Here is a 72,089-nt window from a genome sequence, read left to right as displayed (position 1 = left end):
CTGATAGAACAGGTGGACACCAGAGACCGCAGAAAACACAAGTCACCCAGTACCATCTGTAACCACCAGAGGGAGCCCAAAAACAGAATCCACAACAGTACCCCCCCCTTGAGGAGGGGTCACCGAACCCTCACGAGAACCACCAGGGCGACCAGGATGAGCCCTATGAAATGCACGGACCAAATCAGCAGCATGAACATCAGAGGCAACCACCCAAGAATTATCCTCCTGACCATAACCCTTCCACTTGACCAAATATTGGAGTTTCCGTCTGGAAACACGAGAATCCAAGATCTTCTCCACAACATACTCCAATTCTCCCTCCACCAGCACCGGAGCAGGAGGTTCAAGCGAAGGAACAACAGGTACCTCATACCTCCGCAACAACGACCGATGGAACACATTATGAATAGCAAACGATGCCGGGAGATCCAAACGAAACGACACAGGGTTAAGAATTTCCAAGATCCTATAGGGACCGATGAACCGAGGCTTGAACTTAGGAGAAGAGACCTTCATAGGAACAAAACGAGAAGACAACCACACCAAGTCCCCAACATGAAATCGAGGACCCACGCGGCGACGGCGATTAGCAAACTGCTGAGCCCTCTCCTGGGACAACTTCAAATTTTCCACCACATGACTCCAAATCTGATGCAACCTATCCACCACCATGTCTACTGCAGGACAATCAGAAGGCTCCACCTGACCAGAGGAAAAACGAGGATGAAACCCCAAATTACAAAAGAAAGGAGAAACCAAGGTAGCAGAACTAGCCCGATTATTAAGGGCAAACTCGGCAAGCGGCAAAAAGGTAACCCAGTCATCTTGATCAGCAGAAACAAAACACCTTAAATAAGTTTCCAAGGTCTGATTAGTTCGTTCCGTCTGGCCATTCGTCTGAGGATGGAATGCAGACGAAAAGGACAAATCAATGCCCATCTTAGCACAGAACGTCCGCCAAAATCTAGACACAAACTGGGATCCCCTGTCAGAAACGATGTTCTCCGGAATCCCATGCAAACGAACCACGTTCTGAAAAAACAGAGGGACCAACTCAGAGGAGGAAGGTAACTTAGGCAAGGGTACCAGATGAACCATCTTAGAAAAGCGGTCACACACAACCCAGATGACGGACATTTTTTGAGAGACAGGGAGATCCATAATAAAGTCCATGGAAATGTGCGTCCAAGGCCTCTTCGGGATAGGCAAAGGTGACAACAATCCACTGGCCCGAGAACAGCAAGGCTTAGCCCGAGCGCAAACTTCACAAGACTGCACAAAAGAACGCACATCCCTCGACAAGGAAGGCCACCAAAAAGACCTGGCCACCAAGTCTCTAGTACCAAATATTCCAGGATGACCTGCCAACACAGAAGAATGGACCTCGGAGATGACTCTACTGGTCCAATTATCCGGAACAAACAGTCTTTCAGGCGGACAACGATCAGGTTTATCCGCCTGAAACTCCTGCAAAGCACGTCGCAAGTCTGGGGAGACAGCCGACAAAATCACCCCATCCCTAAGGATACCAGTGGGCTCAGAATTTCCAGGGGAGTCAGGCACAAAACTCCTAGAAAGAGCCTCCGCCTTCACATTCTTTGAACCTGGCAGGTATGAAACCACAAAATCGAAACGGGAGAAAAACAGTGACCAACGAGCCTGTCTAGGATTCAGACGCTTGGCAGACTCAAGGTAAATCAGATTTTTGTGATCAGTCAAGACCACCACACGATGTCTAGCACCCTCAAGCCAATGACGCCACTCCTCAAATGCCCACTTCATGGCCAAAAGCTCCCGATTACCAACATCATAATTCCGCTCAGTGGGCGAAAACTTTCTAGAAAAGAACGCACATGGCTTCATCACTGAGCAATCGGAGCTTCTCAGCGACAAAACCGCCCCCGCTCCAATCTCGGAAGCATCAACCTGAACCTGAAAAGGAAGCGAAACATCTGGCTGACGCAACACAGGAGCAGAAGAAAATCGGCGCTTAAGTTCCTGAAAGGCCTCCACAGCCGCAGGAGACCAATCAGCAACATCAGCACCCTTCTTAGTCAAATCCGTCCAAGGCTTAACAACACTAGAAAAATTAGTTATGAAACGACGATAAAAATTAGCAAAGCCCAAGAACTTCTGTAGACTCTTAAGAGATGTAGGCTGCGTCCAGTCACAAATAGCCTGAACCTTGACGGGATCCATCTCAATAGTAGAAGGGGAAAAAATATACCCCAAAAAAGAAATCTTCTGGACTCCAAAGAGACACTTTGAACCTTTTACAAACAAAGAATTGGCCCGCAGGACCTGAAACACCTTCCTGACCTGCTGAACATGGGACTCCCAGTCATCAGAACAAACCAAAACATCATCCAAATACACAATCATAAATTTATCCAGATATTCACGGAAAGTATCGTGCATAAAGGACTGGAAGACAGAAGGAGCATTAGAAAGTCCAAAAGGCATCACCAAATACTCAAAATGGCCCTCAGGCGTATTAAATGCGGTTTTCCACTCATCACCCTGCTTTATCCGCACAAGATTATACGCACCCCGAAGATCAATCTTAGTGAACCATTTAGCCCCCTTAATGCGAGCGAACAAATCAGTCAACAATGGCAAAGGATACTGATATTTGACTGTAATCTTATTCAAAAGACGGTAATCTATACAAGGCCTCAAGGAACCATCTTTTTTGGCCACGAAAAAAAAACCTGCTCCCAAAGGGGACGAAGATGGACGGATATGTCCCTTTTCCAAGGACTCCTTAACATAATCCCGCATAGCAGTATGCTCTGGCACTGACAGATTGAACAAACGTCCTTTAGGAAATTTACTGCCAGGAATCAAATCTATAGCACAATCGCAATCCCTGTGAGGAGGAAGCGAATTGAGCTTAGGCTCCTCAAAAACCTCCCGATAATCAGACAAAAATACAGGAACCTCAGAAGGAGTAGATGAAGCAATAGAAATCGGAGGTGCATCATCATGAACCCCCTGACATCCCCAGCTTAACACAGACATCGTTTTCCAGTCCAAGACTGGGTTATGAGTTTGTAACCATGGCAGACCAAGCACTAAGACATCATGTAAATTATACAGTACCAGGAAGCGAATCACCTCCTGATGAACGGGAGTCATACGCATGGTCACTTGTGTCCAGTACTGAGGTTTGTTCATAGCCAAAGGTGTAGAGTCAATTCCTTTCAAAGGAATAGGGACTTCCAGAGGCTCCAGACTAAACCCACAGCGGTTGGCAAATGACCAATCCATAAGACTCAGGGCAGCGCCTGAATCCACATAGGCATCGACGGAAATGGCTGATAATGAACAAATCAGAGTCACAGACAGAATGAACTTAGACTGTAAAGTACTAATGGCAAGAGACTTACCAACCTTTTTTGTGCGTTTAGAGCATGTTGATATAACATGAGCTGAATCACCACAATAAAAACACAACCCATTTTTCCGCCTATAGTTTTGCCGTTCACTTCTGGACTGAACTCTATCACATTGCATTGTCTCAGGTGCCTGTTCAGAAGACACCGCCAAATGGTGCACAGGTTTGCGCTCCCGTAAACGCCAATCAATCTCAATAGCCATAGTCATAGACTCATTCAGACCTGTAGGCGCCGGGAACCCCACCATAACATCTTTAATGGCCTCAGAAAGGCCATCTCTGAATTTTGCAGCCAGAGCGCACTCATTCCACTGAGTAAGCACCGACCATTTCCGAAATTTCTGACAATATATTTCTGCTTCATCTTGCCCCTGAGAGAGAGCCAATAAAGATTTTTCAGCCTGAATCTCTAGGTTAGGTTCCTCATAGAGCAAACCCAATGCCAGAAAAAACGCATCCACATTGAGCAACGCAGGATCCCCTGGTGCCAATGCAAATGCCCAATTCTGAGGGTCACCCCGCAGGAAAGATATAACAATTTTGACTTGCTGAGCAGGGTCTCCAGAGGAGCGAGATTTTAAAGAAAGAAACAACTTACAATTGTTCCTAAAATTCAGAAAACTAGATCTATCTCCAGAAAAAAACTCTGGGATAGGAATTCTAGGTTCAGACATAGGAGCATGTACAACAAAATCTTGTATATTTTGAACCTTAGCAGCAAGATTATTCAGGCTGGAAGCCAAACTCTGGACGTCCATGATAAACAGCTGAGGTCAGAGCCATTCAGGGATTAAGAGGAGGTAAGACGCAGCCAGGCTGCAATTAAGGCTAGGCAGCAAACTCTGAGGGGAAAAAAAAAAAAAAAAAAACTTCTTCAGACTACTTTTCCTCCTACTTCAGCCAATACGATTACCACTTTTGGGCCGGCTATACTGTCATGATCCCAATGGCAGGGGATCACAAAAGGACAAGCACAAAAAACAAAACAAGCTCTAGGGTGATGGAAACTGAGCTGACCGCGATCCTGAACCTAACACACAACTAGCTGTAGCCGGGGAACGTGCCTACGATGATTCCTAGACGTCTCGCGCCAGCCGAAGGACTAACTTCCCCTATGAGAAGAAACACAGACCTCTCTTGCCTCCAGAGAAACACCCCACAGAAATAGCAGCCCCCCACATGTAATGACGGTGAAATGAGAGGAAAGCACATACGTAGTTATGAAAACAGATTCAGCAAAATGAGGCCCGCTAAAGCTAGATAGCAGAGGATACAAAAGTGAACTGCGCGGTCAGCAAAAAACCCTACAAAAAACCATCCTGAAATTACTTGAACTCATGTGCCAACTCATGGAACATGAGGAGTAATATCAGCCCACTAGAGCAACCAGCAAAAAGGAATCACATATCTGCAAGCTGGACTAAGACAAAAATTAAGCCAAACGTGGAACAGGAAAATCAAAAACTTAGCTTGTCCTGAAGATTACAGAAGCGGGAAGCAGAGGTAACAAGACACACTGATTACATTGATAGCCGGCGAGGAAATGACAAGAAAGCCAGGTTAAATAGGAAACTCCCATATCCTGATAGAACAGGTGGACACCAGAGACCGCAGAAAACACAAGTCACCCAGTACCATCTGTAACCACCAGAGGGAGCCCAAAAACAGAATCCACAACAGGTCACCAGAGGAGCGGGGTTTCAAAGCCAGAAACAGTTTACAATTATTTTTGAAATTCAGAAACTTAGCTCTATCTCCAGAAAATAAGTCAGGAATAGGAATTCTAGGTTCCAACATAGATTTCTGAACCACAATGTCTTGAATATTTTGTACTCTTGCAGTGAGATGATCCACACAAGAAAACAGACCTTTAATGTCCATCACTACACCTGTGTCCTGAACCACCCAAATGTCTAGGGGAAAAGAAAGACAAAACACAGTGCAGAGAAAAAAAAATGGTCTCAGAACTTCTCTTTTCCCTCTATTGAGAAGCATTAGTACTTTGGGCCTCCAGTACTGTTATGAACTGGTGATTCAGAAACACAATGGACCTGGTGGTTAAGAGCACACAAAGTGACCTAATAGTTACTAATAACATAGGACGAGCTCTGAGACGTAGGAACTCTGCTGACCGCAATCCCTAATCCTATCACACCACACTAGAGGTAGCCGTGGAGCGCTCCTGACCAGACCTAGGTGCCTCGGGCACAGCCTGAGAAACTAACTAGCCCTGAAGATAGAAAAATAAGCCAACCTTGCCTCAGAGAAATTCCCCAAAGGAAAAGGCAGCCTCCCACATATAATGACTGTGAGTAAAGATGAAAAATAAAAACACAGAGATGAAATAGGTTTTAGCAAAGTGAGGCCCGACTTACTGAATAGACCGAGGATAGTAAAGATAGCTTTGCGGTCAGCACAAAAACCTACAAACAACCACGCAGAGGGTGCAAAAAGACCCTCCGTACCGACTAACGGCATGGAGGTGCTCCCTCTGCGTCCCAGAGCTTCCAGCAAGCAAGAAAAACCAAAATAGCAAGCTGGACAGAAAAAATAGCAAACAAAAGTAACACAAGCAGAACTTAGCTTATGCAGGGCAGACAGGCCACTAGACGATCCAGGAGAGAGCAAGACCAATACTGGAACATTGACTGGAGGCCAGGAACAAAGAACTAGGTGGAGTTAAATAGAGCAGCACCTAATGACTTAACCTCGTCACCTGAGGAAGGGAACTCAGAAGCCGCAGCCCCACTCACATCCACCAGAGGAAGCTCATAGACTGTTGTGAATTCTGTGGCTGAATTCACTCCTGTGGTCACAAGTGGTATTGCAGCCTCTGGGCTTCCTCCCTCAGGTGTTTTGGTGAGCTCGTTGGCTGCCTTGCTATTTAACTCCACCTGAGTCTGTCTTCCTTGCTCCTTGTCAATGTTCCAGTGTTGGATCTGAGCTACTGCATCTTTCCTGTGGTCTGCTGCTCTGCTAGATAAGTGTTACTTTGTTTTTGTTTCCGTTTTTTCTGTCCAGCTGTGCTATTCTCTTTTGCTGGAAGCTCTGAGACGCAAAGGGTGCACCGCCGTGCCGTTAGTTCGGCACGGTGGGTCTTTTTGCCCCCCTTTGCGTGGTTCTGCTTTAGGGTTTTTTGTAGACTGCATAGTTCTCTTTGCTATCCTCGCTCTGTCTAGAATATCGGGCCTCACTTTGCTGAATCTATTTCATTCCTACGTTTTGTCTTTTCATCTTGCTAACAGTCATTATATGTGGGGGGCTGCCTATTCCTTTTGGGTATTTCTCTGAGGCAAGTCAGGCTTGTATTTCTATCTTCAGGCTAGTCAGCTCCTCAGGCAGTGCCGAGTTGCATAGGTAGTGTTAGGCGCAATCCACTGCTGCTTTTAGTTGTGTGAGGATAGGTTCAGGTATTGCAGTCTGCAGAGATTCCACGTCTCAGAGCTTGTTCTATTGTTTTTGGGTTATTGCCATATCACTGTATGTGCGCTGATTACTGCACACTGTGTTGCCTGATAGCACAGCATAACAGTACAAGGAGCCAGACCAATGATTCTCAATAGAGGGAAAAAAGAAGTCCTGACATCATTTTTTTTTCCTCAGCTCTGTCTTCAGTTTTTTTTTTTTTTCCCCTAGACATTAGAGTGCTTCAGGACACAGCTGTGGACATGGATATTCAGGCTCTGTGCTCCTCAATGGATAATCTCGTTATAAATGTACAAAAGATTCAAGATACAATTGATCAGAAATCTATGCTAGAACCAAGAATTCCTATTCCTGATTTGTTTTTTGGTGACAGAACTAAGTTCCTGAGCTTCAAAAATAATTGTAAGCTATTTCTGGCCTTGAAACCTCATTCTTCTGGTAATCCTATTCAACAGGTTTTGATTATTATTTCTTTTTTGCGCGGCGACCCACAGGACTGGGCGTTTTCTCTTGCGCCAGGAGACCCTGCATTGAGTAATGTTGATGCGTTTTTCCAGGCGCTTGGATTGCTTTACGATGAGCCTAATTCAGTGGATCAGGCTGAGAAAAATTTGCTGGCTTTATGCCAGGGTCAGGATGATGTAGAAGTATATTGTCAGAAATTTAGGAAGTGGTCAGTACTCACTCTGTGGAATGAATCTGCACTGGCGGCTTGGTTCAGAAAGGGTCTCTCTGAAGCTCTTAAGGATGTCATGGTGGGATTTCCTATGCCTGCTGGTTTGAATGAGTCTATGTCCTTGGCCATTCAGATCGGTCGTCGCTTGCGCGAGCGTAAATCTGTGCACCATCTGGCGGTATTGTCTGAGAGTAAACCTGAGCCTATGCAGTGCGACAGGACTATGACTAAAGTTGAACGGCAAGAACACAGACGTCTGAACAGGCTGTGTTTCTACTGTGGTGATTCCACTCATGCTATTTCTAATTGTCCTAAGCGCACTAGGCGGTTCGATAGCTCTGCCGTCATTGGTACTGTACAGTCCAAATTCCTTCTGTCCATTACCTTGATATGCTCTTTGTCATCGTATTCTGTCATGGCGTTTGTGGATTCAGGCGCTGCCCTGAATCTGATGGATTTGGATTATGCTAAACGTTGTGGATTTTTCTTGGAGCCTTTGCGGTGTCCTATTCCGTTGAGAGGAATTGATGCTACACCTTTGGCCAAGAATAAGCCTCAGTACTGGGCCCAGCTGACCATGTGCATGGCTCCTGCACATCAGGAAGTTATTCGCTTTCTGGTACTGCATAATCTGCATGATGTGGTCGTGTTGGGGTTGCCATGGCTACAAACCCATAATCCAGTATTAGATTGGAACTCTATGTCGGTAACCAGCTGGGGTTGTCAGGGAGTACATGGTGATGTTCCATTTTTGTCTATTTCGTCATCCATTCCTTCTGACATCCCAGAGTTCTTGTCTGACTTTCAGGATGTATTTGAAGAGCCCAAGTCTGATGCCCTACCTCCGCATAGGAATTGTGATTGTGCTATCAATTTGATTCCTGGTAGTAAATTCCCTAAGGGTCGTTTATTTAATTTGTCCGTGCCTGAACACACCGCTATGCGCAGTTATGTGAAAGAATCCCTGGAGAAGGGACATATTCGCCCATCGTCATCACCATTGGGAGCAGGGTTCTTTTTTGTAGCCAAAAAGGATGGTTCGCTAAGACCGTGTATTGATTACCGCCTTCTTAATAAGATCACTGTTAAGTTTCAGTATCCCTTGCCATTGATATCTGACTTGTTTGCTCGGATTAAGGGGGCTGGTTGGTTTACTAAGATTGATCTTCGTGGTGCGTATAATCTGGTGAGAATCAGGCAGGGAGATGAATGGAAAACGGCATTTAATACGCCCGAGGGTCATTTTGAGTATCTGGTGATGCCATTCGGACTTGCCAATGCTCCATCTGTTTTTCAGTCTTTTATGCATGACATTTTCCGTGAGTATCTGGATAAATTCCTGATTGTTTACTTGGATGACATTTTGATCTTCTCTGATGATTGGGAGTCTCATGTGAAGCAAGTCAGAATGGTTTTCCAGGTACTGCGTGCTAATTCCTTGTTCGTGAAGGGATCAAAGTGTCTCTTCGGTGTGCAGAAAGTCTCTTTTTTGGGGTTCATCTTTTCCCCTTCTACTATCGAGATGGATCCAGTTAAGGTCCAAGCCATCCAGGATTGGATTCAGCCGATATCTCTGAAAAGTCTGCAAAAGTTCCTGGGCTTTGCTAATTTTTTTCGTCGCTTCATCTGTAATTTTTCTAGCATTGCCAAACCATTGACCGATTTGACCAAGAAGGGTGCTGATTTGGTTAATTGGTCTTCTGCTGCCGTGGAAGCTTTTCAGGAGTTGAAGCGTCGTTTTTGCTGTGCCCCTGTGTTGTGTCAACCAGATGTTTCTCTTCCGTTCCAGGTCGAGGTTGATGCTTCTGAGATTGGAGCAGGGGCGGTTTTGTCACAGAGAGGTTCTGGTTGCTCAGTGTTGAAACCATGTGCTTTCTTTTCCAGGAAATTTTCTGCTGCTGAGCGTAATTATGATGTGGGCAACCGAGAGTTGCTGGCCATGAAGTGGGCATTCGAGGAGTGGCGTCATTGGCTTGAGGGAGCTAAGCATCGCGTGGTGGTATTGACTGATCATAAGAATCTTACTTATCTCGAGTCTGCCAAGCGCTTGAATCCTAGACAGGCCCGTTGGTCGTTATTTTTTGCTCGTTTTGATTTTGTGATTTCGTACCTTCCGGGCTCTAAAAATGTGAAGGCGGATGCTCTGTCTAGGAGTTTTGTGCCCGACTCTCCGGGGTTATCTGAGCCGGCGAGTATCCTCAAGGAAGGAGTCATTGTGTCTGCCATCTCTCCTGATTTGCGGAGAGTGTTGCAGAAATTTCAGGCTAATAAACCTGATCGTTGTCCGGCCGAGAAACTGTTCGTCCCTGATAGGTGGACTAGTAAAGTTATCTCTGAACTTCATTGTTCGGTGCTGGCTGGTCATCCAGGAATCTTTGGTACCAGAGAGTTAGTGGCTAGATCCTTCTGGTGGCCATCTCTGTCACGGGATGTGCGTGCTTTTGTGCAGTCCTGTGGGATTTGTGCTAGGGCTAAGCCCTGCTGTTCACGTGCCAGTGGGTTGCTTTTGCCCTTGCCGGTCCCGAAGAGGCCTTGGACACATATTTTGATGGATTTCATTTCTGACCTTCCCGTTTCTCAAAAGATGTCGGTCATTTGGGTGGTCTGTGATCGCTTTTCTAAAATGGTCCATCTGGTGCCCTTGGTTAAATTGCCTTCCTCCTCTGATTTGGTGCCTTTGTTCTTCCAGCATGTGGTTCGTTTGCATGGCATTCCTGAGAATATTGTTTCTGACAGAGGTTCCCAGTTTGTCTCGAGGTTTTGGCGAGCCTTTTGTGGTAGGATGGGCATTGACCTATCTTTTTCCTCGGCCTTCCATCCTCAGACTAATGGCCAGACCGAACGAACCAATCAGACCTTGGAAACATATCTGAGATGTTTTGTTTCTGCTGACCAGGATGATTGGGTGTCATTTTTGCCGTTGGCTGAGTTCGCCCTTAATAATCGGGCCAGCTCGGCTACCTTGGTCTCTCCATTTTTCTGCAATTCTGGGTTCCATCCTCGTTTCTCTTCAGGACAGGTTGAGTCTTCGGACTGTCCTGGTGTGGATTCTGTGGTGGACAGGTTGCAGCAGATCTGGACTCAGGTAGTGGACAATTTGACCTTGTCCCAGGAGAAGGCTCAGCTTTTCGCTAATCGTAGACGCCGTGTGGGTCCCCGACTTCGTGTTGGGGATCTGGTTTGGTTATCTTCTCGTCATATTCCTATGAAGGTTTCCTCTCCTAAATTTAAACCTCGTTTTATTGGTCCGTATAGGATTTCTGAGATTCTCAATCCGGTGTCTTTTCGTCTGACCCTCCCAGACTCCTTTTCCATACATAATGTATTCCATAGGTCGTTGTTGAGAAGATACGTGGCACCTATGGTTCCATCTGTGGAGCCTCCTGCCCCTGTTTTGGTGGAGGGGGAATTGGAGTATATTGTGGAGAAAATTTTGGATTCTCGTGTCTCTAGACGGAAACTCCAGTATCTGGTCAAATGGAAGGGTTATGCTCAGGAGGATAATTCCTGGGTTTTTGCCTCTGATGTCCATGCCCCAGATCTTGTTCGTGCCTTTCATGTGGCTCATCCTGGTCGGCCTGGGGGTTCTGGTGAGGGTTCAGTGACCCCTCCTCAAGGGGGGGGTACTGTTGTGAATTCTGTGGCTGAATTCACTCCTGTGGTCACAAGTGGTATTGCAGCCTCTGGGCTTCCTCCCTCAGGTGTTTTGGTGAGCTCGTTGGCTGCCTTGCTATTTAACTCCACCTGAGTCTGTCTTCCATGCTCCTTGTCAATGTTCCAGTGTTGGATCTGAGCTACTGCATCTTTCCTGTGGCCTGCTGCTCTGCTAGATAAGTGTTACTTTGTTTTTGTTTCCGTTTTTTCTGTCCAGCTGTGCTATTCTCTTTTGCTGGAAGCTCTGAGACGCAAAGGGTGCACCGCCGTGCCGTTAGTTCGGCACGGTGGGTCTTTTTGCCCCCCTTTGCGTGGTTCTGCTTTAGGGTTTTTTGTAGACTGCATAGTTCTCTTTGCTATCCTCGCTCTTTCTAGAATATCGGGCCTCACTTTGCTGAATCTATTTCATTCCTACGTTTTGTCTTTTCATCTTGCTAACAGTCATTATATGTGGGGGGCTGCCTATTCCTTTGGGGTATTTCTCTGAGGCAAGTCAGGCTTGTATTTCTATCTTCAGGCTAGTCAGCTCCTCAGGCAGTGCCGAGTTGCATAGGTAGTGTTAGGCGCAATCCACTGCTGCTTTTAGTTGTGTGAGGATAGGTTCAGGTATTGCAGTCTGCAGAGATTCCACGTCTCAGAGCTTGTTCTATTGTTTTTGGGTTATTGCCATATCACTGTATGTGCGTTGATTACTGCACACTGTGTTGCCTGATAGCACAGCATAACATAGACAGAACCAGCCGAAGTACCACTCATGACCACAGGAGGAAGCTTGACCACAGAATTCACAACACCACACCACGTATTACCACCATATAGTGACCTGATAATTCCCCCACACCACATATCACCAACCATATAGTGACCGGATAATCCCCCCACACCACATATTATCACTATATAGTGACCTGATATTTCCCCCACACCACATATTACCACCATATAGTGACCGGATAGTCCCCCCCACACCACGTATTACCACCATATAGTGACCAGATAATCCCCCATACCACATAGTTATTGGATAATCCCCCCACACCACATAGTAACATAGCTATTAAGGTTGAAGGAAGACTATATGTCCATCTAGTTCAACCCATAGCCTAACCTAACATGCCCTAACATGTTGATCCAGAGGAAGGCAAAAAAAAACAATGTGGCAAAGAGTAAGCTCCACATTGGGGAAAAAAATTCCTTCCCGACTCCACATACGGCAATCAGACTAGTTCCCTGGATCAACGCCCTATCAAGGAATCTAGAATATATAACCTGTAACATTATACTTTTCCAGAAAGGTATCCAGTCCCCTCTTAAATTTAAGTAATGAATCACTCATTACAACATCATACGGCAGAGAGTTCCATAGTCTCACTGCTCTTACAGTAAAGAATCCGTGTCTGTTATTATGCTTAAAGGGACACTGTCACCTGAATTTGGAGGGAACAATCTTCAGCCATAGGGGCGGGGTTTTTGTGTTTTTGATTCACCCTTTCCTTACCCGCTGGCTGCATGCTGGCTGCAATATTGGATTGAAGTTCATTCTCTGTCCTCCGTAGTACATGCCTGCACAAGGCAATCTTGCCTTGCGCAGGCGTGTACTATGGAGGACAGAGAATGAACTTCAATCCAATATTGCAGCCAGCATGCAGCCGGCGGGTAAGGAAAGGGTGAATCAAACACCCGAAAACCCCGCCTCCATGGCTGAAAATTGTTCCCTCCAAATTCAGGTGACAGTGTCCCTTTAAACCTTCTTTACTCCAGACGTAGAGGATGCCCCCTTGTCCCTGTCTCAGGTCTATGATGTTAGGGCTAGCGGAACGCACCAAATAGAGAAAAGAAATAAGGTGCTTTCGCAGCCCGGGGTCCACCGTGCAGAGATGGTATCTGCTGCTAAGCAATGACGGACTGTATGGCAGTACAATGAGGATACACACGTTTTAGCTTCACCCTGTGTGAAAGATGCGAACCCTGTTGCGTCACAGGGCCGCAGTACCGCACGTAACAAAACTAATAATTAAATAGCATGAGAGTGCGAGGTGTGCCGTACTGGCGGACACCACTAACCACCCAGACTTGGGCTAAAGAAGCGCTCTAATGGCGCGTGGCGCCGTCTGGCGGTCACAGCAGTAGACGCTGTTTCGTGTGTTAACGCTGTGAGTTCAGCCGGGCGCTAGATTGCAGCCATACACCTTACGCGAACAGTCATACACAAGGGATGTGTTTTTTAACCCTCCGTCAGGGGCAATATGTTTCATAACGAGTTTAGGGGCATTGCGCATGTCCGGCACAGGCTAGAAAATTGGCTATATTTTCCTTTTTTTTTAATTTCAATGCTCTAAAAGTGATCAGTTACCTTAATAGGAATGTAATAAATGAGAATACACATAATCAGGTGTAAAAAAATGTTTAATAACCAGAAAAGTATGGTGTTTCCCAGACAAACCACTGAAAAAAGAGAAATGAAACTAAGTGAGCTGCGCCTGTCAGATCAGTTGCCCCTGACGGAGGGTTAAGGAACGACTTGCACTCATCAACACACACACACGATTACAATTGTATACTAGCGCATGGCCGTGCGGCCATGCAAACCTTTTATAGCTGCAGCGTGTACAGGACCTTCCCAGAAGGACCAATGGGAGGCTGCCACAGAAGTTGAGCACCTTCAGGACCTTCCTGGAGGACGAATGGGATCTGCGCATGTGACCCTCGATCTCCAACGGGAGATCTTGCTCTGGGCATGCTCAGAAGGGGAAAAGCAGGACTTAGTCCCAAAAGCGTCTGCTCGCCGCTGCCTAGCACTGACTTCAATGGCAGAAGAAGGAAAAACAGCAGTAACCCCTTGCACAGAGTGAGACTGAGCAAGACACTGGGACCGATGTCTCTGCTGAGCAGGCTCCACTGCGGCTGATGCAGAATGAGAGACCGCAGCGGAGATGGTTCGAGATTCCCCCTGTGCAGCAGTGGGAACTCAACTCCTAACATATGATTAAAAAAATAATCAGAAAGGTCTTTGTACTGTCCCCTCATATATTAACACATAAAAATAAGATCACCCCTTAGCCTTCATTTTTTCCAAACTAAATAGCCCCAAGTGTAACCTGTCTTGCTATTGCAGACCCCCCAGTCCTCTAATAACCTTGGTCGCTCTTCTCTGCACCCGCTCCAGTTCAGCTATGTCTTTCTTATACACCGGAGACCAGAACTGTGCACAGTATTCTTAGTGTGGTCGAACTAGTGACTTGTAGAGAGGTAAAATTATGTTATCCTCATGAGCATCTATGCCTCTTTTAATGCATCCCATTATTTTATTTGGCTTTATAGCAGCTGCCTGACACTGGCCACTAAATGTGAGTTTGTCATCCACCCATACTCCCAGGTCTTTTTCATTGACAGTTTTGCCCAGAGTTTTAGAATTAAGCACATAATTATACATCTTATTACTTCTACCCAAGTGCATGACCTTACATTTATCCCCATTAAAGGTCATTTGCCATTTATCAGCCTAAGCTTCTAGTTTATATAAATCATCCTGTAATATAAAATTGTCCTCCTCTGTATTGATTACCCTGCAGAGTTTAGTGTCATCTGCAAATATTGAAATTCTACTCTGAATGCCCCCTACAAGGTCATTAATAAATATGTTAAAAAGAAGAGGGCCCAATACTGACCCCTGTGGTACCCCACTGCTAATCGCGACCCAGTTCGAGTGTGCTCCATTAATAACCACCCTTTGTTTCTTATCCCTGAGCCAGCTCTTAACCCACTTACACATATTTTCCCCTATCCCCATTATTCTCATTCTATGTATCAACCTTTTGTGTGGCACCATATCAAAAGCTTTTGAAAAGTCCATATACACTACATCCACTGGGTTCCCTTGGTCCAGTCCGAAACTTACCTCTTAATAGAAGCTGATCAGATTAGTCTGACATGAACGGTCCTTAGTAAACCCGTGCTGATACTGGGTCATGAGGTTATTTCTCTTCAGATACTCCAGTATAGCATCCCTTAGAATGCCCTCCAGGATTTTACCCACAGTAGAGGTTAAGCTTACTGGCCTATAATTTCCGAGTTCAGTTTTCGTCCCCTTTTTGAATATTGGCACCACATTTGCTATACGCCAGTCCTGTGGTACAGACCCTGTTATTATGGAGTCTTTAAAGATTAAAAATAATGGTCTATCAATGACTGTACTTAATTCCTGCAGTACTCGGGGGTGTATCCCATCCGGGCCAGGAGATTTGTCAATTTTAGTGATTTTTAGACGCCGCCGTACTTCCTGCTGGGTTAAGCAGGTGACGCTTAATGGGGAATTTTTGTTATCACTGATCATATTGTCTGCCATGGGATTTTCTTTTGTAAATACTGATGAAAAAAAGTCATTTAGCATATTGGCTTTTTCCTCATCCTCATCCACCATTTCACCCAGACTATTTTTAAGGGGGCCAACACTATCATTTTTTAGTTTCTTACTATTTACGTAGTTAAAGAATATTTTGGGATTATTTTTACTCTCTCTGGCAATGAGTCTCTCTGTCTCAATCTTAGCTGCCTTGATTTGCTTTTTACAGAATTTATTTAATTTTCTGTATTTATTTAATGCCTCATCACTACCTACTTCCTTTAATTCTCTAAATGCTTTCTTTTTGTCACTTATTGCGCCCCTTACAGCTCTATTTAGCCATATTGGTCTCCTCCTATTTCTAGTATGTTTATTCCCATACGGTATATACTGTGCACAGGTCCTATCCAGGATGCTAATAAACGTCTCCCATTTTCTTTGTGTATTTTTGTGTCTCAGGATATCGTCCCAGTTAATTGCACTAAGATTATCTCTTATCCATTGGAAATTTGCCCTCCTGAAGTTTAGTGTCCTTGTAACCCCTCTACTACACATCTTATTAAAGGATACATGAAAACTTATTATTTTGTGATCACTATTCCCCAAGTGACCCCCCACCCTTATATTTGATATGCGGTCTGGCCTGTTAGTTTATATTAGGTCTAGCAGTGCCCCCCTTCATGTTGGGTCCTGAACCAGTTGTGAAAGATAATTGTCTCTCAGAGTTGTCAAAAACCGATTACCTTTGCTGGAACTGCAGGTTTCTGTTCCCCAATCTATTTCAGGGTAGTTGAAGTCCCCCATAATAATGACTTCTCCTTGAGTCGCAGCTTCATCTATTTGCTTTATGAGGATATTCTCCGTTGCTTCCATTATTATAACAAACCCCTATCAGTAATTTATTATTTTTTCCCCCTCCACTTATCTCCACCCACAGGGACTCTACATTTTCATTAGATTCACCAATATTATCACGCAGGATGGGTTTTAAGGATGATTTTACATACAGACACACCCCTCCCCCTCACTTATCCATTCGGTCATTTCTGAACAGACTATAGCCCTGTAAATTATCAGCCCAGTCATGGCTCTCATCCAGCCATGTTTCAGATATCCCCACCATGTCATAATTATGCTCCAACAACATTAATTCTAATTCCTCCATTTTGTTGGCGAGGCTTCTGGCATTAGTATACATACACTTTATGTATCTCTCTGTACCTCTATTCTTTCTTAAATTATTAACTGTTCTAACCCCACCCCCCATGCCACCGCCACCCCCAACTTCCTTATTTGTGCCCAGGTCTCTATGTGCACTTTCTTTCCCTCCTATAAAATGAATACCCTCCCCCCCCATTCCCTAGTTTAAACACTCCTCCAACCTTCTAAGCATTTTCTCCCCCAACACAGCTGCACCTCCCCCACTGAGGTGCAGCCCGTCCCTTGCGTAGAACCTGTAGCCAACTGAAAAGTCGGCCCAGTTCTGCAGGAACCCAAACCACTCCTTCCTACACCAATTCTTGAGCCACTTATTAACCTCCCTAATCTCCCTTTGCCTCTCTGGCGTGGCAGGTAGTACAGGCATACGGGTTATTGGATAATCCCCCCACACCACAGTTATTGGATAATCCCCCCACACCACATAGTACCCCCATATAGTGACCAGATAATCCCCCCATACCACATAGTTACCGGATAATCCCACCACACCACATATTAGCACCAGATAGTAACCAGATAATCACCCCACACCACATGTTACCACCAGACAGTGACTGGATAATTTCCCCACACTACATATTACCACCATATAGTGACCGGATAATCCCCACACACCACCAGATAGTGACTGGATAATTTCCCCACACCACACTATAGTGACCAGATAATCCCCCCACACCACTAAATAGTGACCAGATAATCCCCCCACACCACACAGTGACCAGATAATCCACATATTAACCGGATAATCCCCGCACACCACATATTACCACCTTATAGTGACCAGATAATCCCCACTACCACCAGATAGTGACTGGATAATTTCCCCACACCACATATTACCACCATATAGTGACCAGATAATCCCCCCACACCACCAGATAGTGACCGGATAATCCCCCCACACCACATAGTGACTAGATAATCCCCCCACACTACATATTACCACCAGCCAGTGACCAGATAGTCCCCCACACCACATATTACCACCAGATAGTAACCGGATAATTCCCCCACACCACATATTACCACCATATATTGACCGGATAATCCCCCCACCCACATAGTTACCGGATAATCCCCCCACACCACATTTTACCACCAGATAGTTACCATATAATCCCCCCACACCACTTAGAGACTAGATAATCCCTCCACACCACATATTACCACCATATAGTGACCGGATTATCCCCCCACACCACATAGTTACCGTATAATCCCCCCACATCACATAGTTATTGAATAATCCTCCCACACCACACAGTACCCCCATATAGTGACCAGATAATGCCCCCATACCACATAGTTACCGGATAATCCCCCCACACCACATATTACCACCACATAGTGACCAGATAATCCTTCCACACCACCAGATAGTGACCGGATAATCCCCCCATACCACTAGATATTGACCAGATGATCCCCCCACACCACATAGTGACTGGATAATCTTCCCACACCACATATTACCACCAGATAGTGACTAGATAATCTATCCACACCACATAGTGAACATATAATCCCCCTGCACCACATATTACAACCAGATCTTGACCGGATAATACCCCCACACCACATATTACCACCAGATGGTAACCCGATAATTCCCCCACACCACATATTACCACCAGATAGTGACCCGATAATCCCCCCATACCACATATTACCACCAGATAGTGACCGAATAATCCAGGGGCTCCTTTCCTGGCTCTAACACTAGGGGGCGCCCTAGCTCGCCCTGTTCCCGGGATACTTCAGATAGCGGACACATCGGGGCCTCCGCCCTTGCCTTATCTCCTAAGTTAGCCCTCCGTCTGTTCTCTTCCCCCACCCAGGGAAGAGGGGGCGCTTCTGTGCACCGCAGTACACCAACCCAACAAACAGGGCAACAAAGACAAGGGGAAACTGAAAACTCCACACACAAAAAATATTCACTCACATATAACAGAGGAATCCACCAGGGTGTGTATGAAGGGGAAGAAACCAAAATAGGGAAAGATAACGAAATATCAAGCGTACAAACCAAACAACAATCGATTATAACTCCTCCAGCTCTCCTCATACCAACTCCTCTCCCTCCATTAGCCATGCAGCAAAAAGCTAACTGACAAGGATTAGTAATAGAGCCCAGATTATATAGGGAAAAAGAGTGGCTAACTGAGCACAGCTGAGAACAAGGATTTCCAACATGGCCGATTAACTCCTGTTCTGCCGGAAGAAATAAACATGTTTAATAAGACGGAAAAGTGCTTCTTCTCAGCGCCGGAGTAGGAGCAACCAGATGCTGCGGTCTTCTGGCTTCGCTCTGTCGCGTAACCCCGTGACATCAGAATCCTCTACAGAACGGATACTGACACGGAGTCTCAGACAGGGCTGATTCGGAGACTGGTTGTAGCAATCCAGATATATGGTGTACTCAGATAGACATATGTTCAGACACACAGGTTTCGGTTACAGATGCAGGGACTAGCTGCACATGGACGGAAGGAATGGGTTCAAGCACTGGTTGCACTAAGACCAGGTACTTCAGGTCCAGGACTGGCTTCACAAGGACCAGGGACTTCAGGTTCAGGACTCTGGTCACACCAGGACCAGAGGACCTCACAACTTCACTAGGAGACTACCACACTACCTAATGATTTCCTATGTTGCATAGTACCTCCCCATAGGGAAGGGTGCCTTATATACTTTATGACTCCCAGCTATTGGCTGGGTATTTTACTATATCCGCTTTGCCCCTTTAAGAGCAGGGAAGCCACAGGAAACTGCGCTGCGCACATTATCAGGAAGCGGGAACCACGCTGCGTGGCCAAGGTTATGGGTATGCTGGCGTCTTTCTATGGAGGGGGAGGGGAATCATGCAGGGTTGCCGGCAATAGCCTTACAATATTGGAGCAGTATAGAAGGGTACAACTACTATGTTGAATATTAAAAATAATTTTTCAATTTCCAGATAGTCTCCTATAGCAGACTGGTGCCGATGCCCCATAAACCCATCATAAATATGTCCTTGCTTAGGGGTTAGTATGCAAGCTTTCTAAAAATAACCCCTACATGCAGGTGACCACATTCCATGTCCAGATATCTGTGTCTTTTTAGTGAGGACTTATGTCAGGAATGCAGACCTGTGACATCTAAAATATCAGAATCATGTCACCAATGTCTGCACATACAGTACAGACCAAAAGTTTGGACACACCTTCCCATTTAAAGATTTTTCTGTATTTTCATGTCTATGAAAATTGTAAATTCACACTGAAGGCATCAAAACTATGAATTAACACATGTAAAATTATATACCGTATTTTTCGGACTACAAGACGCACTTTTTCCCCCCCAAAAAAGGGGGGAAAATGGGGGGTGCGTCTAATAGTCGCAATGCAGGTTTACCGTGGCGGCAGAGGTCCGGTGGCAGAGGTGCTGCGGCAGAGGTGCGGCGGCAGAGATGTGGGGGCAGAGGAGGCGCAGTAAGCGGGGTCCCTTTCTCCGGTGAGGTGATGCAGCAGCCCGGTATGCAGCAGAGCCGGGTGAATCCTGTTGTTATCGGTGGTGGCAGCCATTTTCCTGAGGCCGCGCGTGCGCAGATGGAGCGTTCTGCTTCCCGGGGCTTCAGGAAAATGGCCGCCGCGATCTCCATCTGCGCACGCGCGGCCTCCCGCGGCCATTTTCCTGAAGCCCCGGGAAGCAGAGCGCTTCATAGGCACACGCGCGGCCTCAGGAAGATGGCCACGCCCACCGATAACAACAGGATTCACCCGGCTCTGCTGCATACCGGGCTGCTGCATCACCATACCGGGGAAAGGGACCCCGCTTACTGCGCCTCCTCTGCCACCGCACCTCTGCCACCGCACCTCTGCCACCGCACCTCTGCCACCACACCTCTGCCGCCACGGTAAGCCTGCATTGCCTGCACGGTAAGCCTGGGACCCCTCTCACGCCATACCTCTCACTGCACCTCCTGATCCCAGCACCTCCTGATCCCAGCACCTCCTGATCCCAGCACCTCCTGATCCCAGCACCTCCTCATCCCAGCACCTCCTGATCCCAGCACCTTCTCATCCCAGCACCTCCTGATCCCAGCACCTCCTGATCCCAGCACCTCCTGATCCCAGCACCTCCTGATCCCAGCACCACCTGATCCCAGCACCTCCTGATCCCAGCACCTCCTGATTCCAGCACCTCCTGATCCCAGCACCTCCTGATCCCAGCACCTCCTGATCCCAACACCTCCTGATCCCAGCACCTCCTCATCCCAGCACCTCCTCATCCCAGCACCTCCTGATCCCAGCACCTCCTGATCCCAGCACCTTCTCATCCCAGCACCTCCTCATCCCAGCACCTCCTCATCCCAGCACCTCCTGATCCCAGCACCTCCTGATCCCAGCACCTCCTGATCCCAGCACCTTCTCATCCCAGCACCTCCTCATCCCAGCACCTCCTGATCCCAGCACCTCCTGATCCCAGCACCTCCTGATCCCAGCACCTCCTGATCCCAGCACCTTCTCATCCCAGCACCTCCTCATCCCAGCATCACCCCACCTCTGCCGACACCTTGCCTCCTGTGACCCTGCTCTGCCACCGCCAGCCCTCAGGTAAGATACTGTAAATTCGGACAATAAGACGGACCCCCATCTTATAAAAAAATCTTTTTTTCTGCAATTTTCACCCCAAATTTGGGGTGCGTCTTATGGTCCGGTGCGTCTTATAGTCCGAAAAATACGCTTAACAAAAAAGTGTGAAACAACTAAAATATGTCTTATATTCTATGCTCTTCAAAGTAGCCACCTTTTGCTTTGATGACTGCTTTGCACACTCTTGGCATTCTCTCGATCAGCTTCAAGAGGAAGTCACCGGAAATGGTCTTCCAACAATCTTGAAGGAGTTCCCAGAGATGCTTAGCACTTGTTGGCCCTTTTGCCTTCACGCTGCGGTCCAGCTCACCCCAAACCATCTCGATTGGGTTCAGGTCTGGTGACTGCGGAGGCCAGGTCATCTGGCGTAGCACCCCATCACTCTCCTTCTTGGTGAAATAGCCCTTATACAGCCTAGAAGTGTGTTTGGGGTCATTGTCCTGTTGAAAAATAAATGATGGTCCAACTAAATGCAAACCCGATGGATTAGCATGCCGCTGCAAGATGCTGTGGTAGCCATGCTGGTTCATTATGCCTTCAATTTTGAATAAATCCTCAAGAGTGTCACCAGCAAAGCATCCCCACAGTAGGACTATCCGTTGTGTATCCACCAGACTTCTGCTCAACACAGCTGATGGTCCCAACCCAATTTATAAGGCAAGAAATCCCACTTATTAAACCTGACAGGGCACACCTGTGAAGTGAAAACCATTTCCGGTGACTACCTCTTGAAGCTCATCAAGAGAATGCCAAGAGTGTGCAAAGCACTCATCAAAGCAAAAGGTGGCTACTTTAAAGAACCTAGAATATAAGACATATTTTCAGTTGTTTCTCACTTTGTTGTTAAGTATATAATTCCACATGTGTTAATTAATAGTTTTGATGCCTTCAGTGTGAATTTACAATTTTCATAGTCATGAAAATACAGAAAAATCTTTAAATGAGAAGGTGTGTCCAATCTTTTGGTCTTTACTGTACAGTAGGTCGATGCTAGATGTCTGGAGCTTACAGAGGATTCCCATCACCAAAAATTACTCATCTGTGATTTTTGTCCAGAAAAATTCAAGTTGGCAACCTCAGCGACAATCATAAAATGTGTTTTTGAATCCACAGAACGCTAGTGTCTGCCATTCATTGGTCACCATAACTTATCCGCTAAATTGAGTGTGCGGGTGTTTTTTTGTTGTTGCCAGCCCCAGGTAGACACTCCATGATGAATTTATGTTTTTGGGGACCAATCAAAAATAAAATGTATCCCAAGATCAGTGTTGCCCGAGACATACATTTGAAGATCTAGGTAGGAAGGGGTTAAAAATATGAAAAGCTCACAGGCCCAAGTCTGAGGCTAAGGGCGGAGTCACACTAAACGTATGAAAAATCGGTCAGAGTCTCCCTGCCGAGAGTTGCACAAGTGTAATGAAAGTACAATCCGATATTTCACAGCTAGCTTCCAATTTACATCTGAATGCAGTGCGATTGCTATCAGATTGCAATTAGTGATGGGCGAGCACTAAAATGCTCGGGTGCTCGTTGCTCGGGTCGAGCAAATTGGAATACTAGTGTACTCGGCCAGAACAACGAGACCAATGTAAGTCTATGGGACACCCGAGTATTTTTACCGTGTTCCCCCCTTTAAAGGTCTTTTAAAGGTCTAAAAACGTCTGAAAATGATGGAAACACTGCTCAAGTGACACAGGGACCTCATGGGGATCACCCCTGGAAGCATTAGGCTACGTTCACACTAGCGTTGCGCCGCCCTGCGTCGGTGACGCAACGCGCGACGCATGGAAAAACGCGCGCAAACGCGCGCAAAAACGCGCGCGTTTTGCGACGCGTGCGTCGTTTTTGACGAAAATCGGACGCACAGAAAATGCAACTTGTTGCGTTTTCGTGCGTCCGACGCCAGCGTCGGAAACGACGCACGTGGCGAAAAACGCCACCCAAAAAACGCACGCGTCCCCTATGTTAAACATAGGGGCGCGTCGCCGCTGCGTCGCCGCTGCGTCGCCGACGCAACAGCGGCGCAACGCTAATGTGAACGTAGCCTAAGGCTAAGGCTTACTGACTCCTACTTCACAGCGTTAATCATTTTTTTCCGAGACTCGTGCCATTTTTCCCAATGCCACAAAAAACACATGAAAACGAAACCAAAACGGGTTTTGCTTGGAAATATGTCCAAGGTACATCCTTTGCAGGTTAATGACTTGCCTGTAAGGCCAAATATTTAACCCCAGACCGAAAATGTCCTCCCCCACTTAGGCTTAGTTCAGACGCTGCGTTTTTGAACTTTAACATTGCTTTCAACCACTACACAGGCAATCACTGGGAATTGTCCTTGTAACAGTTAACACCCCTAGCTGGCCATGTGGTGTGTGACACATAAGCAGACCCATCTTGTTTCATTTATGAAGGAGGGACTCTTAAAGTCACAGGGCCTATTTTTACTAGTGCATCAGGCGGCATTAATCTTCTTAAAGGGCCATTATGAAACAGTGAGTCTCCTAAGCTGTTGTAGCCTATGCTGTGAGTGGATGGGCTGCCAAGAATTACGACTCACCACAATACCCCTGTAATAAGCTGTCCAGGGGGGACTCCTGAAAAAGTATGCATTGAATTCAAGGCCTGCCCTGCTACCAATTCATATGCACCCCAATAAGCCTTTGAAACCCACATAGTAGATGGGCCCATGAAAATTCACTTGTATTTTTTAATGGTATGATGGTTCCCTCTTTGCAGAATTATTTACAGGAGAATTTGGCAATTTTATTTGCCATGTTTTTAACACCAAGGTTCAGATACGGCTTTAAATAAGGCTAGTACTTGCAGTAGCATTGTCTGTCATATCTGTAAATGTTTTACAAGAAATGCAGCTATGTGATTGTCGAAATGCATTCGGTATACAATATTTTAATCTGGATTCCAAATCCCCATTTGTATATTTGCCATTTGTACATTTGAGGCAGCCAAAGTTATGGCTCTCAAGGAGAGAAACTAATATACTCAACAAAGAAATATTTTAATGAACTACTGAGCCAAACTAACAGCATTGCTTTATCAAATTTATACGAAGTGTATTGTGTCCAATGTGAGCAACCAGGCAACACAAAAAGGAGCTTTTCAAGTGAGCTCTTTAACCCCTTCATGACCAGGGGATTTTTCGTTTTTCCGTGTTCGTTTTTCGCTCCCCTCCTTCCCAGAGCCATAACTTTTTTATTTTTCCGTCAATTTGGCCATGTGAGGGCTTATTTTTTGCGGGACGAGTTGTACTTTTGAACGACATCATTGGTTTTAGCATGTCGTGTACTAGAAAACGGGAAAAAAATTCCAAGTGCGGTGAAATTGCAAAAAAAGTGCAATCCCACATTGGTTTTTTGTTTGGCTTTTTTGCTAGGTTCACTAAATGCTAAAAATGACCTGCCATTATGATTCTCCAGGTCATTACGAGTTCATAGACACCAAACATGACTAGGTTATTTTTTATCTAAGTGGTGAAAAAAAATTCCAAACTTTGCTAAAAAAAAAAAAAAAAAAATTGCGCCATTTTCCGATACTCGTAGCGTCTCCATTTTTCGTGATCTGGGGTCGGTTGAGGGCTTATTTTTTGCGTGCCGAGATGACGTTTTTAATGATAGCATTTCGGTGCAGATACATTCTTTTGATCGCCCGTTATTGCATTTTAATGCAATGTCGCGGCGACCAAAAAAACGTAATTCTGGCGTTTCGAGTTTTTTTCCCGCTACGCTGTTTAGCGATCAGGTTAATACTTTTTTTTATTTGATAGATCGGGCAATTCTGAGCGCGGCGATACCAAATATGCGTAGATTTGATATTTTTTTTATTGATTTATTTTGATTGGGGCGAAAGGGGGGTGATTTAAACTTTTATGTTTTTTTTATTTTTTTCACATTTTTTTAAACTTTTTTTTTTAACTTTTGCCATGCTTCAATAGCCTCCATGAGAGGCTAGAAGCAGGCACAAGCCGATCGGCTCTGCTACATAGCAGCGATCTGCTGATCGCTGCTATGTAGCAGAATTGCACGTGTGCTGTGAGCGCCGACCACAGGGTGGCGCTCACAGCGACGGGCAATCAGTAACCATAGAGGTCTCAAGGACCTCTATGGCTACAATGGAGACGCATCGCCGACCCCCGGACATGTGACGGGGGTCGGCGATGACGTCATTTCCGGCCGCCCGGCCGGAAGCGGTAGTTAAATGCCGCTGTCTGCGTTTGACAGCGGCATTTAACTAGTTAATAGGTGCGGGCAGATCGCGATTCTGCCCGCGCCTATTACGGGCACATGTCAGCTGTTCAAAACAGCTGACATGTCCCGGCTTTGGTGCGGGCTCACCGCGGAGCCCTGCATCAAAGCAGGGGAGCCGGCATCGGACGGTATAGTACGTCCGATGCCGGTAAGGGGTTAAGGTACACAAATGTTATGAAGTCTTTGCCAACAAGGATGTGGTTTCACCAATGGGGGGGTACCTTTTTTAAAAATATACTATTGCCATCACAGCCACCCTTGCTCAAAATTCTGTAGCCTATAAAAGTACAGAACATGTTTACCCAGGGCATGTCGTCGGAGATAAGGAAGAGACATTGCAGGAAACAGAGTTAAGAAGTGTGGCCCAATGTAAGGGCGAGGGTCTCTGAGACTTGTAATGGAGGGCATAAGCTGACAAACAATTCCCCAATGTGGGATCCTTTTTTAACTAAATAAAATAGTGCCATCACAGCCCCCTTGCCCAAAATTCCCCGTACAGAGCAAGTTCACCCTGGTCATCTAGTGGCAGTTAAAAGATACATTGCAGGAGACAGAGTTAAGAAGTAGGGAGCTGACAAACAATTCCCCAATGGGGGGGTCCTTTTTTAATAAATAAACTAGTGCCATCACAACCCCCTTGCCCAAAATTCAGTGGCCTATAACAGTACAGAGCATGTTAACCATGGTGATCTAGTGGCATTAAAGGGCCACTGTCACCCCCCTCCAGCCGTTATAAACTAAAAGAGCCACCTTGTGCAGCAGTAATGCTGCATTCTAACAAGGTGGCTCTTTTAGTTTTTTGTTCATGTATTCCCAAAATAAAGCGCTTTGAAACTTATCGAAAATACCTCTCTTTGTCCATTGAGGCAGGTCCTCACTCCCCAGCTTGAACCGGTACTCTGCCGTCACTCCAATCTTCAGGGGCTTTCGGCGCCGCCCCCTCCGTGCTGTTTTCGCTTCAAAACCTGTGCTTGCGTGGTACAACAGTGTGGGGCAGGCGCAGTAAGCTCTGGCAGTCTGACGTCCCAGTCAGGCTTGCATACTGCACCTGTGCGGGCAGTGCGGCCACCCACCTTGGGAATCCCAGCCCCGCAGTGTGTTATTCATTATGCACAGTGCGGGGCTAGGATTCCTGGGCATGCGCACTGCATGTGTCAGCCTGTCACCCAGGTCCCCCCGCCTTACAGCGTCTGTATATTCAGCCTGCCCCACACTGTTGTACACAGCGCAGGCGCAGGTTTTGAAACAAAAACAGCGCGGAGGGGGCGGCGCCGAAAGCCCCTGAAGATTGGAGTGACGGCGGAGTACCGGTTCAAGCCTGGGAGTGAGGACCCACCTCCATGGACAAAGAGAGGTATTTTCGATAAGTTTCAAAGCGCTTTATTTTGGGAATACATGAACAAAAAACTAAAAGAGCCACCTTGTTAGAATGCAGCATTACTGCTGCACAAGGTGGCTCTTTTAGTTTATAACGGCTGGAGGGGGTGACAGTGGCCCTTTAAAGGAGACATTGCAGGAGACAGAGTGTAAGGATTCTGGACTTCCCTTGTTCTTGTTCACCCTGATCCAAGATGGAGTCTTGGATCTCACCCTGTCATGGAACTTCCTGTCTGTCTTGATTATTTAAGTCCGAGTCATGTGGTTTTCTGTGCTTTAGTATTTTGTGCTGCTGGCTCCTGAGCTTCTGCCTGTGGTCTGGGGAACTCCCTGCTTCAGCAGCCTCGCCCCTTTGAGCTGCATCTCACCTCTGGAACTGCTGCCACTGGCAGCACACCTTTGGAAGGATTTCCCTTGTTTGCTAAGCTTTTCCCAGTGTTGTGCCTCTTTGCACAACCACACCAGGTGAGCAAGTTTCCAGTGTTGCTTTTCTCACCAAGGGAGTGTTGTACTCATCTACTACACTTAGATAGCGTTCTCCCTCTTTTTCCCTTCATCCTCTTTCACCAGGACTTCATGCTCAATGCACCACCTGCTTATTATTGAACTTCCACAAGCAAGTGCTGTGTGCACGTGGGATCAAGTTTTGCTGGACTTCCTCGTTAAGTACTGTGTGCATTTCTACTTCACTTCTGCTGGATTCTCAAGTTTAAAGTACTGTGTGCATTTCCACTAATCACCTACTGGACTTCCTTGTCAAGTGTCTTGTTTGCCCCCTCATCACATCCTTGCTGGACTGGTTCATATTAGCGGTCGCTGTACTGTGATTACCATATTGTGCTGAGCACCTCGTTACAATTGCAGGAATATCTGAGTTAGTTTTGTTTGCATTTCTGTTTTGTTTAAATACATCTTTTACTGCAGCTTTGCTCTCAGACTGGTTTTATCCCACGCTATCAGATTCCTTAGTACCTATATATTGTTACACAGAGTTAAGAAGTAGGCTCAATGTAAGATAATGCCCAATTCACCAATGTGGGATCCTTTTTTTACTTAATAAAATAGTGCCATCACTGCCCCCTTGCCCAAAATTCACCGTACAGAGCACGTTCACCCTGGTCATCTAGTGGCAGTTAAAGGACACATTGCAGGAGACAGAGTCAAGAAGTAGGGAGCTGAATAACAATTCCCCAATAGGGGGTCCTTTTTTTAATTAATAAAACAGTGCCATCACAACCCCCTTGCCCAAAATTTGCCGGCCTATAACAGTACAGAGCACGTTCACCCTGGTCATCTAGTGGTTCTGGATGATGAGGATGAGGATAAGGAGGAGGATAAGAACAAAAAGACCAAATCTGGAGGCGTATACCCATGTGTGGTTGTGAAGAGATGCATGAGAATACACCTCCCCAAAAGAGAGAATGTATTTGAAGTTATGTTTCACTGTTTTCATTTGGTGGTGTACAGAAGTCTTTCCCAATCCAGCCCTTGTTCATTTTTATAAGAGTCAGCCTGTCAGCATTTTCAGTTGACAGGCGGATGCGCTTATCTGTTATAATTCAATCAGCGGCACTACTCCCTCACCATCTTCTCAAACATTGCACTTCTTGTGACAGCAACCCTTGCCTCTGTGCCATCACGATGGGAGGGTCTGAAAAAACTGTCCCAGAACTTTGCTATTGTTCCCCTGCCTGAGCTGGATTGTACTTCTGTCTCTCTCGCTTGGACTCCTTGGTTGTACAACAAACTCTGACATCTGCTGACAGTTTTCTCACATGGGAATTTTCTAAGTAATTCCGCTAAGAGGGCCCTCTGGTACAGCAACATTTTAGTACACCTCACTGCCTCTGGCAAAAGAGATTGAAAATTCTCCTTGTAGCGTGGGTCTAGAAGTGTCACCAACCAAAAATGAGTGTCACCTAAAAGTTTTGTAATGCGAGGGTCACATGAAACGCAGTGCAGCATAAAGTCAGCCAAGCGTGCCAGACTGCTAACAGGCAAGACATCCGTGTCCTCACCAACAGGATGGCTGACCATGCTGTCCTCCTCCTCCTCCTCCTCCCTGTCCTCATGCTGAACAGACGGTATGACAGCTGTGCTTGTAGTACTGTCTATAGTGCATGAAAGTGGCTCCTGTTCTTCCTCCTCCTCATTGCCTACCAATCCACATTGAGAAGACATGAGGCTGGGCTGAGTGTAATCCCCCTGTATGGTTCCTTGCTCCATGTCCTTGTGCTCTGCCTGCCATGCATCTTCTTTAATTGTGAGCAGAAAGGTTTTGAGAATGCTGAGGAGCGGGATAGTGATGCTAATTATGGCGTCATCGCTGCTCACCATCTTGGTGCAGTTCTCTAAGGTTTTGAGGATGGTACATATGTCTGACATTCATGTCCACTCCTGAGGTCTTATGTGTGGAGTCTAAACTGAATATCGACGGCCATGTTGATGTTGGTAGTAATGCCCTCTTCTGCCCACAAATCCTTTCCAACATATGCAGCGTAGAGTTCCAGCACGTGGGGCCATCACACACCAGTCGGTGAGCTGGAAGCTGCAAACGCTGCTGAAGCATGGCAATGGCGGCTGAAGCTGTAGCTGACTTTCTAAAATGGGCAGACAGACGGCATTCTTTCACTAGCAGATCCGGCAGGGCCGGGTAGCTTTTCAGAAAATGTTGAACCTTGAGGTTAAGCATATGGGCCAAGCAAGGTACGTGTGTGAGCTCACCTTGCCTCAGAGCCGCCACCAGGTTACGGCCATTGTCACACACGACCATGCCTGGCTGTAGGTTCAGCGGTGTCATCCAAATATCTGACTGCTCTTTCAGCGCTGTCTACAACTCTTCTGCATTGTGCGGTTTGTCACCTATGCAGATTAGCTTCAGCACAGCCTGTGGCCGCTTGGCTGAGGCAGTGCTGCAGTGCTTCCAGCTTCTGACTGATGTATTGATTTCAGAGATGGAGGATGAAGAGAAGGAGGAGGAGGTGCACGAGCTGTAGACTGTGGGGGCAACCCTGATTGACGTAGGGCCAACAATCATCGGCGTGGGGAGGATGTGTTCCATCCCAAGGTCTGACTGGGTCCCGACTTCCACTATGTTAAACCAGTGTGCCGTCAGTGAGATATACCTTCCCTCCCCACAAGCACTTGTCCACGTGTCCCTGGTTAGGTGGACTTTCCCTGTAACAGCATTGCTGAGGGTACGGGTAATGTTGTGGCACACATGCTGGTGTAATGCTGGTACAGCACACCAGGAAAAATAGTGGCGACTGGTGACCGAGTACCTTGGGACGGCCGCCGCCATCAGGTTGCAGAAAGCTTCCGTCTCAACGAGCCTAAAAGGCAACATTTTTGGCGCAAGCAGAGGAGAAATGTTAGAATTTAGGATTGTGGCCTGTGGGGCGTTAGCTGGGTATTTCCGCTTGCGTTCCAAAGACTGGGGTATAGACAACTGAAGGCTGTGCTGGGACAAGGATGTGGACAGGCTTGATGATGATGCTGCTTGACTGTGGGCAACAACAGGTGCAGGGCTAGAGGCATCTTCCAACATAGCTATAAGGGTCCTGGCTACATCAAGATAAAATGTCACTTTTAATAATAACCTTTAAAAATGAATCCGGACTATGCACATTGGTGACACAAAAAAACAAACATATAAAGTGCTCGTGCTTAACAGTGCTCAATGAAAAATGGTTTGGTCTCACCACATCTCATTGTCCCATATCGAATCCACCATGGACAGGAGCATCTATAGCTATTTGTATCTAGGAAAGGAAAAATATCTAATCTTCCCTGTCATGACCATGCATTGCTCCTGTCCTGCATACATTATTCTAGGTGGTGGTGGGTACCCCATAATAGAAATATCTGGGGACTGTCCTTGTCAGGACAAGAGCAATTCATGGGCACGACAGGGAAGATTAGATATTTTTCCTTCCCTAGATACAAATAGCTATAGATGCTCCTGACCATGATGGATTCGATATGGGACAATGAGATGTGGTGAGACCAAACCATTTTTTATTGAGCACTGTTAAGCACGAACACTTTATATGTTTGTTTTTTGTGTCACAAATGTGGATAGTCCGGATTCATTTTTAAAGGTTATTATTAAAAGTTACATTTTATCTTGATGTAGCCAGGACCCTTATAGCTATGTTTGTTGTTTACCATGAGGGTAATTTGTCAGTGCTGAAAGCAAGACACTGAGGCTGATTGTGCTAGAGGCATCTTCACATGCACGGTGGACTGGGGATTGGATTCTACACAAACAGTGAAATAAGCAGTGGTGTCACCTGCAGACAGTGTTCTAGGAGCCTGGGGTTCGGCCCACAAAGTCAGATGCTTTGCTGCCATGTGCCTGATCATGCTGGTGGTGGTCAGGCTAGTTGTTTTACTACCCCTGCTGATGTGGGCATGGCAGGTGCTGCAAATGGCCTGTTTGTGGTTATCGGCAGAGTCTTTAAAAAATAACCAGACTCGGGAAGATCTAACAGTTGGAATGGCAAGTTCACTCATGTTGGTGTTACGGGGGACGGATGCATGCCTTCTGTCTGTGGCCACCACACTGCTTCTTAGTGTCTGTTGGGGTGATAGGCCTCCTCCCCCATGTGTGCTGCTGCCCTCGCTCTGCATGTCCTCCTGCCAGTTTGGGTCAATCACATAGTCATCCACCACCTCGTCTTCCACATCTGCACCCTGCTCCTCCTCCTGACTTTCTGGCAATTGTGTCTCATCATCGTCCACCTCTTCTGACACTTTCCCACCATTGCCTTCGTGTGACCGGAGCTGGTCAAAGCTTTGGGCATCTCTATATGCGATCTCAGCTGTCACCACTTCAAGTTGACCGGCCTAGAGTTCAGAATCTTGAAATGGAAAACTGAACAGCTCTTCAGAGTGTCCAAGTGTGGGATCAGTTGTCTCAGGGCACTCGGCATGGTGGGAGGAAGGAGGATCAGGGTGAGGAATATCCGGGCCACACTCACGGCTACTCAGACTTGACCGTGTGAAAGACATGGTGGTGGTGGTGGCTAAGTGACTGGAAGCATTATCCGCTATCCAACCAACAACCATTTCACACTGCTCTGGCTTCAATAGTGGTGTTCTGCGGTCCTCTAGAAACTAGGAAAGGAAGGTCGAGCGAGAAGATGTGGGCTTTTGTTGTGCCCCACTTTCACCTTGGCCACGCCCTCGTCCTCTGCATGCACCATCAGCATCCCGTCCACTTCCCTGTCCCTTGTCCCTTGCTTTGCCCATTTTAAATGGACTACTGCACTATTTCAAAAGTTCAACACAAATGTATTTATTAGGAGCGAAATTATATCTGATCAGTATGCCTGCAAATCTACGATTTTTCAAACACAAACAGGCAGGCCTCAGCCTGACATAACAGACTGTATTCAATTTTGGGGGGCTTTTTTGTGAATTTAATTTATGCAAAATAGTGCTGTATATAAGTAGAGTAACAGATAGCAAAAACAGTGGCAAAACTGCCTACAGTGCCCAAACTTGGAGCATGCAGATATATAGAAGCCTGTCACGGAAAAACCACACTGCCAAATATGTGGCCTGTTTTTTTTAAAATGCAAAATAGTGCTGTATATAATTAGAGTAACAGACAGCAAAAAAGTGGTAAACCGGCCTACAATGCCCAAACTTGGAGCATGCAGATATATGAGGCCTGTCACGGAAATATCATACTGCCAAATATGTGGCCTGTTTTTTTTAAAATGCAAAATAGTGCTGTATATAATTAGAGTAACAGAACGCAAAAAAGTGGTAAACCGGCCTACAATGCCCAAATTGGAGCACGCAGATATGAGTCCTGTCACAGAAATACCACACTGGCAAATATGTGGACTGTTTTTTTTTTTTTTAATGCAAAATAGTGCTGTATATAACTAGAGTAACAGTCAGCAAAAAACCGGCCTAAAAAGCCAAAACTTTGAGCACGCAGATATAGGAGGCCTGTCACGGAAATATCACACTGCCAAATGTGTGGCCTGTATTTTTAATGCAAAGTAGTGCTGTATATCAGTTGAGTAACAGACAGGAAAAAAAGTGGTAAATCGGCCTACCATGCCAAAACTTGGAGCACGCAGATATATGAAGCTTGTCACGGAAATATCATACTTCCAAATATGTGGCCTGTTTTTTTACAAATGCAAAATAGTGCTGTATATAATTAGAGTAAGAGACAGCAAAAACAGTGGCAAACTGGCCTACAATGCCCAAACTTGGATAACACAGATATATTAGGCCTCTCATGGAAATACCATACTGCCAAATATGTGGCCTGTTTTTTTTTTTTAAATGCAAAATAGTGCTGTATATAAGTTGAGTAAGAGACACCAAAACAGTGGCAAACCGGCCTACAATGCCAAAACTTGGAGCACACAGATATATGAGGCCTGTCATGGAAATATCACACTGCCAAATATGTGGCCTGTTTTTTTAATGCAAAATAGTGCTGTATATAATTAGAGTAACAGACAGCAAAAACAGTGGCAAAACGGCCTAAAATGCCCAAACTTAGAGCACACAGATATATGAGGCCTTTTTTGGTGAATTTAGAACACACAAAAAAAAACAGTGGCACACGGCTAGCACACACAACCATGCTACGTATCAACTCTAGCGAACAGCCAAACATATGATCACCAAGTGATCCCTTCCACTACTAAGCATAGGACGGTGCAAATATGTAAAAAATGTCTGCGGATGAAACGCATTTGTTCGGATAACACCAAATTCCATAAACAAGCCAGGATCCTAACAAGTAATCTGCAGCAGAGAGGCTACAATTATAGGTCCATCAGGAAGGGGTACAGAAGAGCATTAGCCACTCCTAGAAGTCAGTTACTCTGTCAGAGAAAGAAAGAATTTCATGAACAACCAGTCAGATTGATTACAACCTTTAATTCGAGATGGACAGAAATTATGGACATCTTGAAGAAATACTGGCCAATCTTGTATGCTGACGAGGACCTATGTAGATTTCTGCCTGCTAATCCCTCTGTCACATGGAGGCGCTCAAAAAATCTAAAGGATTTACTGACATGTAGTCACTATGTGGCACCCCATAGGTCGCCCTTCTCTGACAGAATTGGTCCGACATGGGGCAGTTATCAATGTGGTGACTGCTCTGCATGTCAGTGCATTGAGAGGGCCTTTACATTTGAGAATAGTGATGCTACTCGTACTTATACGATTACACATCACATCTCATGTACAACAGACATGGTCGTCTACTATGCATACTGTCCCTGTAAGCTTATCTATGTAGGCATGACAACACGACAATTGAAGGTGAGGGTCCTGGAACACATGCGGGACATCAGAAATGCAGTTTCAGTTCATGACACCACGATACTCAAGACACTCCCGAAACATTTTAGAAGCCATCATGGCAGTAATCCAAAATGGCTTAGAGTTAGAGGGATAGATAGGGTGCAGCTAGGCATTCGGGGTGGAGATTACAAAAAAGAACTTTTGAAAAGAGAGGCTAGGTGGATAGTCTCCCTCAATACTACCACCCCTAGAGGTCTAAATGAGCCATTGAGCTTTAAGTCCTTTTTGTAGTTTAGCGCAAATTTTAATATATTGCATTATATGTCATTTTAGTTGTCTTGTCTTGTATGTTTTTGTTTTGGATCTCACCATCTCCCTATGTCCGACTGGTGCGGACGTAAAGTAACGACTTTCTGTATAAGTAATATTTATGTCTGATTTCAGTTCCGTTGCAATAGAAGTAACATCTGGGACTAAGACTATGGATATCAGCTGACTCAGTTCTCCTTGATGTGCAACATCTCCAAGAACAAGCACGTGATATTGAGGACGATCTCCCACAACATCCTCCTTCATTAATTGCAAGATCTATATCTGGTGGATGAAAATGCTTTATCATGCCGATATTTTGTATATTCCAGTATTATGCTTTGTATTTTATGTTACATTTTTATGCATGGTGGAGCAAAACAAGGTTACATATCATGTGTTGAAGTTCTTGTCGCATATATAGGACTGAGTACAGCTTACCCCCATAGTATGATTTAGCTGCGGTACAGAAGTAAGGTATTTGGGGTATGTACTTTACAATACTCCCCCTTTCAGGATACCTTGTTCGCAGTGTTGTGACATAAGTGGTTAATTTGAGGCTATGTTATTTCTGGCCATCCCCCCTTGCAACGTACAGACACTCCCTCTGTTTACCTAGGGTCAGAGGCTGGAGCGCGCACCGCACATGCGCTGCCTCTCGGTGAGATGGGCGGCTGCTCTCCATGGCGTGGCGTTGGCATGGATACGGACCCGGTCATGTGACCTGGTCATGTGTCTGTGTGACGTGCTCCATGAGCGCCGCCCTTTTCTCCGCGACGCATCATGGCGGTGGCGCGCCGTTCACAGCTGATTTCAGGACGTAACAATAGGAGAGTAGTATATATAGCTGGACAACTGTGCCATCCATTACCTCCTGACGAAACTGCGGGGGCAGTGAAACGCGCGTTGAGGTGCGCTATTGGGACCCCTAGTTGGGGAGACACTATGACCACAGGTAATACATGAGCTTTTTATGGTGTGCTCTATCCCTATATTTGCATATATATGTTACAGGCACCGTTTAGCTCTGGCATTGACTATTAGCCTGGCCATATCATCGGATAGGCATTTCCCTGGGACCTCAATATTATTACCATCTGGGTCACCTGTATTGTACATATCTCTGTGTCTCTATGTATTATCTTTACTGTGGTTTGATACTTGATATTCCATAGATAGTGGCAGTTCGTGTTACCTTTTAGCAACTTGAGATAGTCCCAGGTGCATGCCTGGTACTAATGTACCTTATCCCCAGTCATTGTAGTGTCTACCCTAGTTTAGTAGTGAGCCCTATCGGTTTTTCTCTTACACACAGCCTATCTTGTTCTACCCCTCTATTTAGGGTAATGACGTGTTACTGTATATGTATTTATAATTTCTAATATTTTGAGTATATATGTTTTAATATGTCTGTTCAATAAATGTATACCTTTTTACATATTTGCACCTTCCTTGTGCTCTATTGGTCCTATGCTACGTATGCCTGACAAACTATGATTTTTAAACAGGCCTCAGTTTGACAGAACAGACTGTATATTTTTTTTCGGGGGTGAATTTTTGGGAAAAAAAATGCAACTTGGTATATAGTAAGGAAGCAGCAGCAGCAGCAGATAGTTATGGAGCTTTGGGAGGGATGCAGTGGGAGCAATGTACAGTCATGGCCAAAATTTTTGAGAATGACACCAAAATTATATTTTCACATGATCTGCTGCCCTCTGGTTTTTATTAGTGTTTGTCTGATGTTTATATCACATACAGAAATATAATTGCAATCATATTATGAGTACCAATAGGTTATATTGCCAGTTAGAATGAGTTAATGCAGCAAGTCAATATTTGCAGTGTTGACCCTTCTTCTTCACGACCTCGGCAATTCTCCCTGGCATGCTCTCAATCAACTTCTGGACCAAATCCTGACTGATAGCAGTCCAATCTTGCATAATCAATGCTTGCATTTTGCCAGAATTTGTTGGTTTTTGTTTGTCCACCCGTCTCTTGATGATTGACCACAAGTTCTCAATGGGATTAAGATCTGGGGAGTTTCCAGGCCATGGACCCAAAATCTCTATGTTTTGTTCCATGAGCCATTTAGTTATCACCTTTGCTTTATGGCAAGGTGCTCCATCATGCTGGAAAAGGCATTGTTGGGCGCCAAACTGCTCTTGGACGGTTGGGAGAAGTTGCACTTGGAGGACATTCTGGTACCATTCTTTATTCATGGCTGTGTTTTTATGCAAGACTGTGAGTGAGCCGATTCCCTTGGCTGAGAAGCAGCCCCACACATGAATGGTTTCAGGATGCTTTACAGTTGGCATGAGACAAGACTGGTGGTAGCGCTCACCTCTTCTTCTCCGAATAAGCTGTTTTCCAGATGTCCCAAACAATCGAAAAGGGGATTCATCAGAGAAAATGACTTTGCCCCAGTCCTCAGCAGTCCACTCCCTGTACCTTTTGCAGAATATCAGTCGGTCCCTGATGTTTTTTCTGGAGAGAAGTGGCTTCTTTGCTGCCCTCCTTGAAACCAGGCCTTGCTCAAAGAGTCTCCGCCTCACAGTACGTGCAGAAGCACTCACACCAGCCTGCTGCCATTCCTGAGCAAGCTCGGCACTGCTAGTAGTCCGATCCCGCAGCTGAAACAGTTTTAAGATACGGTCCTGGCGCTTGCTGGTCTTTCTTGGGCGCCCTGGAGCCTTTTTGACAACAATGGAAGCTCTCTCCTTGAAGTTCTTGATGATGCGATAGATTGTTTACTGAGGTGCAATCTTTGTAGCTGCGGTACGCTTCCCTGTTAGGCCATTTTTGTGCAGTGCAATGATGGCTGCACGTGTTTCTTTAGAGATAACCATGGTTAACTGAAGAGAAACAATGATACCAAGCACCAGCCTCCTTATAAAGTGTCCAGTGATGTGATTCTTACTTAATCATGACTGATTGATCGCCAACCCTGTCCTCATCAACACCCACACCTGTGTTAATGGATCAATCACTAAAACGATGTTACCTGCTCCTTTTAAGTCAGGACTGCAATGATGTTGAAATGTGTTTTGGGGGTTAAAGTTCATTTTCTGGGAAAATATTGACTTTGCAAGTACAGTAATTGCTGTTAAGCTGATCACTCTGACATTCAGGAGTATATGCAAATTGCCATTAGAAAAAATGAAGCAGTAGACTTTGGAAAAATTAATATTTGTCTCATTCTCAAAATTTTTGTCCATGACTGTACGCACATACAGTGCCTGTACACCTTGCACTGATGTGGATATGCTGTGCCCTGCCTGCTATCGCTACACTATTGGGACCCACAAATTAGCCCTAATAAGGACTGTTAGTTTCTCAGGAGTTGTGGATGTAACAGTTGCAGACCTACACTAACTGTAAAAGCCACGATTCTGACCAGAATGCGGCGAGCAGGGCAGCACCAGGTCTCTTATACTCGGAATGATGCTGTGCGGCCAAGCCAATCACTGCACAACCTCAATAAAGATGGCTGCGGCGTTTCATGGCCTGGCAGGCAATCCCTGCAGCGTGATTGGGTCTCTAAAGTCCGCCAAAAATGCTGGGTGGAGACACCAGTTACCGCCGAATAATCCCGGAAATGCTCGCTGCTCGCCGAGTACACCGAGCATAGTGATACTCGGGCGAGTAACGAGTAGTGGCGAGCACCTTCGCTCATCACTAATTGCAGTGCGATTTTAACATGAGCTTTTACATAGAGCAATTCTCTGTCATTTACACGTTTTCAAAGGAAATATTTGTCAAAACACACACATATATAAATGATAGATATATAGATAGAATAAAAGCCGGCAATTCATGTGCCGCTGTAGCATGGCTAAAGGGTGTGTAGTCGACGGGAGGTATGTGCCACATAAGTGCCTTGTTGCTGTAATGTAGCCCGGAGTATTTCTTTCTTGCACATAACCTTATATATATATATATGTGTTTCAGGACCTGTGGTGATGTCAGACCACATAGCTAATCATGTGATGGGTTACTGGGTGTGGTTAGCTCTATATAAGACTGGCTAATGCTTTACACAGCAGATATGTGGTGGAGGTGGAACCCTCCTGAGTGTGTCAAGGCTCCAGGACTGAGCCGGAAGGACTGGGCACTTGTTTTTTCTTTTCCTGAGCGAAAGGCTATTTCCTTTCTGTTATTTTGCCATGTGGTTTATGATGCAATAAACCCTGTGAACTTTTCAAGGAACTTGCCTCCTGAGTCTCAGCCGTCGCACCTGAGTGAGTGAAATCCCTACAATTGGTGGAGAATGCGGGCAGCGTTCCCAGCGGAGACGTAAGTCTATTTTGAATGTCCTGGGTCAAGTCTGTTGCAAGCCAGCAAGCATTGCCGGAGAAAATGGAGGACCTGCTGAAACACTTGGTACAGATGCAGTCACAGCAGGAGCAAAGGCAGCAAGAGACCAACAGGCTGTTGATGCAGCAGATACAACAGAGCCAGCAGCAGATACAACAGAGCCAGCAGGAGCAACGGCAGAGCCAGCAGGAGCATCAGCAGCAGATGCAGCTTCTGGCAACCGCCATCCAGGGCAAGGCGAGCGCACCAACCCCAGGTCTGGCTGATGACACCCACGTCCGGAAGACGGTAAGACGCGCATTGCAGAAAATAACTCCCGGGGATGATGTTGAGGCCTTCCTGACGGTGTTTGAGAGGGTCGCTGAGAGGGAAAAACTTCCGCCAGAGCAGTGGGCAGAGGTACTAGCGCCATACCTGACGGGAGAACCCCAGAAGGCGTACTATGATTTGACCTTGCAGGATGCCAAAGAGTATCACAAATTGAAAGTTGAGATTCTCGCACGTTTGGGGGTGACACTGACTGTCAGGGCACAGCGAGTTCACTGCTGGGCCTATCACCGGGACAAACCACCTCGTTCCCAAATGTTTGATCTGTTACACCTGGTCCAGAAATGGCTGCAGCCAGAGTCATCTACACCTGCACAGATGGTAGAACGGGTGATGATGGATCGGTTTGTCCATTCCCTCCCGAGGTGTATACAGTCTTGGGTTGCCCAGGGTGATCCCCAGAATGCCGACGAGCTGATCGGACTGGTTGAGAGATACCAAGGTTTGGAAGGCTCCTTCGGGAGGCAGCCCATGCCGTACTGGGGGTCCCAGAAGGGAGCTGAGTCCCAAAAAGGGGTGGTGCGTCCAAGGTCACAAAGGGCGGGGGAGGTGGTGCCCAAGGTCCCTACGGGTGATATTGTTTGTTGGAAGTGCCACGGGCCAGGACATATAGCTGCCGGTTGTTCCCAGACCACTGAGCAGATGGACTGCAGCATGGGATGCCGTTGTTCATACTATGCGTATCCAGCCTGCAGTGTGAACTCTCCGCCCAACGAGGGACCTCAAGCGTGTCCCGTAAAGGTGAACGGTCGAGCAGTAACGGCACTGTTAGACTCGGGGAGCCTAGTGACCCTGGTGAGGGCCACTTTTCCTCTCCACCTGCTCCCGGGAAAGAAGGTCGGAGTGTGGTGCATACATGGTGATGCAAAGGACTACCCTATGGCCAGGGTGGACATTGAAACGGCATGTGGCACTGAGTCCCACATAGTCGGTGTCGTTCAGGACTTGTTGCACCCTATAATTATTGGCCGGGATTTCTGTTTGTTTTGGGATTTGTGGGGAAAAGGTTCTGAGCTCCCTAGCAGGGAACCAGTGAACCCTGGAAGGGGGTCGCCACACCCAGAGGCAGACAGGTTTCCTTTTTGTGTTCTGGTTGGGGATGAGGAGGAAGTATCCCCTACATCTGACATTCTGGAGTTAGAGGTTACCGGTAAAAATTTTGGGACTGCCCAACATAGGGACCCCACTCTGAGGGAAGCCTTTAATAATGTCACAGTTATTGATGGGGTGGTACAGGAGCAGGGGGCAGACACAAGATTTCCCCATTTTCTGATGAGTGGGGAGTTGTTGTACCGGGTCACGAAAATAAGGGAGGAGTTGGTAGAGCAGTTGGTAGTGCCGGGTCTGTATAGACGGAAAGTGTTGGACATGGCCCATTCACACATCTTGGGTGGACACCTAGGGGTGGAAAAAACGCAGGAACGGGTTGTGCAGAGGTTCTATTGGCCTGGGTGTCACCGGGAAATAGTGAACTATTGCAGGTCCTGCCCTACATGTCAGCTAACTGCTCCTACTCCTCATTTCCGGAACCCCCTTGTGCCACTGCCCATTATTGAGGTACCGTTCGAGAGAATTGCCATGGACTTGGTCGGTCCCTTAGTTAAATCAGCGCGGGGCCATCAGTATATATTAGTTATCCTGGACTATGCCACACGCTATCCTGAGGCAATTCCCTTGAGAAATTCTTCCTCGAAGAGTATAGCCCGCGAGTTGGTCCATGTCTTTTCCCGGACAGGTCTGCCGAAGGAGATCCTGACTGACCAGGGGACACCTTTCATGAGCAAGGTGATGAGGGAGTTATGCAAAGCCCTGAAAATCTCCCAGTTGAGGACCTCGGTGTACCATCCCCAGTCAGATGGCCTTGTTGAGAGATTTAACAAGACACTGAAGAGCATGCTGAGAAAAGCTATAGAGAAAGACGGTAGAGACTGGGATTGTCTCTTACCCTATTTGATGTTTTCCATTCGTGAAGTTCCACAGGCCTCCACAGGGTTCTCACCCTTTGAGCTTCTATATGGCCGACATCCACGAGGACTCCTGGATATAGCCAAGGAAACCTGGGAAGCCGAAGTCACGCCCCACAGAAGCGTCATTGAGCATGTGGCCCTGATGCAGCAGAGGATTGCAAAGGTGATGCCTATCGTGAAAGAACACCTTCTCCAAGCACAAGAAGCTCAGGCCAGGGTCTACAACCGGTCTGCAAGAGTGAGGCAGTTCAATCCGGGAGACCGAGTTCTTGTGTTAGTTCCAACGGTGGAAAGCAAGTTCTTGGCCAAATGGCAAGGGCCATATGAGGTTGTCGAGAAACTTGGTGAGGTAAATTATAAAATTCACCAACCAGGAAGACGGAAACCATTCCAAGTTTACCATGTCAACCTCATCAAGCCATGGCAAGATAGAGAGCCGACAGTAACTCCGTCATTGTTAAGCAACCCAGAAGGTGAGGCTGGAGCGGTTACTATAGCAGAGACGCTATCGAAGACCCAGAAACAGCAGTGCCGGGAGTTACTCCAGAAAAACAGGGACCTGTTTTCAGAATTGCCAGGATACACGAAGGTCATAGAGCACGAGGTCCTAACAGAGCCACATGTGCGGGTGAATGTGAAACCTTATCGTATTCCTGAGGCTCGTCGAGAAGTTATCTCCAAGGAAGTGGAGCGTATGTTGAGGCTTGGAGTCATTGAGGAATCCAAGAGCGGTTGGTCGTGCCCAATTGTCCTGGTCCCAAAACCTGATGGAGAGTGGAGGTTTTGCAACGACTATCGGAAGTTGAATGAGGTCTCCAAGTTTGACGCCTATCCCATGCCCCGCGTTGATGAGCTCATCGAAAGGCTTGGGCACGCCAGATATATATCCACCTTGGATTTGACAAAGGGGTATTGGCAGATCCCCATGGCACAGGAAGCCAAGGAGAAGACGGCCTTTTCGACACCTGATGGATGCTTCCAGTATGTCCGGATGCCGTTTGGCCTACAGGGAGCTCCGGCGACCTTCCAGAGGGCTATGGATAGAGTCCTTGCACCCCATAAGGCCTACGCTGCTGCGTACCTAGATGATATCGTCATCTTTAGCCCGGACTGGGAGAGTCATCTGGAGAAAGTCCAAGCAGTGTTTGATGCTATAAGAGAGGCCGGATTTACAATAAACCCAAAGAAGTGTGCCTTGGGTAAAGAAGAAGCTAAGTACCTTGGATACATAGTGGGTCATGGAGAAATAAAACCCCAAATCAGTAAAGTGGAGGCAATTCAAACATGGCCAAAACCAGTTTCCAAGAAGCAAGTTAAAGCCTTCCTGGGAATCGTAGGATATTACAGGAGGTTCATCCCAAACTTCGCCACGATGGCTGCGCCTCTGACTGACCTGCTAAAAGGGACAAAATCCTTAATGGTTAAGTGGTCCGAAGAAACAGAGTCAGCCTTCCAAGAAATGAAAGAGGCCCCAAACTTCAAGAAAGAGTTTATTCTTCAGACAGATGCCTCAGATGTTGGGGTGGGAGCAGTCCTTTCCCAAGAACTACATGGGGAGGAGCATCCTGTTCTCTATCTGAGTAGGAAGCTGTCCTCGTCTGAAAAGAACTAGTCAGTCGTTGAGAAGGAGTGCTTGGCCATAAAATGGGCAGTGGACACATTACGGTACTATCTGCTGGGACGTAAATTTAGACTGATATCCGACCATGCCCCACTTAGGTGGATGAGGGAAACGAAGGGTAGAAATGCTAGAGTCACCCGTTGGTTCTTAGCCCTGCAGGACTTCAGTTTCCATGTGGAACATAGGGCCGGAAAGCTGCACGGTAATGCGGATGCCCTATAAAGAATCCCTTGTTTAGTGGGAGAAAGTGCCAAGCCCCACGGCTTTAGGCAGAGGGGGGAGGTATGTAACATGGCTAAAGGGTGTGTAGTCGACGGGAGGTATGTGCCACATAAGTGCCTTGTTGCTGTAATGTAGCCCGGAGTATTTCTTTCTTGCACATAACCTTATATATATATGTGTTTCAGGACCTGTGGTGATGTCAGACCACATGGCTAATCATGTGATGGGTTACTGGGTGTGGTTAGCTCTATATAAGACTGGCTAATGCTTTACACAGCAGATATGTGTGGAGGTGGAACCCTCCTGAGTGTGTCAAGGCTCCAGGACTGAGCCGGAAGGACTGGACACTTGTTTTTTCTTTTCCTGAGCGAAAGGCTATTTCCTTTCTGTTATTTTGCCATGTGGTTTATGATGCAATAAACCCTGTGAACTTTTCAAGGAACGTGCCTCCTGAGTCTCAGCCGTCGCACCTGAGTGAGTGAAATCCCTACACCGCATACAGTAAAATCACAGAGTGACAGGTTAGAATAGAATAGATACAATAGATATATACACATAGAATACATAGATATATAGATGTCAGTGACACACACATACAGGTGCATCTCACAAAATTAGAATATCATCAAAAATTTAATTTATTTCAGATCTTAAATACAAAAAGTGAAACTCATGTATTATAGAGTTATTACAGAGTGATCTATTTCAAGTGTTTATTTCTGTTAATGTTGATGATTATGGCTTACAGCTAATGAAATCCAGAAGTCATTTTCTCAGTAAATTAGAATACTTTATAACACCAGCTTGAAAAAATTATTTTAAAATCCAAAATGTTGGCCTACTGAAATGTACATTCAGTAAATGCACTTAATACTTGGCTGTGGCTCCTTTTGCATCAATTAGTGCATCAATATGGCGTGGCGCGGAGGCGATCAGCCTGTGGCACTGCTGAGGTGTTATGGAAGCCCAGGTTGCTTTGATAGCAGCCTTCAGCTGGTCTGCATTGTTGGCTCTGGTGTCTCTCATCTTCCTCTTGACAATACTCCATAGATTCTCTATGGGGTTAATGTCAGGTGTGTTTGCTGGCCAATCAAGCACCGTGATACTGCTGTTTTTATACCAGGTATTGGTACTTTTGGCAGTGTGGACAGGTGCCAAGTCTTGCTCTAGAATGAAATTTCCATCTCCAAAAAGCTTGTCGGCAGAGGGAAGCATGAAGTGCTCTAAAATTTCCTGGTAAACGGGTTTACTGACTTTGGTCTCCATAAAACACAGTGGACCTACACCAGCAGATGACATGGCTCCCCAAACCATCATTGTTTGTGGATACTTCACACTAAGACCTTGGAAATCACAGAGTCTGGAGGAAGAGTGGAGAGACAGACAATCCAAGCTGCTTGAGGTCTAGTGTGAAGTTTCCACAATCAGTGATTGGGTATCCATGTCATCTCATGGTGTAGGTGCACTGTGTTTTATCAAGACCAAAATATGTATAGAGCTGGTGTTATAAAGTATTCTAATTTATTAAGAAAATGACTTCTGGGTTTTCATTACCTATAAGTAGGGTTGAGCAAAACGGATCGGACAAATTCAAAAATCGCCGACTTTCGGCAAAGTCGGGTTTCATGAAACCCAACCCAATCCTAGTGTGGGATCGGCCATGAGGTCGCCGATCTGCGCGCAAAAGTCGCGTTTCATATGACGCTTTCAGCGCCATTTTTCAGCCAATGAAGGAGGACGCAGAGTGTGGGCAGCGTGATGACATAGGTCTCGGTCCCCACCATCTTAGAGAATGGCATGACATTGTTTTGCTTTCTGCGGCGTCACGGGGGCTATAAAGGGGCGTGCATGCCAACCGCCATCTTACTTCTGCCGATCTTAGCATAGGGAGAGGTTGCCACAGCTTCATCAGAAGAAGGGATATAGTTAGGGAGGGAAGATTAACCCCCAAACTGCTTGTGCTGTAGCGATTTCCACTGTCCAACACCACCATTTGTTTGCAGGGACAGTGGAAGCTATATTTTTGTGCATCAGCTCTGTAGCTTATTAGGCTGTCTTATAAGGCTCCCTGATAGCTGCATTGCACGCTGCTGTGCAAACCAACTGCTTTTTTAAAAGCAAAAATCCTGTTGCTCCTTTCTGCACAGTTATCTTGTTCATTTGTCCACACTTTTGTGTGCAGCAGTCCTTTTTATTGCTGCCATACTTTTCTTGAGATCATTGTAAGGAGATTGAAATTGTACTACAGTCCTTGTATTTTTTCATATATCTTCCAGCCACTTTCTGCCACTTACATTGTGTTGTTTTATACACTGGGCCTGAGTTTTGGTTCAGCCTCCCCCCAAAAAAGTGAGATTCAAATTCTCACAAAGTGGATATACTTCTGTCCTGTTAGTTTGTCGTATATCAGCCAGCTATCTTCCAGCCACTTTCTGCCACTTACATTGTGTTGTTTTATGCACAGGGCCTGAGTTTTGGTTCAGTCAGGGAGATTTAAATTCTCAACAAGTTTATATACACCTTCTACCTTGTTTTACAGTACCATATAATGGTTGTTAATTTGGTTAGATTTTCCAAAAAATGAGGAAGTCTGGTGGAAGAGTCCGTGGGCGGTGGTTGCCAGCTGGTACTGATGGTGGTGGTGGTGCATCTGGTGGTAGTGGCAAAAGCACAATAGCACCTAAGGGTGCGAACTCTTCATTAAACCTTCATTAAAATGAACCAATCATGGATTTCAAATTATTTTGCCCCACCTTCCACTGCTGACACGTAGCTTGCCTGAAAAATGTCTTGCTTTTGGCCTCCTCTTACTGACTTCTCCAATTACTCCATTTGCAGCTGCTGAATGTCCACCATAGGCCATTTTTATACCTCCCTAAATGGGCTGACTTCCCCCACCGGGCCGTGGTCACAACCTGGCGCAAGCACCCGTGCGAGTGCCGTTTGCCTGGACAGGTGGTTGGGCCCACTCTTGGGTGACGGCACTGGCACAGGGTCCCTCATAGTACAATGAAGTGTCTCTGATGGTGGTGGTGCACAACCAGCTTCATACACACCGTCGTAATATGAGGGGCCCTGTGCCAGTACCGCCGCCCACAAGAGAGTGTTCCCCCCCAGCTCGAACAGTGCTCTACCTCTTGCAATACTTACCTCTCCCTGTTCCACCACTGTGTAGTCTGTGCTGTTAAATCCTTCAATGACACTGCCAATACAAATTTGTTGAAATGATAGATGATAGTTAAAATACACAGGGGCCCTGGCCTCCATTTAGACCAGTTAATACTTTGCACCTACTACCACTGTCTGCTACTCAGCAGAGGAGCCCACCCCTGTACCTAGCTATGCCACCTGTTTATTTATGAACAATTTTTTGGCAGACATTTAGCCCACTTTATTATTTGGGCCTACTAACTTAGTCTGATACTCATTACAATTTTCTGACACTGAGCAAAGCAATGTCGCCTGTTTATTTATGAACATTTTTTTTGCAGACATTTAGCCCACTTTATTATTTGGGCCGACTAACTGTGTCTGCCACTCATTACAGTTTTCCTCCACTGAACAAAGCAATGCCGCCTGTTTAGTCCTGTTACCAATTTTGAACTGCATTTAGCCTACTTTATTATTTGGGTCTACAGTTAGGTCCATATATATTTGGACAGAGACAATATTTTTCTAATTTTGGTTATAGACATTACCACAATGAATTTTAAACAAAACAATTCAGATGCAGTTGAAGTACAGACTTTCAGCTTTCATTTGAGGGTATCCACATTAAAACTGGATGAAGGGTTTAGGAGTTTCAGCTCCTTAATATGTGCCACCCTGTTTTTAAAGGGGCCAAAAGTATTTGGACAGATTCAATAATTTTAAATAAACTGTTAATTTTTAGTACTTGGTTGAAAACCCTTTGTTGGCAATGACTGCCTGAAGTCTTGAACTCGTGGACATCACCAGACGCTGTGTTTCCTCCTTTTTGATGCTCTGCCAGGCCTACACTGCGGTAGTTTTCAGTTGTTGTTTGTTTGTGGGCCTTTCTGTCTGATGTTTAGTCTTTAACAAGTGAAATGCATGCTCAATTGGGTTGAGATCAGGTGACTGACTAGGCCATTCAAGAATATTCCACTTCTTTGCTTTAATAAACTCCTGGGTTGCTTTGGCTTTATGTTTTGGGTCATTGTCCATCTGTAGTATGAAACGACGACCAATCAGTTTTGCTGCATTTGGCTGGATCTGAGCACACAGTATGGCTCTGAATACCTCAGAATTCATTCGGCTGCTTCTGTCCTGTGTCACATCATCAATAAACACTAGTGACCCAGTGCCACTGGAAGCCATGCATGCCCAAGCGATCACACTGCCTCCGCCGTGTTTTACAGATGATGTGGTATGCTTTGGATCATGAGCTGCACCACGCCTTCGCCATACTTTTCTCTTTCCATCATTCTGGTAGAGGTTGATCTTGGTTTCATCTGTCCAAAGAATGTTATTCCAGAACTGTGCTGGCTTGTTTAGATTTTTTTTTTAGCAAAGTCCAGTCTAGCCTTTTTATTCTTGATGCTTATGAGTGGCTTGCACCGAGCAGTGAACCCTCTGTATTTACTTTCATGCAGTCTTCTCTTTATGGTAGATTTGGATATTGATACGCCGACCTCCTGGAGAGTGTTGTTCACTTGGTTGGCTGTTGTGAAGGGGTTTCTCTTCACCATGGAGATTATTCTGCGATCATCCACCACTGTTGTCTTCCGTGGGCGCCCAGGTCTTTTTGCATTGATGAGTTCACCAGTGCTTTCTTTCTTTCTCAGGATGTACCAAATTGTAGATTTTGCCACTCCTAACATTGTTGAAATTCCTCGGATGGGTTTTTTCTGTTTTCGCAGCTTAAGGATGGCTTGTTTCACCTACATGGAGAGCTCCTTTGACCGCATGTTTACTTCACAGCAAAACCTTCCAAATGCAAGCACCACACCTCAAATCAACTCCAGGCCTTTTATCTGCTTAATTGAGAATGGCATAACAAAGGGATTCCCCACACCTGTCCATGAAATAGCCTTGGAGTCAATTGTCCAATTACTTTTGGTCCCTTTAAAAACAGGGTTGCACATGTTAAGGAGCTGAAACTCCTAAACCCTTCATCCAATTTTAATGTGCATACCCTCAAATGAAAGCTGAAAGTCTGAACTTCAACTGCATCTGAATTGTTTTGTTTAAAATTCATTGTGGTAATGTCTATAACCAAAATTAGAAAAATATTGTCTCTGTCCAAATATATATGGACCTAACTGTATATCTGTGTTTCCTCCTCATCCTGCCCATTGCCCAGCCACTGCTAGATGAGTCTGCTGGTACATTGACCCAGACCACTACATTCCCCTTGCACTCTACACAGCCAGAATCTGACCCTGCTGAAAGTCAGGTTCCCCTTCCCGCATACCATACCACCTTACACGGGGACAAAGAGGAAGGTGCAGATGAAAGTGCAGGTTCCTTCATCAGGTGGGGGGCATACTCGTTGGCGACATCACTGGCACAGGGCCTCTCATAGTACGCAAAAGTATCTCTGCCAGTCGGAGGCGCCACCTGCCGTCAAACACACCTCCGGGGCCCTGAGGGGCCCTGTGCCAGTGCCAACGAGTGGGCCCCCTGCTTGCTCAGGATCACAGCACTTGCAAAGTTGAAATTCTTACCTCTTCCGATGTATTCCACGTTTCCTGGGCCCATGAAATTCTTGAGCCAGACCTACCCCCCCACAACTTTAGCCAAATGACTCCCAGTGGGCACTGTAGGTGTTTTCCTGTCCTCCACTCACTGCCAACTTTGATTCCCCATTGACTTGCATTGGGTTTCGTGTTTCAGTCGGCCCCCGACTTTTCGCAATAATCGACCGATTTCACCCGACCCGACTTTTGACTCGATCCGAAAAAAGTAACAGTCACTCAACTCTAGCTGTAAGCCATAATAATCAACATTAACAGAAATAAACACTTGAAATAGATCACTCTGTAATGACTCTATATAATATATGAGTTTCACTTTTTGTATTTAAGAACTGAAATAAATTAACTTTTTGATGATATTCTAATTTTGTGAGTTGCACCAGTATGTGTGTGTCACTGACATCTATTTATCGATGTATTCAATGTGTATATAGCTATTCTATTCTAACCTGTCACTCTGATATTACTGTATGCGGCACATGAAGTGCCGGCTTTTCAAAGGACACCGGTGCGTAAAAATCGGATGGCACACGTCTGAGTGCTGTATGATTTTTTTAGCCACTGGTCATCATAACTCCAGGGTATCTTTGTGACACCAATACGTTTCTGTGAGTGTTCGAATCCTTTGTTTGGCAATCTGATTATGTTTTTGCTACGCTGGATGTAACTAATCTTTCTTTATTCTTCCATTCCCCATGTTCTTGCCAGAATTACCGTGGAACACCACATTAATTATTACAGCAACTATACTCTGAATTTAAGAGAATTCATTCTTTTGTCACTGGATTATTTACTAAAAAATATTTTTTTCATGATCGACAGACAATTTTATATACTGGTACTAGGAGCCCCGATGGGCTCAAAATTTTCACCTACTCTAGCTTTTTTTATTCAAGGCATGGTGGGAAGAAACACATATCTTTACAATTGATAACCCTTTTTCCACAATATTGTTTGGTATGGTCGTTACGTGGACGACCTTCTACTGGTATGGAAGGGAAACACATAATCAATATCCATTTTTGTATTATTTAAACAACAGCCTTTATAATTTAAACTTTACTTTCAACCAAGCAGCTAAACAGGTTAATTTTTTGGTTGTCTTGTTGCACAGCAATTCTACCTCACAAAGGGTTGATAATTCTATATTCAGAAGAGAAAATGCAGGCAATACCACTCTCTTAGCCTCCAGTTCACACCGACAGCACACCATCAAAGCGATTCCGCATGGTGAATTTATTTGAGCTAGATGCATATGCTCTGATGATCAATCCTTTCTATTAGAAAGCTCCATTATTAAAGAAAGACTAAGGGAGAGAGGTTATATAATTTCAAACATAAATCCAGCCTTTCACAAGGTTCATAATAAAACACGGAACACAGTCCTTCATGACAAATGAATAAAATCTTTGACAGCAAATGTCAAAACAATTAAACCTGCAATCACCTTTTTGACTCCTTTTAGCACCCAGTTTAATGAAATTAAAAAAAACTGTACTGAAATACAGTACAGACCAAAAGTTTGGACACACCTTCTCATTTAAAGATTTTTCTGTATTTTCATGACTATGAAAATTATACATTCACACTGAAGGCATCAAAACTATGAACTAACACATGTGGAATTATGTACTTAACAAAAAAGTGTGAAATAACTGAAATTATGTCTGATATTTTAGGTTCTTAAAAGTAGCCACCTTTTGCTTTGTGACTGCTTTGCACACTTTTGGCATTCTCTTGATGAGCTTCCAGAGGTAGTCACCGGGAATGGTTTTCACTTCACAGGTCTGCCCTGTCAGGTTTAATAAGTGGGATTCCTTGCCTTATAAATGGTGTTGGGACCATCAGTTGTGTTGAGCAGAAGTCTGGTGGATACACAGCTGATAGTCCTACTGAATAGACTGTTAGAATTTGTATTATGGCAAGAAAAAAGGAGCTAAGTAAAGAAAAACGAGCGGCCATCATTACTTTAAGAAATGAAGGTCAGTCAGTCCAAAAAATTGGCATTGCACCAATAAAGTTATTCTAAAACATTTGATAAAAAAACTCATATCAATCCGAAACTTGTAGTTCAATACATCCAATGACGTACCATTCTACACACCCTGTCATGCTGATTTCCATTAATTCCCAACCACTGTCATGTTCGCTGTTCATTCTATATATATATATATATATATATATATATATATATATATATATATATATATATATATATATACACACATAGGGTACAGAAAAGATTCAGATCCGTAAACATTTTTCACTCTTTGTTTCATTACAGCCATTTGGAAAATTCAAAAAGGTTCATTTTTTCTCTCATTAATGTACATTCTGTACCCCATCTTGACTGAAAAAACGGAAATGTAGAAATTTTTGCATAATAAAAAATAAAGACTGGCATGCCTATCACATCACTGATCTGATACTCTGCAGTGCAGAGTGTCAAATCAGCGATCTGATATAATACATTGATGTTCCATTCTGGGACAATGTAAAAAACTAAAAAGAAAAATGTTATAAAGTGTAAAAATAACTCGTATATATTTTTAAAAATCCCTAAATAAATATTTTTCCAGTTTTGCATTCAAAAAGTCAAATGGCAGTCCTTCCCTTCCAAGCCTTGCCGAACACCCAAACAGTAGTATTCTCCCATATATGGGCTATCAGCATAATCAGGAGAAATTGCACAACAAATTGTATGGTGCAATTTCTCTTGTTACCCTTATAAAAATGCAAAGCTAAAAAAGATTTATCTAGGAAAAATTTGATTTTTTTTCATTTTCACGGCTTAACGTTATGAACTTCTGTAAAGCTCCTGTGGGTTCAAAGTTGCTCAATCACAACTACATAAGTTCCCTAAAAGGTCTAATTTCCAAAATGGTGTCACTTGTGGGGGGTTTCCACTGTTTAGGCACATCAGGGGCTCTCCAAACATGACATGGCATCCGCCAAATTCCGTATGCCAGCAAATTTTACTTTCAAATAGTGAAATCACGCTCCTTCCCTTCCAAGCCCTGCCGTGTGCCCAAACAGTAGATTTTTCCCACATACTCAGGATAAGTTGCACAACAAAATGTATGGCCAATTCTCTCCTGTTACCCTTGCAAAAGTAAAAAAAAAATAGGTTTAAAGGAAAATTTTTGTGAAAGAAAAGTAAAGTTTATCCTTTTCTTCCACATTCTAAAAATTCCTGTGAAGCACCTGAAGGGTTAATACAATTCTTGAATGTGGTTTTGAGTACCTAGAGAAGCTCAGTTTTTAGAATGGTATCATATTTGGGTATTTTCTGTCATATAGGCCCTTTAAAGTCACTTCAAATGTGAGGGGGTCCCTAAAAAAAATGGTTTTACTAAATTTGTTGTGAAAATGAAAAATCGCTGGTTAACTTTTTTTTAACCCTTATAACTTCCTAACAAAAAAAATTATGTTTCCAAAATTGTGTTGATGTAAAGTAGACATGTGAGAAATGTTGTTTATTAACTATTTTGTGCAATATGACTCACTGATTTAAGGGCATAAAAATTAAAAGTTTGAAAATTGGCAAATTTTCACAATTTTTGCCAAATTTCTCTTTTTTTCACAAATAAACGCAAGTCATATCAAAGAAATTTTACCACTTTCATAAAATACAATATGTCCCGAGAAAACAGTCTTAAAGTCAACAGGATCTGTTGAAGCATTCCAAAGTTATGACCTCATAAAATGACAATGGTCAGAATTGTAAAAATTGGCCTGGTCAGCAAGGTGAAAACAGGATTCAGGGTGAAGGGGTTAATAACAGCTCACAGCTGTCTGCATAGCCTGGTATATATTAGATTGGTGGGACAAAAAAAATGACAAGGGTTTCCCCCTATTTTTAATAGCCAACAAAGGCTAAACAGACAGTTGCAGTCTGATCTTAATGGGCTGGGAAGGGGCATGGATATTGGCCCCCTCCCAGACTAATAACAACAGCCCTCAGCTGCCCCAAAAATGGCACATCCATTAGATGAGCCAATTTTGGCAATTGCCTCGGCTCTTCCCAATTACACTGGTGCATGGTTTCAGAGTTGATGTCAGCTGTATAATGTCAGCTCATATCAACCCAAAGGATTGTTATGGAGAAGCATCTTTCTGACACCCAAATTACTGACACTATAGTCAAAAGTAGTAAACACACACATAGAAAAGTCTTTTAATTGTAAAAATCACTCCCCGACAATTACCCTCCTTTACCCATTTATTACTATAAAAATAAAAGTAATCCTCAAAGGTAGGTCATAAATCCATAATCTAGAGGTCCCACAATTATCCCTACAGCTGGCTTATCTATGTTTGTGTGTTTATTACTTTTGACTACAGAGTTATTAATGAGGGTGTCTCATAGACACCTCTCCATTACAATTCTCTGGGCTCGATGTTTACAGCTGTCATCAACTCCAAAATCTTTACCCTGATTGCCAATGCACCTTGGCTATTGGGAAGAGCCGAGGCTAAGCACCAGAATTGGGTTATCTAGTGGATGCGCCATTTGTGGGGCGGCTGAGGGCTGGTGTTATTATTCTGGGAGAGGAACAATATCCATGGCCCCTTCACAACCCTTTAAGATCATTCTGATGCTGTCTATTTAGCCTTTACTGGTTATAAAAACCACTATTAGGAAGCGTACGAGCCATCTCCACTGCCATATTTGTCGCACCAGAACTGATAGACCTTGGGATGAGCTGACTTGTTGACTCCAAATTTTGCCTGGATGTCCACCTTTTGACTTCTGAATGGATGGACCAACTTAATTTCGTAGTCTTCCAAGTGTCATGGCACTCACATGATGCAATTTTCTTGGCCAAGAGACCGCTATCGATGAGCTGGATGATGCTGTTTCTCTTTTCTTTGTTTTCTATTCTATTTTGTTGGGTGATGCTGTGATTTTACTGTATTCGGCTGCTGAAATGTCAGGTTTTCAAGGTCATGGGTGTGTAAAAATCGGACGGCACTTGCATGGTGCATCTCGTCTGATGTACGAAAACAATCACAGCATGCTGCAATTTTTTTCTGAGTCCAATTTCGGCTGAGAAAAAAATGCAGATGAACAGTCACTCATAGATTAACATTGGTCTGAGTGCAATCTGATTTTATACCGGATTGCACTCATCCGTTTTTCTCGAATATGAGTAAGAGCCCTTAGTCATATACTTAGTGAAAGTAAGTCCACCTGTGTGCAATATAAGTGTCACATGGTCTGTCAGTGTATACACACCTTTTCTGAAAGGCCACAGAGACTGCAACACTATTAGCAAAAGGCACAACTAACCAAACAACACCATGAAGATCAAAGAGATCTCCAAACTAGTCAGGGACAAAGTTGTTGAGAAGTACAAATCAGGGCTGGGTCATAAAAAAATCCCAATCTCTGATGATCCCCCGGAGCACCATCATATCCATTGTCATCTAATGGAAAGAACATGGTACCACAACAAAGCTGCCAATACAGGGCCGCCCACCAGAAGTCTCAGCCCAGGCAAGCGGTGCATTAATCAGAGTGGCAGCACAGAGACAAATAATAACCATGAATGAGATATAGAGTTCCCAAGCAGAGACTGGAGTATCTGTCCATATGGCCACAATAAGCCGTACACTCGATAGAGGTGACCTTTATGGAAGAGTGGGCAGAAAAAAGCCTTTACTTACACACAAAAATTGGGAGCCTTGTTTAGAGTTTTTCAAAAGATATGTGGGAGACTCCCCTAATGTATGGAGGAAGGTGCTGTTTTCAGATGAGACCAAAATTGAACTTTTGGCCACCAAGGTAAACGCTATTTTTGGCACCAAACCAAAACAACTCATCCCCTCAAGAACACCATCCTCAAAGTGAAACGTGGTGACAGTATCATGTTGTGAGGATGTTTTCCAGCAGCAAAGATAGGGAAAATGGTTGGGGTCGAGAGCAAGATGGATGATGCAAAAAACAGGGATATGCTTGAGCAAAACCTGTGTCAGTCTGCAGTTATTTGAGACAGGGACGAAGGATCACCTTCTAACAAGCCAATGACCAAAATCATACTGCTAAAACAAAACTCGAGTGGTTTAAGGAGCGCATGTAAATGTTTTGAAGTGGCTTCGTCAAACCCCAGACCTTAATCCAATTGAGTATCTGTGGTCAGCCTTGCTGTTCATCAGAGGAAACCATCTAACTTGAAGGAGCTGGAGCAATTTTACCTTGAGGAATGGGCAAAATACCAGTCGCAAGATATGAAAAGCTCAGAGAGACTTATCTAAAGCGACTTGCAGCTGTAATTACTGCAAATCGAGGCTCTACAAAGTACTGACTTTAGGGGGGTGACTAGTTATGCACACTGAAGTTTTCAGTTATTTTGCCCTATTTGTTGTTTGCTTCACAAAAAAAAGAAAACCAAGTGTTGACAGAAATTTCCACTATAGAATGTATTGGATATGGTAAATCTGCATTGTTCAGTGAACATATGCGGATTTACCTACGTGATTAGAACGCAGCGCTTTGGAAGCAGCATCCAAAAAGCGCTGCTACTTCCTGATCGTGGGAACGTAACCTGAGTAATGATGCCTTGGGGCTTTTGTATGCATATGCCCATATTAAAAGTATATTCAATCATCCCATGGCAGGAAGTGGCACAAAGGGAAGTGTTACCACCCTCTCCTAAGCTTTTGAGAGCCTACAGTTTAGCCAACCAAGCCTCAATGGAGTTTAATATCTTTTGCCAAATGGCTATGCCGATAAATGTATAAATACTGCTGGTGCTGGTCCAGGAGTGCCCAGAGCTATAGGACCCCATACTCGGGATATGCCGACAAAATGAAGAAGGAAAGGCCAGGACATACATTTGTTGACAATTATATCCACAATATGAGGATAGTACATGTGATGTACAAATGTAGATTAATAAGTATTTTTCGATTTTTGTTTTTGGTTATTTTTCCTTACCTTTTTACCTATTGCCCCATGCAGCATAATGCTTCAGTTATATATTCAAAACTTAATTTTCCCTTTTTTTTTCTTTATTAAATTATATTTTAAACTAAAATTTATCCCCATTGCAGTGATTTCACAAGCAGATGGCACAGCTGCCAAGATCAGCAGAGAAGGGAGCCGCAGTAGCAAGGAAAAAGGGAGATGAGGCCCCAAAGAAGAGACCCTATCTGTACATGGATCGCTTGAATTTCCATGCCCCCTTCATGGATTTAAGACCGTAAGTTCAAGGCTCTGCCAATTTACAAGGTAAAAAGTGATTTTGTTGGATTTCTTTTTTTATAATAAATTTTTCTTTAATTTTCCACAGCCATCAGCGGAACCTCAACAAAGCACTAGCAAGAGGAGCAGGATGGGAGTAGTAGCCCCACCTTGTTTCTTGACACATCCCCCAAGCATCACCCATACCCAGACTCCAGCGAAGGAGGGAGGCCCTCACCAAATTCACATGGCGCAAAGTAGATAGTCGAGTAATCTACTATCTATCTTGCACCACCAGCATCAGCACCACCACCAGCAGCCCCAACAGCAGCAGCAGCATCACCAACACCACCAATCACACCATCTTATGGACTGTATGGTTACCATGCTGCCCAGTCTGAGCAGCAACATTTTTCTGGCTCAGTGAAAGGATAGCTTCATGGAACCCTCCACCCATACCAACAATGTGGGACATAGAAGCCAAGGATGACCCAGGGAATCACACCAGGATCCTACCTTTGGACTTAATGGTCATGGAATCTATGCACCCTGCCAACTCCAATACCATCCCTCTTTCAACCCACACCCATCTATGTTGCCATACCTAGGCTCCCCTCATCATTCTACCCAACCTAACTTTTCTGCCAGTCCTCCCCCTCCCCTCCCTCATGTTGTCATTTGTAAAAGTAGTGTACATAACATTTGGAAAAACAATTTTTTTGGTGTTAGCAAGCATCTTGCCTGAGTTAAGGCTTATGTTAAGTTAAAGTTGTATGGTAATTCTAAATAAAGATAATTTCCATTGTTTTGTAGATATGGCACAAAAATAAAACATACACACATGTTCACACATTTTGGCTTTTAAGGAACATACAAAATAAACATATAGTGCAAACATCACACCACAAAATGACCTTGCCATGGTGTGGACCCTTCAGGCTTCAGAAAATAATCTGTGAGGACTCTGAGGCAAGGAGGATCCCAGCGTCTGCCCAAAACCTTTGCTACTGGACCAGGATTGTTGGCTAATCCTCCATCAGCATCCACAGACCCAGTCGAATCGTGGATGCAGGTAAAATTGTGTAGTATTACACAGGTCTTAATGACACCATTGACATTTTGTTTGCTTAATTGGAGGAAACTAAGCAATACCCTCCATTTAGCTGTCAAAATGCAACTGCCAATTTGACTAGACGCCATGCCCTAGTAAACCTGTAATTGAAAATATGATGTCCCCAGTAAGGCCATGGGATAAGGCCTCATCAAATGGCGTGTGAGTGAAAAGGCCTCATTAACCATGATGACAAATAGGACCGGTTCACCAGTTGAGCCAAGAAGGTTCCTTGGTGGTGGAACACCCATTTCACTGTTCATAACCCACCGACCAAACATTTGTGATTAATTACACAATAGGCATGATGTGAGTTACAAAAGAAGTTTACCTAATTAACTATATTCTGTACTATAAACAGTAATAAAATAATAAAGCAACATGACTTGGTTTATAACTTTACCTCAGGGTAAGCAGCTGTCGTTCTTCTGCAGAAGTACATTGGTGAAAACGGGTGTTTCATAAAGTAATGCCTGGCCAAAGCTCCTCCAATAGCCAGTCAAAGGTGTTCAGAGTCATTCTTCAGTAACCAGATACATATGGGCAAAATGCTCTCTTATAGTATGTTTGCAGACGAGTGGATGAACCCTGTATCTGCGATGCCTACTCGGAACATCAACGGGTGGATACCTAGTCCCAAATTCCCTTGATAAGATCCAGTTAAGCAGAACCTGTTCAGAAGTATTGAACACTACGTTTAGACTGGCTATAGCTGCAGGTAGGATGTACCAAAAATTATAGGAAAAATAGATGGTATTGGTATCCCCAGAAAAATATGGATGTGCTCAGCATCTGACCTTTTTCTTAGGGGTTTATATAATAGGTTAGCAATCTAAAATGCTCTACAATGATAGGCTCTTTCTAAATTAGCAAAAGATGTTAAAAGCACATTGCATACAGATTGCATACTAATGCTATGAGCAGTAGAAAAGAAATCTGCGGCACTCACCCCAATTGTAGCAGTGAAGACGTGAAACTTTAATGGAGAAAATACATCAATATTACATCCATCTGGACATAAGGAAAGCAGGAGGGTGCGGTAATGGAGCTTGGACGACGGCCGTTTCGCACGTAATGTGCTTCGACGGGTCCAGGACCCGTCGAAGCACATTACGTGTGAAACGGCCGTCGTCCAAGCTCCATTACCGCACCCTCCTGCTTACCTTATGTCCAGATGGATGTAATATTGATGTATTTTCTCCATTAAAGTTTCACGTCTTCACTGCTACAATTGGGGTGAGTGCCGCAGATTTCTTTTCTACTGCTCATATGAACTCTTCATGCTTTATTATCGTGCAGAGCACCACTACCCCCAGCATGCGTGACACCTGGCAATTTGGGATTCCGCTTTAAGTCCTGCTTACATTATGTCGCTCTAGTGCCATCCATTTCTACTTATCTTTTTGGTTGAATACTAATGCTATGCCAGAAGAAAAAAACGCAGGATCGCATTGCGCACGCAAGACATACGGTATACCATAAGTAATTCACTCATTTGACTTTTCAAGAGCAACATCGGAACACATTTTTTTGCAGATGAGAGTGAGTCCTAATAGTTGTCATGTTGACAAGTTCTCCTTCCTGAGCTGTGGATCCCTGCAGCTCCTTCAGGGTGACCATAGGCCTCTTGGCTGCTTCTCTAATTAGGGCTTTTCTTGCTTTGGATGTCAGTTTAGGTGGAAAGCCATGCCTTGGTAGGTTTGCAGTTTTGCCATATTCCTTCCATTTTTGATGAAGTATTGAACAGTGCCCCTCTGTATGATGTTCAGAGCTTGGACTATGTACAATAACCAAACCCTGCTTTACTCCTCTCCACAACTTTATTCCTGACCTGTCTGGTGTGTTTCTTAGTTTTCATGATGCTGTTTCATTCCTAATCTTCTCAAACATACTTCTGAGGCCTTAACAGAACAGCTGTAGTTATACTGAGAATAAATTACATACAAGTGGACTCAATATACTAATTTTTCACTTTTGGTCACTTAGGACTTTATTTAGGGGTATAAGACCACAGGGGGCTAAATACAAATGCACGTTACAATTTTCAGATTTACAGTTTTAAAAAAATATTAGAAAACCATGTAGGATTTCCTTTACTCTGCACAAATACAACCTAATTTGTGTTGGTAAATCACATAAAATTCCAATAAAATGCATTTAAGATTGTGGGTGTAATGTGAAAAAATGTGGAAAAGTTAATGGCTTATGAATACTTTTTCAAGGCACTGCATGTTAATATGAAATGCCATTCGATCATTTTGTGATCACTCATGGAACAAAACTAGAAATGTGGTGTATTTTATTGATTTTATTGATTCTAGCACCCTTTTTGATGACTGGTGCCTTCTCTGATCTATTGTTCCTGGTGAGTTTCTGTTTCCAGATGAATAGGCTTGTATTTCAGTTTACTGTTGGCTAAACAGTAGTTTAAGAATCCAGCAGTACCTGAATTACCTACAAATGCTCATTCAGAGTATTTTGGTTACAAACAACCTTTTCAGGTCAGTTAAATACTTAGTTGACTGTAGTTGCATTTTTTTAAGAGGGTCCCCTACTATTTTTACTCATCTGATCACAGGTTTATTCTCATCATTATAAATGGTTAAATATACAAAGTGTTTGTAAAAATTAGCATCTTTGCAATTTACTTGTCATTAAAATTCCTCCCTGTTCTTCAGAATGGAGAGATTTTTAATATTACTGTCTACTGTTCGTTCCTTAGCATTGCTCCAAAGCTAGTTGGATTGCCAGCTTTAATTCACCTGCGGGCACCAATGCTACAGTGTAAGAGGTTTGGACTGGACTGTCGCGTTTCTGCCCCTGAAGACAATTGCATTTTAATGTGTATTATGTTGTGTGTCTTTTTTACATATTGTGTCTTGTGATGTTTGTCCATGTATTGTGATATGGTAATGTATAATATAGGACATAGTGTACAGTATAGGATAAGTGTAGGGTAAGGCATAGTTTAGGACTTAAGACATAAGATAGGTAGGATAGGATATTGACTGTAGTTAGATAGTGATGGTATGGTAAGAGTTAATGTTCGGGACTAGCCCAAAGTGGGAGGGGCTTAGTATAAAGGCAAGTGACTGCTTCCTGGATATAGTTAGATAGGGACAAGTTCAAGTTGAAGTAGGAAGTGTTTCTGAGCAGTGCTGCCATTTGGGTGACCTACAATAAGGAAACTAAGGGAAAAGGGAGTAGTCTGACCTTAAAGGGACTGAAAGGACAGAGTGACCTTCCAAAGAAAAGGGGTCATTGTATAGGACAATGTGTCACATGAAGCCCTGAGCTTGGTGAACACCGAAGATAACAGGACTGAGTTTGGGGACTGTTGGGGGTCCTGAACCATAGATTTGGGGCACCAGTAGTGGAAGAAATAAAGAGCAGGTAGAGATACTTGCTGATCAGGCTGTGGTGACAAGCTAGGCTGTGAAGAAGTAGGGCGAAACAGTGCGCTCCACTGGCCCTGGAGTAGACTACAGTGGAAGGAAACTCTGTGAAAATTCTGCGCACTGTGAAGGAAGCATCCATAAAACTTTGCACCCTCTACCTCTTGTACATAACCCTTACCAATTTAACATTCAGTAAAGACTGTGTGTTAGAACAGGAGTCTGCTTTATTGAACCCTAAAACCTATGGTCCTGGCTGGCCAACATCATTGGCTACAGGCGGTCTGTACTGACGCAATTCACTCACAGCACCAACACTCAGCCAGGACCCACCCTTTCATGTAGCGCAACAGGGCGTTACAGGAGAAGAAAAGTGCCTCGCCTGCGGTTACCATCTCACACCACGCTACAGCAGCATTGCAGATCGCTCAGTTCAGGTGAGCAGTGTGACGATGCTGCTCGTCTGAACTTTCATCAAGCAGGAGTGCATCACCCTCAGTTATACTCCTACAGAAGATGTTGAGTGCCCATACTTACGAGATCGCATGTAGCCAACAGCCATCTCTTCCACATGAATGCTTCACTTTGTGAGTGTTTATGTGCTTTCAATGAGTAGAAGAGAGAATGTCATTGACGGACGTCTCTGGCACCTGCATTTCTTCCCTGAAATAGAAGGATCTGGCATACAAAGGTAGCTAAATACCAACAAAAAAAGTAGTTCTATAAAGTCTCATAAAATCTATATTTTTATTGCTGTATGTGATAAAAACACTAAATACACAACAAGACAGAGTGCTCCAAGAAAAGAGACCACATTTAAATATAAATATAGAACACATGATTTTATGGTATAAAAATCCCAATGTCTATAATGTTTATCCCTGGAGTGCCAAAAAGGACCAGGTCTACCAAGTTAAGAAGACTGTGCTTACATCCAGTGATGTGACCAACGGGGGATATGTGTGGTATTGTCAAAAAGTGTAGTTACTCACCGATAACGGTGTTTCTCAGAGCCCATGACAGCACTACCAGAGAGGGGATCCGCCCTTCAGGGACAGGAAACCTACAGGATAAGAGGGCGGTACCTCTCCCCTGCATCAGTTTTGTTTACAGAGCATCGGAGGTCCTCCAGGTTAGTCACAACAACACAAAAAATATGCAATTTAATCATAATGCTTAACAAGTGAACACCGTGTCTATATGGAAAACCACTTCACACAAAATAATGTGCTCACCGCACACGTGATGAGGGGGGGGGGGGAATAAGCAGGTGCTGTCATGGGCTCTGAGAAACACCGTTATCGGTGAGTAACTACACTTTTCTCAGTCGCCCATGACAGCACTACCAGAGAGAATTACAGAGGTCATTGCTTAGGGAGGGACCATAGCCTGCAGAACCCTTCTGCCGAAGGTTAGGTCAGACGAAGAGGCTAGGTCTAAGCAGTAGTGTCTGAAGAAGGTTGAAGGTGATGACCAGGTGGCCGCCTTACAAATTTGATCTAATGGTACCTCTGACCTTTCGGCCCAGGAGGTCGCCATAGCCCTTGTAGAGTGTGCCTTCAGTCCCTGCGGAACGACGTTCCCGGTGGATGAGTACGCCAAGGCTATTGCGTCTGTGACCCATCGAGCTATAGTGCCCTTAGAAGCTTTGAGTCCTTTTCTGGGCCCCTGGAAGCAGGTAAAAAGAGACCCTTTCTTCCTATACTGCTGTGTGATTTTAATGTATTGGACTAGGCACCTTTTTACGTCTAGTGTATGGAATTTCTCTTCCTTCTTATTTTTAGGATCTTGACAGAAGGAAGGAAGGATTATTTCCTGAGATCTATGGAATGTGGACGCAACTTTTGGTAGATAGGCCGGGTCTGTTTTTAGTATAACCACCTTATCATCCAGGATTTGTGTAAATGGAGGGTTTGCAGACAGGGCTTGAAGGTCACTTATCCTACGGGCCGAAGTCAGGGCTATTAGGAGGGCTGTTTTAAGTGAAAGAATCCTAAGGGGTACCGATTCTATAGGCTCAAACGGGGATTCTGTTAGGGCTGACAAGACTAAGTTCAAATCCCAGGTTGGCAATCTACTTATAGTTACAGGTTTAGACCTTGCGGCTGCTCTGATAAACCGTATAACCCAAGGATTGGCCGCTATGTTTTCACAGTATAACGCTCCTAGAGCTGCTATCTGTACCTTTAAGGTACTTACTGAAAGGCCTAGGTCTAACCCCTTTGTAGAAATTCTAATATTTCAGCCACTGGAACCCCGTCTTGCAACCTTACCCTGGAGGAGGACAACATTTTTTTCCAGGTTTTGCCGTATATTTTTGTGGTCACATGTTTTCTACTTTTCATTAGTGTGGATACTAGTTTGTCAGAAAACCCTCTTTCCCTCAATAGTGACCTCTCAAATTCCACGCTGTCAGATGAAGATTATCTGACTGAGGGTGGAACACCGGTCCCTGAGACAGGAGGTCCGGAAGATCCGGAAGCACCCAGGGATCGGTGATCGATAGCATCCTCAGCCATGAGAACCAGGCTCTCTTGGGCCAGAAGGGGGCTATTAAGATGAGTCTGGATTTGTCCTGCCTGATCTTCCGCAGAACTGCTGGAATGAGAATAGTAGGGGGAAATGCATACGCCCGAGTCTGTGTCCAGGAAATTGTGAACGCATCCAGAGCCTGAGGGTTCCCCCTGGGATCTAGGGAGCAGAAAGTTTCCACTTTCCTGTAGTGCACATTGGCAAAGAGGTCTATTACAGCGATTCCCCATAGATCTGTAATTTTGTTGAATATGCCCTGATTTAGAGAACACTCCCCCTGCTTTAGTTGGGTATGACTCAGAAAGTCCGCTTTCTGGTTTTCTACCCCCTTTATATGTAGGGCCGATAGGGACAGGAAGTTGTTTTGTACCAAGCTGAAAATTTCGGAGGTGGTTTCCGTTAATGATTGAGACCTGGTTCCCCCCTGGTGGTTTAAGTAAGCTACTACTACTTTGTTGTCCGAGAATACTCGGACATGATGGCCTTGTAGTTGGTCTAGGAAGTACAGTAGTGCATGATTTACAGCCCTCAGCTCTTTTTGATTTGAGGAGGACCTGAGCTCCTGAATTTTCCATATCCCTTGAGCGACTTTGTTGTCCAGGTGAGCCCCCCACCCTGTGGGACTTGCGTCTGTGGTGACTATCTGAGACGCCTCTATCACCCAGGGAATCCCTTTTGATAAGTTGCTGGGATTTAACCACCAGACTAGGGAATGAATAGTAGGTAAACTTAAAGTCATTCCACTTTCTAACCGCCCTCCCAGTAGTTTTTGGTTCCTTAAGATATCCCACTGGAGAGTCCTTGTGTGGAGCTGTGCCCACTGAACCGCTGGGAGACAGGCAGAAAGGGACCCCAGTAATGACATCGCCTTCCTTAGAGTCATGGTAGGGTTTGCACGCGCTTCTGACACTAGGTGGATTATCTTTTGTTTTTTCTTGTCTGGAAGGTGACACACCTGAGAACTTGAGTCCAGGGTGAGACCCAAGAATTCTTGAACCCTGGTTGGTTCCAGTCTTGATTTTTGGAGGTTCACCAGCCAGCCCAATTTTTTTAAGGTGTCTATCACTCTGTTGCATTGCTGACGGCAGAGTTCGGCCGAGTTGCTCACAATCAGAAAGTCGTCTAGATGTGGAATAATCAAGACGTCTTCCTCTCTCAGATGTGCCATCATCTCCGCTATCAACTTCGTGAAGATGCGGGGAGCAATTGATATGCCAAAGGGAAGAGCCCTGTATTGGTATTCCCTGGTTTGTCCTTTTATGACTACTGCAAGTCTGAGGAATTTCTGAGAGGTCTTGTGGATGGGGACATGATAATACGCGTTGCTGAGATCTAGAACTATCATAAAACAGTTTGGAAACAGATTTTTTATTGTTGACTTTATTGACTCCATTTTGAATTTTTGTTTTTTTACATAAGTATTCAACCTCCGTAAGTTTATTATAGTCCGGAAGGTCCCGTCTGGTTTGGGAACCAGGAGCAATGGAGAGTAGAATCCCTTCCCTCTCTCCAGAGGAGGGACTTCTTGGGTGACAGCTTTGTCTACTAGTTTTACGATTTCTAATTCTAGAGCTCCTTGTTGTTGAGGAGATGATCTCAGCGGTGTTACCACATAATTCCGTGGGGGTAGGGATAAAAATTCTATGCGAAGCCCTTCTCCTATCAATTTCAATATCCAAGGGCTGGTCGAAATTTTATCCCAGGCCGGGAGGAAATGAGACATTCTCCCTCCCACCCTGGGGAAGATGTCACTTGGGGGGGTTTCTATCCCGAGGGGAGTTACCAAAAAGGAATCCTCTGTCTTTCCTTCTCCCGTCTTCCCATCGGTTTTGCTCCCTTGGTGGTCTCCTTCTAAAAAACTTTCTATTTCGAAAGGGCCGTTTATTATATGTTGGGGCCAGGATGGGAAACCCTTTCTTTTTATCACCTGCTTTTTGCAGGATATCGTCCAAAGTCTCTCCAAAGAGAAACTTGCCCTCACAGGGGATTGAACAAAGTTTTTGTTTAGTTTGTAAGTCCCCCGGCCAGCTTTTTAGCCATAAGGTTCTACGCGCCGCATTTGAGAGAGCTGCAGATTTAGACGTCAATTTAATGGAGTCGGCCGATGAATCTGCCAAGAATGCCGCGGCTTCTCTAATCATAGGGATGGACTCTAAAATTTTATTTCTGGGAACCCCATCTCTAAGCTGTTTCTCTAGGTTGTCAACCCAAATCATTAAAGAGCGTGACGTGCATGCCGCCGCTATAGTTGGCCTTAAGCATCCTCCTGTGTTGTGTTAGGCAATTCAGTAACACAATGTACATAGCGATCAGAGCACATACAGTGATCTGACAATAACCCAAAATAATAGAACGAGCTCTGAGACGTGGAAACTCTGTAGACCGCAATTCCTGATCCTCTCCAAACACAACTAGAGGCAGCTGTGGATTGCGCCTAACGCTCCCTATGCAACTCGGCACAGCCTGAGAAACTAACTAGCCTGAAGATAGAAAAATAAGCCTACCTTGCCTCAGAGAAATACCCCAAAGGAAAAGGCAGCCCCCCACATATAATGACTGTGAGTAAGATGAAAAGACAAACGTAGGGATGAAATAGATTCAGCAAAGTGAGGCCCGATATTCTAGACAGAACGAGGATAGGAAAGATAACTTTGCGGTCTACACAAAACCCTAAAGAAAACCACGCAAAGGGGGCAAAAAGACCCTCCGTACCGAACTAACGGCACGGAGGTACACCCTTTGCGTCCCAGAGCTTCCAGCAAAACAAATAGACAAGCTGGACAGAAAAAATAGCAACAAATAGCAAAGAAGCACTTAGCTATGCAGAGCAGCAGGCCACAGGAATGATCCAGAGAAACACAAGTACAACACTGGAACATTGACAGGAAGCATGGATCAAAGCATCAGGTGGAGTTAAGTAGAGAAGCAGCTAACGACCTCACCAGATCACCTGAGGGAGGAAACTCAGAAGCTGCAGTACCACTTTCCTCCACAAACGGAAGCTCCCAGAGAGAATCAGCCGAAGTACCACTTGTGACCACAGGAGTGAACTCTGGCACAGAATTCACAACAGTACCCCCCCCTTGAGGAGGGGTCACCGAACCCTCACCAGAGCCCCTAGGCTGACCAGGATGAGCCACATGAAAGGCACGAACAAGATCGGGAGCATGGACATCAGAGGCAAAAACCCAGGAATTATCTTCCTGAGCATAACCCTTCCATTTAACCAGATACTGGAGTTTCCGTCTTGAAACACGAGAATCCAAAATCTTCTCCACAATATACTCCAACTTCCCCTCCACCAAAACCGGGGCAGGAGGCTCAACAGATGGGACCATAGGTGTCACGTATCTCCGCAACAATGACCTATGGAATACGTTATGTATGGAAAAAGAATCTGGAAGGGTCAGACGAAAAGACACAGGATTAAGAACCTCAGAAATCCTATACGGACCAATAAAACGAGGTTTAAACTTAGGAGAGGAAACCTTCATAGGAATATGACGAGAAGATAACCAAACCAGATCCCCAACACGAAGTCGGGGACCCACACGGCGTCTGCGATTAGCAAAAAGTTGAGACTTCTCCTGGGACAAGGTCAAATTGTCCACTACCTGAGTCCAAATCTGCTGCAACCTGTCCACCACAGTATCCACACCAGGACAGTCCGAAGACTCAACCTGTCCTGAAGAGAAACGAGGATGGAACCCAGAATTGCAGAAAAACGGCGAAACCAAGGTAGCCGAGCTGGCCCGATTATTAAGGGCGAACTCAGCCAAAGGCAAAAAGGACACCCAGTCATCCTGATCAGCAGAAACAAAGCATCTCAGATATGTTTCCAAGGTCTGATTGGTTCGTTCGGTCTGGCCATTAGTCTGAGGATGGAAAGCCGAGGAAAAATACAAGTCAATGCCCATCCTACCATAAAAGGCTCACCAAAACCTCGAAACAAACTGGGAACCTCTGTCAGAAACAATATTCTCTGGAATGCCATGCAAACGAACCACATGCTGGAAGAACAAAGGCACCAAATCAGAGGAGGAAGGCAATTTAGACAAGGGTACCAGATGGACCATCTTAGAAAAGCGATCACAGACCACCCAAATGACTGACATCTTTTGAGAAACGGGAAGGTCAGAAATAAAATCCATAGAGATATGTGTCCAAGGCCTCTTCGGGACCGGCAAGGGCAAAAGCAACCCACTGGCACGAGAACAGCAGGGCTTAGCCCGAGCACAAATCCCACAGGACTGCACAAAAGTACGCACATCCTGCGACAGAGAGGGCCACCAAAAGGATCTAGCCACTAACTCTCTGGTACCAAAGATTCCAGGATGACCAGCCAACACCGAACAATGAAGTTCAGAGATAACTCTATTCGTCCACCTATCAGGGACAAACAGTTTCTCCGCTGGGAAACGATCAGGTTTATTAGCCTGAAATTTTTGCAGCACCCGCCGCAAATCAGGGGAGATGGCAGACACAATTACTCCTTCCTTGAGGATACCCGCCGGCTCAGATAAACCCGGAGAGTCGGGCACAAAACTCCTAGACAGAGCATCCGCCTTCACATTTTTAGAGCCCGGAAGGTACGAAATCACAAAGTCAAAACGGGCAAAAAACAATGACCAACGAGCTTGTCTAGGATTCAAGCGCTTGGCAGACTCGAGATAAGTCAAGTTCTTATGATCAGTCAATACCACCACGCGATGCTTAGCTCCTTCAAGCCAATGACGCCACTCCTCGAATGCCCACTTCATGGCCAGCAACTCTCGGTTGCCCACATCATAATTTCGCTTAGCAGGCGAAAACTTCCTGGAAAAGAAAGCGCATGGTTTCATCACTGAGCAACCAGAACCTCTCTGTGACAAAACAGCCCCTGCTCCAATCTCAGAAGCATCAACCTCGACCTGGAATGGAAGAGAAACATCTGGTTGACACAACACAGGGGCAGAAGAAAAATGACGCTTCAACTCTTGAAAAGCTTCCACAGCAGCAGAAGACCAATTGACCAAATCAGCACCCTTCTTGGTCAAATCGGTCAATGGTTTGGCAACACTAGAAAAATTGCAGATGAAGCGACGATAAAAATTAGCAAAGCCCAGGAACTTTTGCAGACTTTTCAGAGATGTCGGCTGAGTCCAATCATGGATGGCTTGGACCTTAACCGGATGCATCTCGATAGTAGAAGGGGAAAAGATGAACCCCAAAAATGAAACCTTCTGCACACCAAAGAGACACTTTGATCCCTTCACAAACAAAGAATTAGCACGCAGGACCTGAAAAACTGTTCTGACCTGCTTCACATGAGACTCCCAATCATCCGAGAAGATCAAAATGTCATCCAAGTACACAATCAGGAATTTATCCAGGTACTCACGGAAGATGTCATGCATAAAGGATTGAAACACTGATGGAGCATTGGCAAGTCCGAACGGCATCACTAGATACTCAAAATGACCCTCGGGCGTATTAAATGCAGTTTTCCATTCATCGCCTTGCCTGATTCTCACCAGATTATACGCACCACGAAGATCTATCTTAGTGAACCAACTAGCCCCCTTAATCCGAGCAAACAAATCAGATAACAATGGCAAGGGGTACTGAAATTTAACAGTGATCTTATTAAGAAGGCGGTAATCTATACACGGTCTCAGCGAACCATCCTTCTTGGCTACAAAAAAGAACCCTGCTCCTAATGGCGACGATGACGGGCGAATATGCCCCTTCTCCAGGGATTCCTTCACATAACTGCGCATAGCGGTGTGCTCAGGCACGGATAAATTAAACAGTCGACCTTTTGGGAATTTACTACCAGGAATCAAATTGATAGCACAATCACAATCCCTATGCGGAGGCAGGGCATCGGACTTGGGCTCATCAAATACATCCCGGTAATCAGACAAGAACTCTGGAACCTCAGAAGGGGTGGATGACGAAATTGACAGAAATGGAACATCACCATGTACCCCCTGACAACCCCAGCTGGACACCAACATGGAATTCCAATCCAATACTGGATTATGGGCTTGTAGCCATGGCAACCCCAACACGACCACATCATGCAGATTATGCAACACCAGAAAGCGAATAACCTCCTGATGTGCAGGAGCCATGCACATGGTCAGCTGGGTCCAGTATTGAGGCTTATTCTTGGCCAAAGGCGTAGCATCAATTCCTCTCAATGGAATAGGACACTGCAAGGGCTCCAATAAAATCCCACAACGTTTAGCATAATCCAAGTCCATCAAATTCAGGGCAGCGCCTGAATCCACAAACGCCATGACAGAATACGACGACAAGGAGCATATTAAGGTAACGGACAGAAGAAATTTTGACTGTACAGTACCAATGGCGGCAGACCTAGCGAACCGCTTAGTGCGCTTAGGACAATCAGAGATAGCATGAGTGGAATCACCACAGTAGAAACACAGCCCATTCAGACGTCTGTGTTCTTGCCGTTCAACTCTGGTCATAGTCCTATCGCACTGCATAGGCTCAGGTTTAATCTCAGGTAATACCGCCAAATGGTACACAGATTTACGCTCACGCAAGCGTCGACCGATCTGAATGGCCAAAGACATAGACTCACTCAAACCAGCGGGCATAGGAAATCCCACCATGACATCCTTAATGGCTTCAGAGAGACCCTTTCTGAAAATGGCTGCAAGCGGAGATTCATTCCATTGAGTGAGCACGGACCATTTTCTAAATTTCTGGCAATATAGCTCTATCTCATCCTGAGCCTGACAAAGAGCCAGCAAATTTTTTTCTGCCTGATCTACTGAATTAGGCTCATCGTACAGCAATCCAAGCGCCAGGAAAAACGCATCGATATCACTCAATGCAGGATCTCCTGACGCAAGAGAAAATGCCCAGTCCTGAGGGTCGCCACGCAAAAAAGAAATGACGATCCTAACCTGTTGCGCTGGGTCACCAGAGGAGCGAGGTTTCAAAGCCAGAAACAGTTTACAATTATTCTTGAAACTCAGAAATTTAGTTCTATCTCCAAAAAACAAATCTGGAATAGGAATTCTCGGTTCTAACAAAGAATTCTGAACCACAAAATTTTGAATATCTTGAACTCTTGCCGTGAGCTGATCTACACATGAAGACAGACCTTTAATGTCCATTGTAACACCTGTGTCCTGAACCACCCAAATGTCTAGGGGAAAAAAAAGACAAATCACAGTGCAAAGGAAAAAAAATGGTCTCAGAACTTCTCTTTTCCCTCTATTGAGAATCATTAGTACTTTTGGCTTCCTGTACTGTTGTGTTAGGCAATTCAGTAACACAATCTACATAGCGATCAGAGCACATACAGTGATCTGACAATAACCCAAAATAATAGAACGAGCTCTGAGACGTGGAAACTCTGTAGACCGCAATTCCTGATCCTCTCCAAACACAACTAGAGGCAGCTGTGGATTGCGCCTAACGCTCCCTATGCAACTCGGCACAGCCTGAGAAACTAACTAGCCTGAAGATAGAAAAATAAGCCTACCTTGCCTCAGAGAAATACCCCAAAGGAAAAGGCAGCCCCCCACATATAATGACTGTGAGTAAGATGAAAAGACAAACGTAGGGATGAAATAGATTCAGCAAAGTGAGGCCCGATATTCTAGACAGAACGAGCATAGGAAAGATAACTTTGCGGTCTACACAAAACCCTAAAGAAAACCACGCAAAGGGGGCAAAAAGACCCTCCGTACCGAACTAACGGCACGGAGGTACACCCTTTGCGTCCCAGAGCTTCCAGCAAAACAAATAGACAAGCTGGACAGAAAAAATAGCAACAAATAGCAAAGAAGCACTTAGCTATGCAGAGCAGCAGGCCACAGGAATGATCCAGAGAAACACAAGTCCAACACTGTAACATTGACAGGAAGCATGGATCAAAGCATCAGGTGGAGTTAAGTAGAGAAGCAGCTAACGACCTCACCAGATCACCTGAGGGAGGAAACTCAGAAGCTGCAGTACCACTTTCCTCCACAAACGGAAGCTCCCAGAGAGAATCAGCCGAAGTACCACTTGTGACCACAGGAGTGAACTCTGCCACAGAATTCACAACACTCCTGCTGACTCCCAGGCCCCTTTAAGAAAAGTATCTGCTCTTTTATCAAGAGGATCTTTCAAGGTTCCCATGTCCTCGAATGGCAATGCAAACTTTTTTGAGACCTTAGCTACCGCGACGTCTAGTTTGGGGGCTTTATCCCACGAGACCGAAGCCTCTTCTTCAAAGGGGTATTTCCTTTTAATAGAGGGAACCGATGCATTTTTCCTCTCGGGTTTTTCCCACTCCTTTTTTATTAATGCTTGAATGTTTTCGTTAAGGGGAAACACCTTACGCTTTTTTGGGGATAGCCCTCCAAACATAATGTCCTGCACAGTTTTATCAGGACGAGGATCCAACACCCACATTGTTGATCTCACAGCCTTAACGAGGCCGTCAACCTCATCTAGGAGGAAGCAATGACGACCCCCACTTTCACTATCTGAAGAGGAGAAGGAGGAATCCTGCGTATCCGAGTCTTTACTCTCGGAGCTGGAAGAGTCCGAATTCCTATCAGGAATTGATTGTTTCTTACTAGATCTCCTTTCGCCTTTAAAGGAGTTAAACACCGTCTCAACCTCCGATTTAATTACAGAACGTAACTCAGAGGCGATGTTTGGGGTCTCCTCACAGAGGACTCACTCAATACAGGAGTCACATAGTTTCTGCTCCCAGGACTGTGGTAATGCTTTCTCACATAAGGGGCAGGTTCTATGTTTTGTCTTCCCCGTCTCTTCCTTGCCTAATATAAGGGAGAAGGGGAACCCCAATTACAAAAAATGAGCTTCCACGAAGATCACTCACCAATCTGACGCAGCCACAGGTACCGGTTCTGGAGGAGGGGTAGGATCCTGAGGTGTATGATCCGTAGCCGGCCGCTGGTTTACCACACTGGAATCCTTACTACGCTGCGTGGAATGGCTACCGGATCGAGAACTCCGGTTGTCCGCAGAAGTTCACTTCCCCTGAGCGTCCGACTTCTGCCGCTGACGATGGCGCTGCTGCTGCAGCGGTGGCTGGAGCTGCTGATCGCTGTCCTCCATGGCTTATTAC

At 45.0% G+C, this 72,089-nt stretch overlaps 1 long non-coding RNA gene across 1 annotated transcript; it reads left to right on the top strand.

Annotated features, from left to right (window-relative positions):
• Positions 1-35,374: 35,374 nt before the first annotated feature.
• Positions 35,375-57,428, top strand: LOC138672336 (uncharacterized). Its single transcript, XR_011319716.1, has 3 exons — positions 35,375-35,546; positions 55,816-55,964; positions 56,055-57,428. It is a non-coding gene; the product is annotated as an uncharacterized lncRNA (long non-coding RNA).
• Positions 57,429-72,089: the final 14,661 nt, after the last annotated feature.

This window comes from Ranitomeya imitator, chromosome 3, assembly GCF_032444005.1.
Source record: "Ranitomeya imitator isolate aRanImi1 chromosome 3, aRanImi1.pri, whole genome shotgun sequence".
Lineage (NCBI taxonomy): Eukaryota > Metazoa > Chordata > Amphibia > Anura > Dendrobatidae > Ranitomeya > Ranitomeya imitator.
Note: the sequence above shows the minus strand (reverse complement) of the source record. Positions and strands in the feature narration are given on the sequence as shown.